General features: G+C 34.3%; 1 protein-coding gene and 1 long non-coding RNA gene across 2 annotated transcripts in view; both read right to left on the bottom strand.

Moving 5' to 3' along the window:
- Nucleotides 1-234: 234 nt before the first annotated feature.
- On the bottom strand, nt 235-33,919 carry LOC121409673 (kinesin-like protein KIF28P). Its single transcript, XM_041601582.1, has 21 exons — nt 33,905-33,919; nt 31,882-32,035; nt 31,016-31,094; nt 30,481-30,544; nt 29,261-29,447; nt 26,504-26,656; nt 25,222-25,319; nt 24,526-24,623; nt 23,754-23,983; nt 22,560-22,654; nt 21,819-22,024; nt 21,433-21,575; nt 20,487-20,778; nt 19,827-19,914; nt 19,216-19,389; nt 18,457-18,579; nt 17,862-18,131; nt 16,851-17,009; nt 16,304-16,432; nt 10,250-10,447; nt 235-3,894 (listed from the first exon to the last, which is right to left on the bottom strand). The coding sequence occupies exons 1-21, from the start codon at nt 33,917-33,919 to the stop codon at nt 3,778-3,780; spliced, it is 3,072 nt and encodes a 1,023-aa protein (XP_041457516.1). The 3' UTR covers nt 235-3,777.
- A 22,959-nt stretch (nt 33,920-56,878) lies between these two features.
- Nucleotides 56,879-60,948, bottom strand: part of LOC121407469 — a 4,666-nt gene continuing 596 nt past the window's right edge. Inside the window, exons 2-5 of the long non-coding RNA XR_005968920.1 lie at nt 60,457-60,495; nt 59,666-59,742; nt 58,206-58,222; nt 56,879-56,922 (exon numbers count right to left, since the gene is read on the bottom strand). This is a non-coding gene — a long non-coding RNA (uncharacterized LOC121407469). The remainder of the gene's footprint in view (nt 56,923-58,205; nt 58,223-59,665; nt 59,743-60,456; nt 60,496-60,948) is intronic.

Here is a 60,948-nt window from a genome sequence, read left to right as displayed (position 1 = left end):
TTTTGCATATGCAAAGAAGGGGCAATATTAAGGTGACGCCGGTATAAAGACAATCGATCTCAGCAAAATTTGTAGTCCTTGATTGCCTTATGAATTTACGTAATTATGTTGGGAGTTTGATATGTTTAATGAAACATCCGTTGTGTGAATGCACATATGTGAAAATTTGCCAGGAATAATAGGAAACACCTGCACACAACACAGCAAAGAATGCAGCAGCAACAAGGAGAATGATCACTTTCTGTGTACATGATATTATTTATTAAATGTGCCACATGATTAATTAACATGAATTCAAGGTTGTTCGGTCACAAGAAATATATGTGAGAAGAAATGGAAGTACGGAGATGTCTCAAAGAAATCAGTAATAACCACACAATTATGTACACATGAAAGACTACATTGATAAATAGGTTATCCGTAAATTATCTACCAATCACTCATTTTCATTCAAATAGTATGGAGATATTTACTCGTTTTATACATGTATTTGAAAGACAGCTCATCCCCTCTCACTTTTTACATATATTCATAGACATCAAGATCATTATCCTTCTATATATCTGATTTTTTTCTCTCTTTTTAATGATTGGACCATTTTATTTACAATATTGTCCTTTCAACCATGATATACATGTATGTACAAAATGCAATACAAATATTAAATGGACGGATATATCTGATGTAGTATAAGATGATCTGAAATTCATCACGATCTACAAAATTTGTGAAAACATTTTAAGATTTTGAAAAAGAAACGTAAAGATAATGGTAAACTAATATCACCTACATGAGGACGGCAGTTCTTTTTAAGGGGTCAGGTAATCTGGTGTCTGTTCATCACACAAAATTACATATCTAAGAGGACGGCAGTTTCCTAAGGGGTCACGTAAACAAGGGTCTATTCATTCCACATGAATATTCCCCAGGACTACATAGTAATACACACATGTATGTACGGTAGAAATTACGTATGTTGATGTGAAAAAAATACAAAAATATAAACAAATGATCATCAAGAACACAAAATACTATAGCTCAACATATTTTTTTATAAGTAAATCAATATATTATATTCATATGCAAACATTATGAATTCATTTTTTACAGAATAGTCAAATTCATATTTTAAATATCAGAGGCACTTGATGACTCGACTGGATTAACTCGCATCTCATAATCTAGAAGAATGTTCTTTGTCATGTGAAAAAGGGATCAGAACATCTGAAATAACATACTTCTAAAATTCTTTAGATTTAAATTTGAAAGAAAATAAATCAGAAACTATAAATAATTTGAGCAATTACAGTTAAGTCTATGTTAGGAATAACCTGTAGAAAACCATTTTTCCCCTGAATCTGTTTCCCTATAATTTTGTTGGTATTTTCCACAGGATCAAAATATTTAATTTTACCAGCAACCCCTATTTATCATCAATTTATTCAATGGTTTATCTAGAATCAAGCCATTATCACCTGAGGAGCTGAGTATATACTAAAAATGTGATCAATTGAAAGACAGTATAGCATACCCGAACACCCACAAAATGATCTGATAATCATTACAAATAATTCATACTTTTTCTTAATAGACTAGCTTGTGAAATGAACCAATGACAATGACTCTGAATGACAAAGGAGTTGTGGCTCTACATTTTGGATTATTCATGTGTCTCATCTTTCACGATATCATTTTCTTTAACATACAAACCCAGACCTATTATAACATTTTCTCATTTTCATTTCACATATGATACACACATGGTAAGAAAATTTATGGTTGCGTAATATGCTTTTTTATGTTCACCAGTGAAAAATATGCTTCTACCATTCCAGAAAAACGTGCATGGCAGTTCTCGACTAAAAAGCCATGAACTTTGAATGAAGTTATTTACAGCAATGTTTATGTATTTCAATTCAAATATGGTGTAACATATCCATCTAGTACAGAATCTTGTGTCATGATGTTGTCATATCAAATATATTTATATAAAAATTTACAGCATAGGTTCTGCTTTCTATATTCTTTAGCACAGAGAAATATTGTACATTTCCTGGTAATATATCTCATATTGCATATTTGCATAGCTGAAATCCACTTAAGAAATCAAATATCAAACTATTGATATAATTAATATCATTTGATCATAATAATATATTTTCCCACACGATAGGTTGCATTTCACACCCAAGAAGAACCGAGATTAGAAAAGCGCAAAGCTCTGCTGAAAATAAAACTACCCACCGAAAATCACAATTTCTAATAAATAAACATGGCTTTAATTTTGTAAAATATAACCTAAGCTCCATCTTCGATTCCGCTAATAGCACATTTGAGAAGTCAATTAATCATCAACTGGTATGTGATTTGCGTATATTGATTTCGCTTCTAATGAAATACAAATGTCATAAATAATAATGCTGTAACAACCAAATATACATACAATATTCTCATTACAATGCAAAACAAATTGCTCTCCATTTCCAAACATATTTAGCACAAGAAGAACAAAATCATATTTATTTACAGCATAATTTCCTTCAAACTTCACATAACTTTGAGTAATTTTTTTTCAAATGAAATATTTACTAGATTTAAAAAAAAGCAACATTACATAACCAAATTTCTATGGGTTGTCATTGTAGCATGTTAAACTATGAATTCACCTGAAACAGATACAAAAATATCCTAATCAAGATGATGATGACAATACTAGTACTACTAATGATAATGGTAACAATAATTGCCATCATCATAATGTTTTAATGATATGGGTTTAGTTCATAGCACACACAAACTATTGGAAATGAGGATCAAGTCCATGTGGATTTCTAAAAAAAAACAGACTTTTGGATTCTTATTTTCAAGAATATCCCATTTGAAATGCAGCAAGTTAGCTGTGTCTAAATAGGACCAATGCAAGATTGTAATAGAAAACAAAAATGATGACAAAATACCACAAAGCTACAGTTCTGGAAATGAACATCAAATTAAGTCATTTCATATTAAAAGAATACCATGAATTTATACAAAATGTTATCAATGTATAGATTCAGTTTTTATACTGTAAATGAAGTCTTTCTTGAAAAATAAGACTCACATATCATAGTTGTTAACACTGTAAAAGACACAACTATAATGATAACCCAATCATTGAATTTCTCAGCAATCGACTCTTATGTATAAATGAAAAAGTTTAAGAAATAAGTAACCACCCAGTTTACTCACCAATACTCTGGCAAACCAATATGAAGTTACAAGGTTTTAGGTTCACTGAAACATGACATAAAAACTTTGTGAAAGATCTGTCAAAACTATGAGCAGTCCACAGAGAAATGTTCATTAAGAAACACTTGTACCTTGCTTGAGAAAATTTCATATTTCGGTTGTAGGCTGAGGGTGGTTTACTCTTTCAGATCAACCATTTTTCTCAATTTTGATTTTCTGAAGCTAAAATGACTATTTTGGCAATTTTATGTGGGTTTCAAGTTGGCTTGCCATGCATGTAAGTACTCCCTAATCAATAAGACATTTAATTGATTGTATCTCAACAATTCAATCTTATTCTAATCTTCATCTCTCAGGGCATAGAACTATTGAAAACATTTCACAATTTCAAACCATCGGAGTGATAATTTCCATATTACAAAACTTTATCATATAGTACTTAGAATGTCTCTTTAAAAATATACTCAATGTCAACTTCAATGGACTATAGCACAGCTATCGCCTCCAGAATAATAATATCCCATGATATCTCCTGTGAGCTGACAGAGGTCACATAACGATGCATGCCTTACTACCTCCCTCTACCTTCTCTCCCTGTTTGTTCGTCCTGACGACTGTCCCAGAATTCCCTTGTCCTGATCCTGCTCCATTCTGCAGTTGCATAAGCTGTGGAAATGACATGATGAAAATGCAATCTCGTAATGAGAACAAATTTCACAAATCATAATCAGCTTTTTCCATTATTTTTAATTACCCCCCTGCTTCTCAGAATAATCATATTAGATTGATGGTTCATTATATAATCTTAATTATTGTTATAATCCTGAATATTGCCTGCATAGCTGATATTATACCATGATCAAACCCACATTTCCTTTCAAAGTCTTCATGCAACATGCTGAAATAAAATTCTAATGGTCAATATGCAAATAATCATTCATGAAAGAGAGTGTGCTATTTATAAAAATCACAAAATTACATGAAAATACTATTGTCTATTGTCTATAATGTATATTTTCATATCTCATAATAGATCTTTTAACTTTTCTCCTGCACTTTTCTTTTGAAATTGACTTTATTTCCATCGTTTCAATGAATGAATAAATCAAATACATTTTCATTCAAGCTACTTATCATTTTGTTCTAACTGAATCACAATTTAAGAACTACCATTAGTTAAACCCATCACCTTCCATTAACAAACATCAATAGCAACAAATACCCCCATACATATACAAAATGGAACGACAACAATGTGTTATGAATAGCTTGCATGGCTGTGCGATTACATGCAATGTCAATAATGGGTTATTCAATGCAATATCAATGAATCTAAATACGGTCAAACTTGTGGGAAGAGCCTCCAAATAAAGCTACCTAAATTATTTGGCTGCCTTTACACACTCAATGGCCCGAATTCACAAAGGTGGTTTTAAAAATCATCGATTGAACATTGAACCCATGTTTTTTTTAATTATTTTTTTATTTATAAAGATTTCCTGTTTAAATTTTGCTTATTTTCCGTGTATATTAAAGTGTCCAATGCTGATATGCGCTTTTGTCACAGTGCACCAAATTAATGCTTGTTGCCATGGTTAAGTATGCTATTTTATTCATGAGTCCATTGTTTGAAGAGTGGTCTCATTAATTCAAAACAGTGGACTCATGAATAAAATAGCGTGGATAACCACGGCAACAGGCATCAATTTGGCACACTGTGATAAAAGCCTGCATCAGCATTGAACATTTTGATATACGAGGTAAATAAGCTTAATTTATACAGGAATACTGCATACACCATGGTTTCAACTGATGGTTTTAAAAACCACCTTTGTGAATTTGGGCCAATGAGATGCGATCAAACTATATCTTTATACAATCAGACATGCTAAAAAGCAGAACAGTTATTATTTTGCTTTCAAATTGCTTTGTTTCTGTTTGGATTGTAGGTTATCATCCAATATAAAGAGAACAATATCAAGATCATTGACTTTGGTGAAGTAATTTTAATTATATGCCTATTGTTTAAAATTCAATCATTTTTAAATACAAACTTGGAAAACAAATGAGAAAAGAATTATATCAGGATTGGCCATTCATATGGAAGTGTACATTGTTTGGGAGAAACATATTGATGTCATATGAAAGATAATTTTGGCAAAATTTTGGTTGAAAAACATGCCCATTTGAAAAATAATTTGATTTTTTCCTAAAAACCCCATCAAATTCAATCATCTCACATTATTGCTTTTTAGTAGAGGATGCCTTTGTAATTGGTGCAATAGAATATATTAAATCCATTGTTCAGCATGAGGGGGCACCCAATTTAGTACCTTTTTTAACTCAAAGTTAAACTGACATTTAACCAAAAGTCTGACTGTATTTAATAATGATTAATGCAATTAATTTACTCTGCTGAAAGGAAAATGATTTAAAGCAAATTGTTAACAAATAATGGAAGGCCATTTCTCTATATAAAGCAATGTAAAAACAAATATTGAAATGAAATGTAAATTTAATGAAATTAAGAAATAAACATGAGATGAAATGAAACTATCAGAATGCAATGTTTAATTGAAAATTACACAGAACATGAATGATGTGAGCAAATAAATATGATTCAAATGTTCATTTAAAAACCTAGATATAAACCTATACATTATATTAAAATATAGAGTGATCTTACACTAAATTTTCTTGAGTGTAGTCATGACATTGGATACTTAATGGGAAATATGTATTAAGTAAACTGAATCTTAAGAGAGCCAGCAAACAAATGTCTTCTGACACAAACTCTAATATCTTAAGACATAATTGCACCAGTTAATCATAAAACAAAATTAAACTACTATCCTAAATCAAGAGCCTATTTCTTTTGATCTCACTTCACAAAGATCAATAACTTAGAAAAAAGAAAGAATTACAAGGAATATGAATCCATAAGCAAGGAAAAGAAATATTGAAATTCAGCAAGAGATACAGACACATATACAAACTTTACAAAGCAAAGTAATACACATTTTTTTTTGCATTGAAATAATGGAGCTGCTGATGCAAGTATAGATCATATCCAGCTGCCAGCCTGCCAGAATTTGGATTGATATTAGAGAAACAGAAGCTACAGGGAGTGTGTAGGGAGGGGGGGTGAGGGGGTGAGGGTGTGTCAAAGAGGGAGTGCCAAGCCTATGTGGTAAAAATTAAGGTGGTATCTAGGATGCAGTCCTTTCTATTATATACAGTGCGTCCCAGAAAAAAGGAAACCAAGATTCCGAGGTCTTTTTTTTTCAAAGACAAATGAATGATATTTCATTTACATATTCATATAATTCAATTATTCCTCTTTATTTTGATACTTAATATGAGAAGAACATTTCACGCATTAATGAGCAAAACTAGTTTGAAATTTTAATTTTAAAACTAGGTTGCGCAGAAAAATTAGACACGATTGGTTCATGATACAACGAACAGGCTTATTCCACAAATGGCTCATTAGCATTTCTTTTGTATTCTTTGTTCAGATTCTCTCGCTGATCCCTGAAATGAAAAAGGATTCAGATTCACCTGTGAATTTCTGCACTAATCATTTCCGATATGCCTCAATATTTATTGTTTGTAATCTGCCATGCGTGAATGATTTGCTAAGCCGTTGGTTTCAAATTAGAGATGAGATTCCACTCTTGCAATGAGTATCAAATTTATAGTAAAAACATATTTAATAATTGTGAAATTTATCTCTGAAAACAGGTTTCCTTTTTTTGTGGGATACACTGTATAATATTCAAAGTGAACTTGCTGATAATACGTGCAGTCAGTTATCAATTGAGCGTACCACACCAAAATGGAAGAAGATCATTAAAAAATGGTGAGTAAAATCTAATATCAGGTTAAATTCCTTTATTTCCCATACTCTGCTGTTGGATCAGGAATATCTTTAGCCTTTGAATTCTGGGCTGATACACTGCTATCTTTATAAAACTTGGGTTAACATGATTTGATCATCTCTAATGCCTTGTAAGTTTTGAATAAAGTTTACACAGAAAAATGTATGAATGTAGATTTTGAAAACAAGTAGAAACAGGATGAATTAATTCTTTGCATCATTAGCATCAAAGAAGCCTTCAGCCAGACAAAATGATATGTTTTCTCATAAAATGGTCAGATGATCAATATATAAAATGAATACAATGAATAAAGATGGGTAAATATCAGTAGATATTATGGACAACAGGAGAATGTAGAGAGATCTTTATCTCACTGTATCAATGACATAAATGAGGAGCTTGATTCAAAATGGGTATTACTTAAACTTTTGGTGAAATTTGAGATTCAGGTTGATTCCTGAACAAAAGTTTTAACCAAAACAGGAGCAACTCTTGAATAAAAACTTTTCCACAAATGTACAAAATAATGTAAACTAATTTATTTTGAAGTCAAGGAGAACTCTTGTTGAACCAAGCTCTACAAATTAGAAAGATAGTAAGAGAATAATTAGCGGATGAGACTATGCAACACTGTAGAAGATAATCTAACACCTCAAGGGCATCAGCGGATAATATGGACAAGACAAGAACATGAAGCAATCTTAAAAAATAAAAATTAAAAATTTATGGTGTAATCATGCAACATGCAAAGGAAAAAGCTTGAAACATCAGTGTCATCAGCAGATGATAAATGGAAAGAAAATACAAACTAATCCTAATCTCACAGAAGAAAAGAAGTAAATAAAATACATGTAGTAGAATGTTATGAAGAGATTTCTACAGAGATAATCCAGAGAAACAATCACCGAAAGACACATGGTGTCCCCCAAAAATGAAACCAGAATATTTGTAAAGCTGGGTAGAATGTTGAAACAAGACAATAAAATCATATTATGAAACAAATACATGAATGTGAACTTTGAATGTACAAAATGTATGTCCATGAACTTTTCTTTCACACACTTTATTTCATACTTTAAAAAAATAAAAAACAAATCTAGCCTCCACCCTTGAATTATTTACTGGAAGTCTTTTTCATCTCATGACTTAATAATGGCATTATTATCAAAATGCAGAAACAAACAATATACCGGTATACAATTTTGAGAAATCTTTTGCATTCTTGAACAAAGCAATGTGCATTTTATAAGGGATAAACAAAAAGACTTTCTCAGTTTTGAAGTTATAATGTAGCTACTTCTTAATAAGACAATTATAATGAAGTACTTTTAAAAATGAAGTTATTGTCCTGAATTCTGTTAAAACAGGAAATTGTGCATTTTCATTTCAAACATCTAGAATAATTTTCAAGACATCCAATTTGTACACTCGTCCTTATCATTTTCATGCAGTTCGACAAGAACGTTACAGAAGCATATTTTACGAGGAGAGATAGCACACTTGAACAGAAGCACATTAGAAGCAACATAGAATGAGTATCTTCAATATCGCAAGTCTTCTCACATGACTACATTACAACGCAGACACCTGACTGTGGTTTCTTGCCAGTTGCTGCTTCATGGACTTGATTCATCTACAAATATCAAAATTAAACAGACATTCTGGTTGAAAAGAAGGTGCTTTGTAGGTGGGTTGACAGGCCCAATGTAAAATCACGGTGGCTTGGTCGCAACTGACTGACACTCAACAGAAACTAATATAAATGACATATTTGGGGTCAATTGTGACATATATCTATATATGATTGTGAGAAAATAATTGTGTTTAATTCCGGTGAGGTGAGTAAATCAAATATATAAATTAGACTTAGAAATGCAGGAACTTACATTTTCTTATGTTTTAAACAGAAGTGCACATAGCAAGAGTTCTGTGCTAAAGATTGCATATTTCAAAGATCAATTTTGTGTATAGAAATGCTTCAATAATCACTTGAATTTGTATATGCAACATATGATATGAATCACACTGTATATATATATATATATATATATATATATATATATGTACAAAGTATTTTGAAAGTAGATAGACATGAAATGTTCTGTACAATTCATTTTTCTGAAAAATACTATTTCACATTAAAAGAAAGAGAGAAATGCCAACCCCCCCAAAAAAAAAAAATGAGAGAGAATATGACATTAATTACTTCATAATATATTCATCAATAATAGTAATCAAATTCATTTTAGCATTTCAGAATACCAATCTTTAATGTCTTCTTACCCTAAACATTAAGAATATGACCTATTGACAAACAGACAAAACATATCCAGATAACAATAAGTAGTAAAACTTATAAAGAAAACAAAAGAACAGTGAGAGCTAGAAATGAGAGAGGGATGGGAAAGCATGAATCATCAACAAAAACATGCATTATTCCTAAGTAACATACAAGGAGAAGAGAAAGGTAACTAAAGAAAAAATTATGAAAGTGTCATGACATATCTCCTAACTGGCTTGTAAAAAAGAATCAAACCAAAACATTAATTTACAAAACAATAAAGATTCATATTTCAATGAAAAGGAAGCTTCTAAAGCCATGCTCCACCCCTCCTAAAGACAATGCAGTAATAAATCAAAGTTAAAATGAAGAATGCTATATCACAAGTATAATGTCTAAATGAACAGCTAAAGTGACGTTCAGCCGATACAAGCAATTACAGTATCAAATCATAAACAGCAAGCAAATCAGACATAGAAAGAGCTTCGCACAGACAGAATTTAGATTGAATCATTAGTAAAGTGTGCTAAGGTGAGAAACAATTAAGTTACATGCGTGATGTTACAACAGCAGAGTGTTTAGTTGCCAATTTGCAGGATGAACTTTAATTAAAAGGCAGTGGTGTTAATTTATCCAGTGTTACTGCGGTAGTGTTAGTTTTCTTGCAAATCATTTTGCCCAGTGCGCCAGCTGCTTGATGCTCATTACAATGCATGATAATATACAGATAAGACATTGCAGGAATGCAGACAGTTTGTTGCTTGATTGGGTTAGGTAAAATTATATCCACAGAAATAACGAAATATAGAACAAAGGGGTGAACTACAACACTGGCAGCTGGATCAAGGCAATCCCTTACATCAGCATTTTTGTCGCTTCCATTGTTTTGTGGTGGTAATTTGGTGGTGCCATTCGTGCCTGCCGGCGATGCAGGAGCCTTGACTTTGGCCGATGGAGGCCTCGGAGGCCCGTTGGTGGCTCGTGGAGGATTGTTTGATGAAGGCTGCGTTTTTTGGTCGGGGTCTAGCTCAAAACTGTAAATGCTTACGCTGTCCTCCTGTTTGCGAAATGATGGAAATTGGAGACATAGTGCACACTGCAACATGGTTTTTGTTTTACAGTAAATCCCAATCATTAAGCAATGTTATGATGCAAAGATAAAGCTAAATGTATCCCAGCTCATAACTTGAGGATTGTCCAGGATGTTTTGTTCCTGTTTGGCCAAGTCTGTACACCCATGGGTCAAGCAATCTCAAATAGCAATTTGAAAACCAAATCAGAATGATCTCCTAAGTTCTAACATTGATGTCAACTACAACAGTCTCAAGTGTTTGACTACAAAGACCATTCAGAAAGATATTACTTCTATATACATATTGTGATTGGCTAGAGGGGGAGATTTAAATGATAAAAGACAAATGAATACCAAAATATCTTTCTTCTATACTCTACATACCTATAATTCTAGAGAAGGAAAAAAAAAGCACTTGAGCAATCGAAATTTCACACTAAATTATATCAGTTGAATAGCATTAGGAAAGAAAATTCCTGTAATATCAGACCTATATATGTTCTGCTAAAATCAAATATACTAAATGCAAATCAGAGATAAATTTATGACAGAGAAATATTTGTAATCGTAAAATATTAAGGAATACATGACATATCATAGTGAACAGGCAAGCAATTAAAACTGCTATAGTCTGCATCTATATCTGCATCAAAATCACTATTAATAATTTTACACATGCTTCAACTTGGAAACTTATTGTGGTAACTGATACGAAGAAATGATTTGAGAGATAGAGAGAGCGAAAGAGAGAGAGAGGGGGGAGAAAGAGAGGAGGGGGTATTTACAAAGAGTTGAAAATTACAAGAGCACAATCTTCTAAAAATACAAACTTATATCTTAAGTAGTAAAGAAACATACTATTACGGTACAATGGATGAATAATCTCACTTAAATATGACATTTTTTATATTTGAAATCTATACATTTGCAATGAGATTTCATCATTTGCATGTGAACATGATGAACTATTACATAACTTTGGCTTTCATAGTCCTTATATTCTTAACATCCATGACTACATGAATGTGATGTATCAATGAAATTTACACTGATACTTTAAATCAATGTCAGACATTTCATTCAAATTTGATTGGTGAAGTTGTTGCAGTAATGAAGGTAAAATCTTTTTTTTTTCTTGAAAAATATCTTTAGTGCCTTTCCCTTAAAAGAGCACATGTTTAATAGTCCTATGTAGTTTTTGACATCATAATTTAATGAACTGACTTAATAAAAACATATTGAGCAAACTTGAGCGAATCCATTTGTGCAACAGAACGCTACATAGAAAACTAGAGGTGGACCGTGACCAAGAGGAGACAATGATCGGAGGGGCACTGTATTGTTTGTGAACAATGCTGTGCCCCTCCAATGCTTTGTCTCCTCCAGGTCACGGTCCGCCACTGTAGAAAACCATCAATACAAATTTTTTAAACATGGGAAAGGGGAAAACGAGGTCCTATGAATGCTCAATTAGGTGTGTCAATGCTACTTTTTAAAATCAATTTCCTAGGCCTATGCAAAGACGGCTCTGTAAATTATTATACCAATGTGTGTTAGGAGATGCTGAGCTATGATTACAATCAGATCATGGTGTATATTAGATGGTCATGATGAAAACAGACAAATGACGAGCATATGATATATTAGACACTCAATGGAATCAAGAACCGCCCTTCCAAATTTCCCTGCAATGACTGGCCCACGTCGTAGGCTTACATTGTTATTAGAGCCTCCGTTTGCAGCCTTGTTGCGAACATAATTATGTGCCGACATCATCTAGGTGAGGAAAATATCATGATTAGAGACTTTGGAATAAAACTTGAAAACAGGTTGAGAAAAGAGGCCGAGTACAGGAAAGTCATGGAGAGCATCAAATAGAGGAAGATACAATGATACTCCAACTGTGGTCATTTAAGGATGATTAGGGAAAGTTTTTCTCTAAGGACAAACTCTATTCAGGAAATTGTAAATTAATAACAGGAAAGGGAAGAATATCATTGCATGCAAGCTCTTATAAGAATTCTATATATGTCAGACTGATTTGGAATATTACAATGTATCTATTTAAAGGGAAGTTGGACAGATTCCAAGTCATGTATCATTAAAAAAATTGTAAAGTATGTCTTCTTTGTCACATGTCAAAACAATCACTTAAAAACAGATTATTTATTATATTAATTTCTACAAATAATTTAAAGGGATACTTTAAATTAACGAAAGAAATTGAAAGACTTATCCTGCATTTACACTAGCCACAAGAAATACTGTGATACTAAACAGAGTGAATTCATTATATTTTGTTCAGTAAATGCCAAGTTGTATTTTGTAAATATCTCTATAAATTATCACTTTTGATGCCATAATAATCAAAACAATTCATATGTATTAGAAGTACTTAAGTGCCTGTGAAAAAAAAATTTTGTGTTGCATCATCTTTAATTTTTTTTTTACTTTAACTGTAGCTTCCCATTTTGCAACAATTTTTTTTAATTACAATTGATACCATCATGATGGATCAACAGATCACTCTTAAATCATATTCTTTTACACAGTATTCAATTGGCAATTCTGAAAAACATGTCAAGGAATGAAAACTTATCCTGAGAAGAACAACTATTCTCTGAGTGAATTCCAATAACAAGCTAAGGGACATCCCAAAATATATACACATGTATAATTCAACAGCCAGAGTATATTCAAATTTTAACAGGAGACAGGCTAATTATCTATTGTTTGTATCAAAGAAGAAAATGCATTCTTCAAACTCAGCCATCAAATTCATTATAAATGCCAAACAAGTGGAATGCCTCTGGCTGTCTCACCTGCATCACGCGGTTCAATATAGCAGCAGTGCTGACTTTGAAAACTTCTCTAACTCGCACAAGATGTTCAGTGATACATGGTTATTCTTATGTCTAATTTTCATGAACTAGACCAATAAATTTACAGAGATATGATGGTTATTCAACAAAAAACCCCAACATGGCCAAAGTTCATTGACCTTAAATGACCTTTGACCTTGATCATGTGACCTGAATCTCGAACAGGATGTTCAGTGATACTTGATTACTCTTATGTCCAAGTTTGATAAATCAGATCCATAAACTTTCAAAGTTATGATGGTAATTCAAAAGGTACACCCAATTCGGCCAAAGTTTATTGACCTTTGCCTTGGTCATGTGACCTGAAATGCGCACAGGATGTTCAGTGATACTTCATTACTCTAATGTCCAAGTTTAACGAACTAGACCAATAAACTTTCAAAGTTATGATGGTAATTCAACAGATACCCCCAATTCGGCCAAAGTTCATTGACCCTAAATGACCTTTGACCTTAATCATGGGACCTGAAACTTGTACAAAATGTTCAGTGATGCTTGATTACTATTATGGTCAAGTTTCATGAATCAGATCCAAAAACTTTCAAAGTTATGATGGGAGTTCAACAGATACCCCCAATTTGGCCAAAGTTCATTGACCCTAAATGACCTTTGACCTTGGTCATGTGACATAAAACTCATGCAGGATGTTCAGTGATACTTGATTAACCTCATGTCCAAGTTTCATGAACTAGGTCCATATATTTTCTACGTTATGATGACATTTCAAAAACTTAACCTCAGGTTAAGATTTCGATGTTGATTCCTCCAACATGGTCTAAGTTCATTGACCCTAAATGACCTTTGACCTTGGTCATGTGACATGAAACTCTAATAGGATGTTCAGTAATACTTGATTAACCTTATGGCCAAGTTTTATGAGCTAGGTCCACATACTTTCTAAGTTATGATGTCATTTCAAAAACTTAACCTCAGGTTAAGATTTGATGTTGACGCCGCTGCCCTCGGAAAAGCGGCGCCTAGAGTCTCACTCTGCTATGCAGGTGAGACAAAAATGCAGCCCTTTACAACGGAAAAGTATTTGCTGCAAACCCTTCAGCAAATCTTGTGTATATATTTCACCTATTAAAAGGAAAAGAAGTATTTCTGTCAATGAACAGTTGTTAGAGCAATCTCTAACAAGAGTCCAAAATATGTTTGGAAGAAGTTTAACTGGGTATCAAGTTTATAATATATGGACAGAAAAAGAGTTGGAAAGATGTAGTTCACCAAATAAATTTACTGGTAATACAATCGACATGGAAATTATTTTCTACCAGAAAACTAAAACTACAATATCATAATTACCAAAATATTTGTTAACTACGTTTTTGCTACATATCCCAGGTTTTTCCTTTATAATAAATATCAAGACATCTTTTATTATTGTATTTTTTTCTGATATCTATTTATCTTATTTCTTTCAAAGCCCTTAAAAATAGTTCTGTGAGAGTGACAATGAATATCTCAAGAGATTATTTGTTCCTCCATACTAATACCAAACCATCTTACAAATTACTTTTTAATCCTCCCATCATTGATCTTGCACTAGACATGCATATATTGAAAACATTGAGGGGTAGTTAATTATTCATCACATTTACATAGTCACGTTCAGCTGACTGATGCATAAACAAGGCAAAAGCGATTTGTGTCTCGCCCACTTTTGAAAATAACCAGAAATATCATGATTTGCGAGGGCACACAACAGAATTGTATCGAAACTTCATTGTGAAATGACTGGGATGGAATAACACTTGTCATAAGAGCCTTGCACATAAACTTTAATGTTGACCTGAAAATGACCTTTGGCCTTACCATGTGACCTCCCACTCCAGCAAAACATACAGGTCATCTAAGTACATCTACCATCCAAGTTTTGTTGAAAAGTGACTTCCGGTTGGGAGTTAGGTGTCATAAGAGAGTCTTGCATGTTAACTTCAACGTTGACCTGAAAATGACCTTTGACCTTACCATGTGACCTCCGACTGCAGCACTACATGCAGGTCCCCCAATTCCATCTACCATCCAAGTTTGGTTGAAAAGCGACTTACGGTTGTGGAGTTATGTGTCATTAGATTTGTGACGGACAGACAACGGACGACATTTGGATCCCTAAGTCCCGCCTTCACCTCTGGTGGGCGAGACAAAAATGACATAGTCACACGGAACAAAGTTTTATCACTGTTTGCGTACTGCATCATTTGAACAGGTACAGTGTGACTCAGGAATATAATTATTTATTACATCCACACACATCCCTTGGAACACATTCTAAATGTTACAACTCTTAGATAATGTTATCTAAATGTTTGATAGAGTAGATTAGATATTTCAGCATGCATATCCCTTACACTGCCTGGTCAAACAAATAAATTTCAGAGAAAACAAGTTCATTAAGTATCATATTTCATATAAACAAGGACATTGAACATGTATATGTCTACAAAATAAATTAATCAAGGTTAAGTATAACATACTAAGCCTAGTGTGGTGCTCTATTAGAGACACTGCACTATATTATATCAAACAACAAACTAGTGCTTATGTTTTAGTGATGCTCAATTTTGCCAAAAAAAGGAAGTCAAAATCACATTTCTTGTACCAAAATTATTCGACAATTTAGTAAGCCAGACCCTGGTTGGCTAAGAAGATGATGCATTTCCTACATCAACCAATCAGAAACAAGATATGAGTTGAAATTCCTTGATAGGACTTTTCTGATTGGCTGATTCAAGGGAAATATAATTAATTGTGACCTGTGCTTGCATGGTTTCACTCTTTTGAAACATGGCCAATTTTTGCAACAATGATTATCAAACAATTCTTGAATTTGCAGTCTGATTTTTGTTACACATCACAAAAATATCAATGGGTTATGATATCTGAAATTCGGTTCTTAAAACCTATCACACAGCAAAGTAATAATTAAGCATATTTTAAATCCTTTCAAGCATCTTACCTTATTGAGCATCTGTACTCTTGTTTTGAGTTTTGTACCAGTAGAGTTAGCTACTGCTGAGACAGATCGGAAGAAAGGGGCAAATTGTTGCTCTTCTGGGGACTTTTCCTCCCATTCCTTGCAAATTTCCTTTAAAATGAATTAAATTAATAAACATTCAAAAGGTCAAAGGTCAAATTAACCATTTAGGATTTTCAATTATGCATCCATATAATCATCCAGACAAATTTTAAAGTAGGAAGAAAATGGGAATATATAATAATTTCTCTTTCTAGAAGTAATGTCAAATTCACGAAAGCTGAATTTTTTTTTTTTTTTTTTTTGTTGTGCAAGACTCATATTAATGAGAGACATAGTAATTCTGATCCAATTTGTACAATATCCAGCCTTTGTTGAAATGCTCCCCAGGGAGTGAAGAATATTGTGTGTAGGCAAGCCGGGACCCGATGACCATGTTAAAAATATAAATGCATAGAGACGTAGTTCTGATATCTTTAATAAGTGCCACATAAAAGCGGAATATTATCATTATTATATGCGCACTCACCTGTAATCTTCTTTCTTTCTTCTCTAATCTCTCGTGTTTCTTCTTGAGTAGAACTAATTCACTCTTAATCTGAGCAAGTTCATCTTTCTCTACCACTGACATGGAACGATTAAGTCCTGCGCTCCCACCGTCATTCATATTCTTCATTTGACGTAGTTCCTGTACAATGGAAGAAGGAAGCATGACCATTCTTGTTAACATGCCATAATAATTGTGACTATAAAAGAGTGATGTGTAATGGAGTCAAATTATAATTTTAGCATGTAAAGAGATTTAAAACAAATACCCACAAACATATTTGCTCTTGGCCAATCAAATAAAAGGAATTCATTACCTTATGACAAAATAATATAAAGCAATGAAGCAACTACATTAGGTAAACAAATATATACTGACAGAACATAACATGATATCTTGCAGTGTGTTGACATGACAGTTGTTTTTGCAGCATTGCTCCTACGCTGATTTTTCTAAAGATAAATGGGTTTGGTTGCAACAGTCTAAGGATATTAATCAAAACAATGTGACAATAAGGAATCAAGTTAAATTTGGGCCTTAGACTATATGTTCTATGTTTGGCTCAATGTACCAAACGGCATGTTTCTACAGAGAATCGTTAAAAAGGTATTAACCGCCTAAGTATCCAACATTCCAGAAAACTTCCCTGTAGAAACAAACGCAATGTGGTTTATTGATAAACCACACCGCGCAAAATACTGTTTCTCATTACCACCTCTTCTCGTTTGCAGAATGGACCCACTTCTGACTGAATAATGTCATGAAAAACATAAAGATCAGGTGGAAATTGCCGTGTTCCAAGAAGTGCAATGTGAGTTAATCTGATTATTCGCTTTGTAGCCACAAGGGCGATACAGTTTTTCAATTCCAGAAAAGATAAACCGTTTTTAACGATTCTTTGTAGAAACACGCATACAGTCTCTGAAATCAACTTTCTGGAAAGAATATCACAAACCAGAACTCTTGTCCAAAAATGGAGCGGGAATATCTAACCTTTGTGGTGAGTTTAGTGAGATTGGGATCAGGGTCCGAGTCCACCTGTTTCCCATACACTTGAAAGGAGATCATCCCAGAATCGAAGAATTCCAAGTGTTTCTGATCAACGGAAGCAATAGAGATGACCCGACTGTGCTTCCACTCGGGTGACAGTGTGTCCTTGATGACAGGGGTGACAGTGAGGTCGGGATCATCCATGAATCGGTAGGTGACATGGAGGCCTCGAGAGAAGCGGGATTTGTTGATCTCTCCAGATCGGATGGTGACCTGACGATTAAACAAGACATGAAAATCACTCTGATATGCAAAGTAAGAGTCATTGAGAATTTTCAAAATCATGAGCAACTGAAATGAAAAATACTTTAAGAAGAAATATATGCAAATTACCAAAACTTTGTATTGTAAAATGTATTCAATGAAATGCATACTTGTTTCTTTAACTTTCTAATTCACATGCAATTTAGTTTGTCAACTGCAATATGTAAAGAATTTCAATAAATACTATTTATCTATCTATCTACAAAGTGAAACCTCATAGGAAAAATTCCAGTGCATCTGGACAACCCACTGACTAGAAATCAAAAACACCTACCTTAAAATGGTATGGCTTTCCAAGAAGTTCTGAAGGATCATCAACAAACTCATCATCAGGGAGGGGTTTCCCTGTTTGATTACAAGGGGCAACATTCACAATCAGGTATCCCTGTTCAGTACCCTGCAAATTGAGATAAAATAATAATGTTCACAATATTTGTTTATTTTCACCACTTGCACCATCTAAAAATTAATAAAATCAACAATAACCATTATAACCATTGTACGTATATTCTAACAAGATTACAAAAAGATCTGCATGATAAGCGTACCACATTATCTTTAAAGGAAACCAAGAGCCAAGGAAAGAAGCAATCATATTGGAAAGAGTAAAACGAGAGGAACAATTCAAAAAAAGTTTCATCAAAATTGGTTATGAATTAAGCAAGTTATGGACATTTAAAGAGACTTACAAATACCATCAAAAATATACACATCATCTTGAAATCTTCATTCAATCAATGACACAGGCAGACTTTGCATTCCCCTGTCAAAACTCTCATCAACAAGAAACAGTTTTCCTGTAGCAGGTTCCAAGACTAAGGATGCTATCTCTCTTTCAATAAGAATGGCTTCTAGTAGTCTTGCCTCAAAACTTTCCTTTAAATTTGCTTTTCCATACGTCATCTCATTTTTTTTCTCTCTCTCTTTTTTCATTGGAACAACTCATTGTTCATGTATTCAAGTGATGTACATGCTACGGTACTATTTGTTTATAGCAAGTAATCATTATCATTATTGATCGATTATGACATACCTTGAAATCAGTGATGGTAACTTTATCATCAAAATCTAAAGCATAAGAGAGACTCTGGAGGAAGACATTAGCACTACCGATCAGGACATCCTCAGGGGGTTCCCAGAATGGATCTTCTTCTTTTGGAAGGTTGAGGACATCATCATCTCCATCAAGGTATCGTTGATACAAGTCCTAGAAAAAAAAAAGAATGGAGGTGAAAGGTTGATATTCCGCACTATAGAGACTGGATGAAGCAGTCTAAAACAAAGCTCTTAATTTTCATAGATATCAGCAAAATAAAAAGGTTTTCAAATATATAATGACATCTATTACTGAATTCTACCACTCATCATAACATCATATAGCATTTTATGTAGGGGTGGAAAGGCTTCCAAAAATATTCTCAATATTTTAAACTGATCATGCATTCATACATGATGTTTCAACTGACCTCTAGATAATTAGAATTTTAAAATAAGGAGACATTCCACTTTGATGAATGAGATCTTCAACTTATTGAACTCAAAGTATTCTCATTAAATCCACCATACAAATAGAATGCCTTTGACATTTGAATCAAATCCACTTCATATCAAACACATTCATATTTTTCATTCATGACTGCTTACCTGAACAACGTATCTCCTGTTAATGAACTTGCCCCTTTCCCATAGCCATTCATTACCATTCAGAAGACTAGTCATCTTTACCGTCACCCTGGAAACAAAACAAACAGAATATAGCAGCATATTCATTTCACAATCATGTTATGATCCAAACAATCAGTCAAAACCTTTTCAATAATCAGAACCAGACGTATCACCAGTAATTTATACAATCAAGGATACTAGTATACCTGAATTCCTAATGTTCACGCAATTACAGGGGGTATATCTGCCAATATAAAGAGAGAAAAGGAATGATCAATGGTCTTGCAATAATGAGAATGAGGAAAATGGGCCGAGGGAAGCGGTATTTTAGCCACAGGTCTGGAGCAACCCCATGAATACATATCTTTAATATGTATAATATATAACATGAATCTTCATGAGCTGCAAGTAGCCAGTCATGGCATTTTTCAACAGTTCACTTGGAAGAGGAACCACGCATAGTAAAGAGAGATTACAAAAAGTTTTCTCTCTTAGGCCCATACATAAAACCACGATTATGGTAACTTTGCATTCACAATAATTACCATGGTAAACAAGAGTCAGCTACCAATCGATATCAAGGCTGCCTTGGTAGTTACCATTATCACGAGTCTTTGTGAAACCAGGCACTGGACTTACTTTGTTTCTTTGTTAGGACCATCTTGTGCAGCCCCGCTGATGAGTATTATCTCAAAGTTTTTGTGCTTATTGAGTTCTTCACTAACAGCATTGACTTCATTCACCATGGGAAGCAGTTCTAGGATCTGGTCCTGGGCCTTCTGTTGGTCTTTTGTTAGTCCAGATGTACTGGTGTTAAACCCTTTGGCCTGAGCAAGTTCTTTCTGAGCAAACTCCCAATCAATGCTTGCTGGAGTGCCCTCAGCAGACTGAGGTTTTAAAGGATTCTTGAAGATATACAGATGATTTGAACCTGTAAGTACACAGAAAGTAGAGGCAATGTTGAGATATTAGATACAAAACCTGTTTAATGTATATCCTCAATATATAACATTAATTCAGATGGCTATGAAACATACAAAAAGCAAACCCTAAAGCATATTAAACAAATGATGAATGTTTTTGCAATCATGAAGGTGCCGAGGCCAAGTAGTCTAAGGCACCTGCTAGACACGTGAAAGTCCGGGGTTCGATTCCAGCCACGGCACTAATGCCCATAAGCAAGGCAAATTAATCAACAATGATCTTTCATCCTATATTTGAATAAATGGAAATGCTACAGCAATCTTTATAAGTATGTGTTGACGTGAGTTTTTTTTTAATACTTCATTCTGTGAAAGATGAATCTCTCACCTCATCAAGTATTTTGTCCACTCTACTCATGAATATTGGTTATTAATATTAGCATTTATGCAAAGAATTTATATCATATTATGTACTAGCCAAATGATATCTATCTCCAGAAATAGGAATATGATGGTCCAAAACAACATTTTTTTTCTCATATTAACACATCCAGGTTATCTCATACATTTTCATCATAGATGACTCACATAAATGTAGTGTCCTGAATTAGTTTTAATTAATCCAGTACATAACATCAAAATAAAGTTTAGGGATTACTTACCGAACATGACTCTGTCAAGATGAGACAAGATCCTTTCCCCAACAAGAGGAGCACCATTGATTTTGACCTTTGCCCCCGCTGTGGCTGGTTTGATGGAAATATCGCCATTTTCATTCTTCACCAGTGCATGCTGTTTCTGAATACTATTTTTAATTAAAAAGAAAATACAAAGAAATCAAAGATGGCTTTAAATAAAAATCCATTCTTGACTTAATAATGCTGGTATTGTATAGATCCGTAATAACTGATTGTTACCCTTTCAAGAAATACCTCATACTTATCCAACCACAATTTAAATATATTTTTACTGTGAATTTGATAATTTAATAATTTAATGCTTATTCCAGTTCAAATTTCTACTCCAGAATATCAAATGCAATGGTTACCTGAGACCACTGAGCGGTATAGTTGGCGCCGGGCTGGCATCTTTCCTACCGATCGTCGTCTCACTGGCGCTCAAGAAGTGGAGGATGACACCACTGAGTACATTATCCTCATTGAGATTTGTAAAGTGAGGTTCTTTATTCTTTCTTTGTTCCTGCATGTCACGCTCACCATCGTCAGCTGCTTGCTCTGTTCTTGCTTGTTGTAACTGCATGGTGATATGAAGCAAGAGCAAGTAATATTAAGAGAACGTATTTCATTCCATCTCATATTGTAAACTATCGTTCAAATCATAATGCTTTTACACCCCAACAAAAAGTTGATTTTAATTCTTGAAAAAAACATCAAACAAGATTACTGCTGAAAATTTTGTCATCAAAATTTGATGTAAAGTAAGAAAGGTATATCATTTCAGAGTTTCCCTTAAGTTAATGCTTTTACACCCGTACTAAAAGTTGCTTTTAATAAAAAAAAGAAACGCCAAACAAGATCATTCCGAAAACTTCATCAAAATTGGATGTAAAATAAGAAAGTTGTATCATTTTAGAGTTTCCCTTTATTTCACAAAACAGTTGTCTGCACACCCTGGTCAGCAGGCAAATGAGCTATGATTTGACCAGGGTAATGATATATCTGTGAAGTATCCTGAAATTCTGACATTGCTCACGTTTAAGCACTATTTAAAAGCAGAATCATGTCATCTGCTTGGAGGTTACCACATCAACCACATAATTCTTTCTTACCCTTGTATCCCAATCCATATCTGACATTGCTTCTTGGTTGGCCATCAGCTGTGCCCTGATTTCTTCCTCCATCTGCTTCTTCATCGCTTCAATTTCTGATAAAAACCATCAAAAACAGGTGGATTAATATGTGTTATAATTGAATTGAATTGAATGTATTTATTGTCCTGTATAGGAAATTCCTTTCACATCGGGTTTACAAAATTACAAATACATATGCACACGGAGAGAATGAAATAGACTTTCAATACCGTTGGATTACATACACATACAAAATGCTGTATATGTTATTTCAAATATAATAGAATAAGTAAAATTGCAGATACATAAATTAATTAATTATTCAAGTATTAATTGGTTTGTGATTCCATCTCCAGCCCGAATACTTAGGCTGGCGGGGAGGGGGGGTATTGTAGTATTGCGAGGAAGGTAAATTAAGGGTGAAGGAATAGTAGAAAGGGGGTTACTGCCATTTCATAATAAGCTAAGTGCAATTCCCCATTCTATCTGATAAGATCTTAGCTCACTAGTAAAAAGTCTGAATGATTTCTAAACCAACCAGTTAAGGTGAATGTACTGAATAATGTACAAAATACTTTTCTTGATTATGAAAAAATAGAGCATAGTCTTATTGAGTCATTCATCAGATTAATCTTATTAAAATGGGTCAAATTGTGAATACAACATGATTCAAGCTAAAGTAAAGTATACAGGCCTATGCATATGTAATTAAACTAGATTTGAACTTGAGTCACTTTAAATCCTCCCTGCTATTAAATCACTGCAGAGCAGATGAGAGATTATTCATATCTTGTATTAGGGAAAGAGTAAGGTTAGAAAATGATTTACAGAATTCCTTTTAAAATACTGATTTATTGTGAAGAATTCTAGTATTGTAAGCTAGACATCTATGTTGTTCAATCACAGTCTGCATGAATCAGTCATATTTTCAGCCAAAATAAAATAGCCAATAACAGCCATCAAAATCCATTTTTTAAAGCAGAAAAAATAGCCTATATTAGCAATCAACACTACATTTTAGCCAAAAATAATAGCCAATAATAGATACCAAAGACTTTATAAATATGATCATAAAACAGCTTATAAAACACTACATCCTAGTGCTCAAGGAAGTAACTGTCATTATTACCCCTGGTGGTAGCGCCCCAAACTTTCCGGTACACAGGTACTTACCTTCCGGGCTCATTCCGGCCGATCCCTCCATGGGCATCACCCCTCCGCCCAGAGACTTCTTGAGTCTTTCATTCTCCTCTCTCAGCTCTCTGATGAGCTTCTCCACTGGGTTTTCATTCACGACGGCTTTGTTCTTGATCTTCTTGGCACGATCAGCATACCTCAGGGTACCCAGGGTCTCGTCATAGTTGATATCAGCCGGAGACAGGGCGGCAATCATAATGGTTTTGCTGTATGACGGGAAATTAGGGTGTTGATCAGGGCCATGATTATCATTTCAAGTAACAGGCTACTGTTACAAGCTATTGTATGGAAAGGCAAAGTTCAATGACAGTAGAATATGTTTTCATGAAAGGTGTTCACTATATTCAATTTCATTTACAACATTCCTACTTGGCAAACTCGTTCAGCCAATAGCTACTTTTCCAAAAGTCCAATCCATACAAAATATATACATTACAGAACAGACAAAAGTAAAAGAGAAATCAATTACAATGAAAACGGAATTGAAATTAGGACTGCCACAGGTGAATTTAAAGACTTCTTTAAAGAAGTGCTTTTTCAATTATATAGCAAATGATACAGGAGGAATTCAGTACTATTTGCCAACAAAATGATCAGGCTAATAGATTGATTCCAATCAGTCATTCATTATGCAGCAGTCAACAGTACAATATAATGACATAAAAGGGAAATAATTGAACCAGTATATTTGAAAATTTCTTTATTAATTCCTACTGGAAGATGAATATCATGTTTCTAGTACTCTTACCTGTTACCACCCAAAGCATTCTGAAGCAGCTTTGTGAGGACAGAATCACGATACGGAACCATCGTCTTCTTCTTACCCATAGATAGATCTGCTAAGGCCTGTAAAAAGAATGATAAAATGCATGAAAACCAATCAGACAAAAGAATTCTTCAATTTCTCAACTCATGCCACATCATATTGTATCAATGATAAGAATGTGATCCATTTGTATTAAAAACTTCCCCAATACAATGGAAACTTGATTTTGATAGGCTATTGACATATATTGCAATGGTAGATGCTGTTAAGGTTATTTACAATTACTTTTAAGTTTTATGTTACAGGGCCTGTAGGTTGTTCCGTATTGAACCATGTCTATAACATTTTTTCCTAGAATATCTGCTACTATTTTGAAGTCAGCAAACTTACTTGTAAAATGAAGGTGTATATAATTATAATTATAGCATGAAAACAAAATGAAATTCATATTTTTATGATTTTGTTTGATTATTATCTTTAAATGACACTTCCGTAAAAAAAATACTAGTATTAGGCAAAAGGCCTAATTATCATGAATTAGAGTGTCTAAATTACAAATCCATTGAAGATTATTTCAGTGTTATTAACAATTCCCATGGATCCTAGCCTAAATATCTGGACTGTCGAGCTGAACATCTGCACAATTATCTATGTATTGATAAGAATGACTAGACTTACAGATATGACATTGCCAAGAGCTGATAGAGATTTGTTGATATTTGCACCTTCTTTTAACCTGTCTCCAGTAGCACCAGTGGAGTCTGCCCTTTCACTACCTGTACATCAAAGGGAAAACAATGCAATGACTTCACAACACCAGTGGTATTCAAGCATGTAAGTGACAAGATTTGTCGAGAACATAAATGACTGAAAATGAAAACAAACAGAATTGAATAGAAAATAATATTGAATATTGATACATGGGGATAATAGGTCAATATTGGTTATGTTTGCTTTTAATTGCTATTCTTCTGAAATATATGCGATTCAGTTACTAGGAACAATGTCATGACGCTACAGCTAAGTCATCTTGTGCTTTTTCTATTTACTGGTGGCAGCGGTGGGATAAACAGGTCATACTGGTGGCATCTGATACCCAACACACAGTGATGATCCGGTTACATCTACCTGCTTTTCACATTAGTAAGTGAAATCCAAGTGATTTCCTCTTGTCTGACTAATCCTCAGATAATTATCACAAAATCTTATGGTACCATCAAGAAAGAAAAGAAAATGGGAATAGCGGTCCCCATGTCTTGTCATGACTTGACTTCCACCATTATTTGGTCAGGAAATCATCCTGATGTTAGCTTCAATATCATTTTAAATTGCATGTTGCCTGGGTACACCAAGGGAACACCCTGGATGTACCTGTAGGTAATCACTGTTCATGCTAGAGCAAGATTCAGACTTTATTCCAGTTTGACCATTGATTTAGCATACAATGCCTTTTATTTCTCAGTAGTCCTACAGGTATATTGCCAGTTCATCCACTGCCAACTCGTCTACTCACAACATAGTCTAATTTTATTTAGTCTATTGTCATTTCGTCCATCAACAGTTTGTCTAACAACCATTTGGTCCAATCATCACTTCGTCTAATCACCATTTTGTCTATGGCCATTTCGTCTCATAACCAGTTGGTCTCATATACATTTCATTTTCATTCATTTTGTACAAAGCACACTTAGTCCAATGAGACAAAATGGTATATACCGGTAGACTAAATGGCTATTGGACCAACTAGTTATTAGACAAAATGGTGAGTGGACGAATTGGCAATTTAGACCATGTGGATAGTGGAGAAACTGATGATAGACCAAATGATAGTACTTAGAAGAGTTGACAATTGGATGAATTGGCATTAGACGAATTGGAAATAAACCATCCTACAAGGTTATAAAGGTGACAACTGCTCAATCAAAATGAGGTATCATATCCGATCCAGCCTCTAACTTACCAGCCAAATCAACCAGGTTGATAACACTAGTTTTCTTAGTCTCCTGCCCAACATCATTCTTACTAATCTGATTGAATGTGATTGTGATAACAGTATGCGCTCTACTACTCGTAGCATTCATCTGTGTGGCTGCTACTGTTCTGTTGGCAGTGCCTGTAAGTAAAAAAAAATAGATATATAGTTTTTAATACCAATAGGTATATCTGCTCTGCTAGAATTTGATCAGCTGTGTAGAGAAGCAAATAAATTTGCAAAAAAAATGTGAAAATCATAAATGCATCATCAATATTTGCTCCGAAGAAAGAATACTTATAAATTCATTACTTAAATCAGCAACACAAATAGATTACATGTGCATTTGCATTATAATGTTCAGTTACGTAGATACTTATTCTCACAGATGTATTTCCAATACATGATTCTATACGATTGGAGTGTGTATGGTTAATTGTAGTTTGCATCTATACTGCATAACATAACTGAACTGAGAGTGCTTTGAATCAAAACATTATACAGATGAATCCAATATTTTGATTAATTCATTAAGGTGAAAGTAGTGCATTAAGGAAAAACAGATTAAAACAGTTTAACATTTAAAATACATTTTAAAAGGAATATTACTAATGAGATCACTGAGACTGTATAAGACCCCTGTTACATCTGAAAGTTTCCTACCCGAGACCCGACCGAGTCCACTTGCAACCTTGACTGGATTATTGGTGGATTAGCTTCGCGAACGGACCGAGTCCGAAATGTGGTCTGTTTACATCACAGTGTTCATTCCCTCCCTATATCTGTAGTGTTTCGGGCGGCATCCGATTGCTGACAAGTTAAAAGGCGCTCTCGATCTAGGCTCCGAATAATTCGCGCGCGCTAATTGAAGTTACCCGAGATTCTGAAAGAATGCTGATGATCCCAGCAGTCGTTGAAGATATGATCGACTTGAAAAGGATACGTTTAAAATGCTTCTTTTCACTCAAATCAAAGACTTTATCAATCACAATTCACATGTCGCATGCCGCAAAAACATTCGAAGAAGAACGACGGGGCTGGGGAGGGGATAGCACGCACTATCATGACTATGACGTAATTTGACAGCTGGCGAACGGACCGAGATAGGTTCGAAAGCTTGTGTGCGTTTACATCTACGAATCGGTGGACCGGGGCCGGCCCGATACCTACCCGAGACTACCTCTGGATGTGGTCTCGGGTAGGTTCGCTAAAAGGTGGCCCGAGGTAGGTTTGGGATGTTTACATCTGATTTCTTTCCGACCCGAGGTAGGCCCCGGCCGGCCCGAGGTAGGAATCTCTCAGATGTAACAGGGGTCTAACTCTCAAATTGGAAGTTTTTCATTATCACCAAGGCAACTTAAAATGAATAAATATGCTTAGTTTGGAAATTTCCACCATCACTTTTCCATGATCTTCTTTAATTAGATTTCTTTCACAAGCTCATTTTATGTAACCAAATGCCCTTGACCTCAACAGTACAGATCAATTTCTTTCTACACAACTTATCCATCTACGTTGATGATAGCAATATCTCTATGGTAACCCATACACAAACCCAAAGTCTAATTGGCATGAATTATTGAAGTTGAGCATTCCATTGTAGTCAAGCAGCATGAAGTCATGATCACATTACAACATTCAAGACTGGGTTTATTAACAGGTAAATGTGGGAGAGATATAGACAGAGAGAGAACAATAGACAGACCAATTATATCCGGTACGAGACAAAAAGTGTAAATGATTAATGATGTTTGTTTATGTTTGTTAATAATTTATCACATGGTTACCTACTAACCCTTTCAACTGACAGCAACAGTTTCTCAATGGACAATAATTTTGTGTTTCATTTCATTTAGGTTCAATGTCGATCTACAAATAATCAATTTGATAGTCGATCATAAATGTTCACAAAGTAAAGAATCGACCATCTCTGTCACAAAGTAAGAAGTTCATTTCATGATGGAAGAGGATATCCGATGAGGGGCCACATTTTGGCACCATCATCCTGATGTCAATGTTGGTATCGGAGAATTTAAGACAAGCTGCAATGGCATTTGAAGGTCACATTGAAGAAACAGGTGATTCTATCACCCACAGCAACTTCCAAAACTGTTCCTACTTTCACGGTTTGTAAAGGGGTTGCTCGAGAGTTCAATGGCTTTGCTGGGGGTAATCATCATTGTTAAAAAGCTCTTCAAATTACAACGCAGGAGGGCTGACACCACCTACAGAGATTATATTACATAGATCAATGTTTCTGTTTAAATCTAATCTCCAAGAAAAAAAGAATTCCCTTAGCATTTCGAGCATGAATACTGATAAAAGATCAGAATTAGAAAGGGGAATTTCCCTCTGCTTTCCCCCTTTGTTCCCATAAGTTCCCAAAAGAGGGGGATACTATCCAGTATATGAAAGGCTCATGGTCAAAATAGAAAGATATTGTCTCTACATGGCAAAAAGGAAGTTAGAGAAGACATTAAATCGACCGCAGAGCTCAGCCCAAAATTTCAAGCCATGTAATGCATTGTACAAAGATTTGCATTTTATTGTTTACAGCGCAACAGATTTTTTAACAAATCAGAGTGAATATTACAACATTTGGATAATTGAGTAAAGCCATAATATACCAAAGTGCACTTTGAAAGAAATACAAAGGTGATGAAATTATCAAAAATCTATCTTTGCAAAATATATACAGAAAAAAGTTTCTCTAGCATTCTGCTGAGACCATCTCTGATATATTACCTTCGTCGACCTTCCTCTCAATCTCCTTGTAGCTCCCTACGGCAGCCTTCTTAAGATTCTGAACATAGAAGAGACCTTCCTTAGGGTTCTGTCTAACAGCCAGACCTCCCTTCGGGTTGTTCTTCTGTAACAAGTCACGGACCTGTTCATTGTAGATCTCCAACATGGAGAATGTGACTTCATATTTCTGAAAAAAGGGAAATGGATCCGTATTATTTATTTTATAATTCTAAAAAAATCATTTTCAATCTAGCAACTACCCAATTTAGGGTTGAAGAAAAACAATAAAGATTGAGATTTATGGCAGCAACAGCAGCAAAGTGCAATGAGGGATAACAAAATACAGCAAATTATTGTCAGCTGCCAGCTAAAAGTTTGCAGATATATATTAAAGCAACCAAAAACCTTAACAAATAATAGCATAATGTAAAGTTATACAATGAACCTCAATTTCATTGGTGAATTACTTGCTTTAAGTCTTACTAACTGCTTTGAACTGATTCTCCTATGATCATTCATTCAAGTTCATTCATTAGGGCTTTCATTTTACAAAATGGGTGTAAGAAAAGCCCCGAGACCGGCCATTCGACGACAATGCCTGCTAGAAAAATTTATCATTTGTGCACAGGGTTGGGGTTGGAAAAGCGTACCAGGGCCCCCGTCTTGCAGAGTTACGATTGGTCCAATCAATCATAACTCTATGGAAATCCAGTGTCATAATTTTTTTCTACAGGAACTTTGCAAAAAATGTCCTTTGTAAACAAAGGCGAACACACCAAATTGTCAGGAAAATTGATGAATTTATGAATATACATCGTATCTAGAAAATGTTTTGAACAAACATGTATTTTAGATGTTGACATTGCTGGCTTTCCATAGTTGTGGTTGATCAGATCAATAGTAACTCTTCGTAAGACAGGGCCCAGGTAACAACTAGGAGAGTGTTTCATTACAGGATTTATCTGTCGCTTGTTGCTCAGCCAATCAAATACAAGGATTTCAGTAGCTTTTATGAATTTCATGAACAACAAACGGACATATCATTGCATTAATTTTTTCCAACATTGATAACTACTTTCAAAACCCATCACATATCCAGAAAACTTTTCCAGTATGCCAACAAGGAATTGTTCCAAATAAACCTGTTATACTTAAGAGAATTTAATACATCCCCATCACACTTTAAGCCACTTCAACGTGGATCTGATAAGTGTACTCACTGTGTCACTTGAAGAATTTTCTATCGTCTTGAAGAGAGCATCACATGTGATAGGTACAATACCTCTGAAATAATGAAACAAAATACAAGAAATTAAACATTGATTTAGGTAAAGTACAAGTCCTCTAATACATTGTACTTTCATGTCACTGTATTACACTAATTACATTTTTATCTAGTAAATGCAAGAGAGGTTCTTTTATTGATTGAATTTTTAAAATCTTAACTGCACTATTGATATTTTTTGCATTACTGAGCATCATCACAATTTCATTACATACATATAGATCATAAAAAGGGTTAAGACAGACTTAAGTTAAATACAAGATTAATTGTCAAGATCCTGTAACAGAAAATTCTGTCACATTAAAACTGATTGATATACTACAGCTTTTGTGGAATCTACATCATGCTTGAAGTGATGATATGCTTATAAATACATCATAGTAAGAAGAAGAAAATGTTTGTATTTTTTTTTACAGATACATTAATAATTAATACAAATAACAGGGTGACGGCAGAAATTAGAAACTCACTTGTTTTGCCCATATCCAACCATGGAATATGATTTACCGGCCCCTGTCTGTCCATAGGCAAACAATGAACAGTTGAAGCCTTGAAAATGAAAAGGTAACAAAAATCATAAGATTATACCTTCTCCTGACTGATATAATCAATTCATTTCACCATTAATTTTACCAATCCTACAGGCCTCTGATGGCAATTATTGAATTAATTAAGGGTAAGTAATTCACATGAAAGTGAACAGACATATTAACCCTTACATAGCCAAGAGGTTTTGTTTGTTGGAGGATTCTACCAAAACCAGAACCATGCTTCATTCATGTGCTAGTCACTTTAAAGCAGAAGAGTTATTAGCAAATTTACAACCTCTCAAACATAGATCAAACATATTAATCCTTTCTTACATTCAATTATGCATCAAAATTATTGAGAAATATAACTATTGGCAACCCACTACAACAGTGGCATTATATTAAGGACAAATAAAACATTTAACAAATATTTTATCTTTAAAAAAATGACAAGGTTTCATGTTTCATCACAATATGTTTTTTTCTCAGTGTAGCAATTGTATATTTAAAATGGATGATTTCTTAGTCACATATACATGTACATACATGTATAAGAGCTACGCTAGTTAGGTAAAAAGAATTGACTTATTGAAATACCGAAGAATGAAGATAAATCTCTAAAAAGGAATATAAAGGAATAATTTTTCAATCATTAGCATCTTAAATCTTATTCCATAGCTACAAAGCAGGTAATCATGAAAATACATTTTAGAAAATGTATATCATATTACTAATTGTAAGAAAAAAATCATATCCTCATAAATTATGTCACTTCCATCTTTTTAATCATAAAATGGGTAACTTACCTTTGAAAGCATTGTCTAAGACACCTTGTCCCAGGTCATCAAATACATTCTGTTGTGATGCATAGTTACTACCAGGTACCCCATGAAGAATACCATCAGCGTCTTCTTCAAAACCGTCATGTGACCTATTGATGAAATCAACAACAAACCAATGCTACGTTTTAAAGAAGCTATTCTTATTATTCTGGTAGCAGTACAGAGAAAAATGGTACAAATATTTGTGTCTCAACTGATAATTCAGCATTGTATTTTGCATTGCATTTTCTTGTATAGCAGCAATACCAGCAATATCTAATATAAATGTAGACCCTCCAAGAATCTGAACACACTTCATAAAATGGTTGAGTGTATGGCTTTATATTATTCTGAATTATGAAATATATGAACCAGAGTGCATATAGGAAAACCATTACTTTTCAACTGCCATGCTTTAGACCACTAAAAGGTCTCCTTGTCAGCTATTAATTGCTTACTGGTAAAGATTATCTTAATATAACTGAGGGAGTAAGAGTACATGACCATTTTCTAATTAATTTCATAATTCATGGTCCATACATTAATGCCAGGCTCCAGTCCCTAAACATGCTTCTTTCCAGCTACCAATCACTAGTATGGTAAAGATTATCTCAATATCACAGAGGGAGTGAAAGTATATATGATATTTAATTAACGCTATATCACCTAGGCTTGAAGAGTCGGCCCTAATTAAAGATTAGAAATTCATTGGTGGGGATTAGTGGATGGATGGATGGATAGATGGATATATTGTTGGGATGGACGGAAGAATGGATGGATTGTATTGATTAATAAATGCAGATTTATCAAGCAGTATAAGTTTGATTATCTTACGTAAGAAACACATATGAAATATCACCAGTATTCTTCTTGTGCCATTCTTAGACCACTCCCAAGCAAAGGAAGGTGAAAAACTATTTTAAATACTTGTATTTGCTCTTCAAAAGTTGACTCTAGCCAAAAGGTGATTTGATTTAGAGTGAATATACAGTGAAATGTCTATTTTCTCCAGATGTGTTTAATAGTGACTGCAGGGATCATTAAAAAAATATAGGGCTAAATACACTGTATATATAGTTCTCTAGAATATCAAGCACATTTAAATAAAAATAACAATTTGACAATAAAAACAACAATCTATTTAATATTATTAAACTTCCATTAATAACTCAAACATTTCTTATCAACAGTTTTGTGGAAATGTTAAGCACTGCAAGCAACTATTGAATATCTCAATTAAATTTTCAGCATCAAGTTTTCAAAGGAAATGTGTTAAAAACCTCCATTACAAAGCTTTTTGATCAATACAGATTTATTGAACATCCAGCACCATAATTAAATATGAATTAGGGCTCTTGGGAATTTGACAAGCATTGCCATGGTAACACCATAAACATGACACATAAGCCGACTGATCAAGCTATTATCTTGATAATTATGTGCTGCAGAGCAAATATATGAAGAACTACCACTGTCTCTCTCAAACGATTCAAAGAGCAAACAAAAAGACTTAATATTCTGATCAGAAGAAAATATAGTGACTGGCTTTCAGACAGAAATAAATATCCTTTATTCTGCTACATTTAAAAAAAAATTATATATATTGTAATAAATATCTTCATTTATTCTGCTATCTAACATTGATTACGATCATAATTTGTGGGAATGATCTAAACTAGAAAATTAAATTATGGATTGGGGTATACAGGATTCAATTTGACTGCATTTTTCAGTGATATTATGTGGTATCAGATTTTGGGTTTCACTTTTATTTTTAAAATCAACTTATTGTCAGGGTGAGCTCCCCTTTTGAGAGCCAAAAGGGGTATTGATGTTATTGTGATTGAATCAAAATAAAATAAACTTGCCAACCACACATTATGATTTGTTTGTGGGATATTAAGACATGAATAAGAACATACATGTATCACAAACTTTCATTTTTTTGACAATATGTCAAATTTGGATATATACTTGGCATTATATGGTAATTCATCTGGCACAATACCTTTTCTACTTTCATCTTCAAAGTTTACCAAGTCAAATTATTGCTGCCAAATTCCTCCATGTATTAGATAGACAGGGTTTTCATCAATCCTGGCTGCCAAATTATGAAATTTTTATCATGATAATCTGTGCTTGGTATTCAGATGGGCATTGAGTTTGGCAAGGGGGGGGGTAGGCACATGACTGTGGTTTATGTAGGGCAGGCAGATCGAATCACTGTTTTTAGTGAAGCCTATCATTCTATTCACCGAATGCAAATCTGTGTTTTTGTGAATAGAGGCATGGACCTACCAGCAAATGGACTACCGACTCTGTCCAGCCCTTTGAAGAGGGAGATCCGCCGCTGGATTTAAAATTCGCGCCTGAAGGTTAAAAGAACAGGTGGTCTCGATCAGCTGTCGTAAATATCTCTTCGAGATTCGGGCTCAAGATGAGAGACATGCGACGTAATGTTACGTAATTCACACGGCCGAGAGAAATCTCATTTCGCTGCTCCGCTTCACCGATGCCTGTGCGCACGTTACATACGGAGAAAACTTGCATCGTAACCACCATTGTATGCACCGGCCAGCGCCGGGGCTGGGGCACGGGCGTCGCCGAGCGAGGGTAGTACTGTAGTAGTCGCGGTAGCACCACACTCGTATACTCTGCCGATTTCGTTTTTATTCGTTTCGTAATTCGCCTCTCTAAAATCGATAATAGACTTGTGTTTTGGAAGACATTCGGACCAATATGGACCCGGAAATATCTGAATTACTCCATGGCATTCACAATGAAGAGTTAGATGTATGGGATGAGGAGGTGCCGCCTACAAAAACTTCAGAAATAGATCTATCGACGGTATCACAACTTCGAAAAGGTAGGCAATGCAATAATCTGTAGATTAGCTACGTGCCCACCTGTAGATTATGATGTTGGCCAACTTTGTTCACGCATGCTTTCAATTTCATTCCTATCTCCAGGAATCTCCAGAAGTGAAAGGATCAGCTCATAGAGAGTTGCAATCATGCGTCTTGCCTTGATTTTCCCTTGCCTTGCACAGCCGCAAATAATGAACCCTTGAATGCCCCCCGCCCCTGGATTTTTTTTTCATAGTCAGTGGGCCTATCTACCGTATGTGTTCATGTATTTTTTATTCAAGTAGGCCTATGCGTTCTTGATCAAGTCAACAACAAGCAAAAAGGGTATTCGATCCTGATTGTCAGGGTATTTGCCTCACAAAAAAAAAATTGACAAAAGCAGAAAAATTGCATATGTTAGTGTTACTTTTAGCTACAGACAGTATTTCCTAATGATTTTTTTTACGGACAGTAGATCTATTTCCTAATGAATTTTTTTACGATTTTGAAAGAGAGGAGAGGGCACGGGCGCAACCCCCCCCCCCCCGTACGTAACTGTATCATCTTGTACTTTGTAGACTATAATCTACTAGGCCTACTAATTTTTTTGTCTGTTTTTATTTAATCAGAAGATACCAAGACTGATACTACACAGCATTCAACCACTCAACCGAAGAACCATGAAGAAAAAAAGTCGAAGACCAAGAAGAAAAAAGGTACTTTTTCTTTAAAATGTTGGAAAACTACATCTCTCCATGGACTTTGTAGTAGTCCATATTTCCTTTCATGATAAGTGTATTACATGGTGTTAATGCCTCATGATTTTTAACTCCTGGCTGGTACCATGGGCTTAGTCCATGCTGGTAATGGTATTAATTTTGTAATGTGAAGAAAACATTTGGGTTTAATGAGATATGTTACCTATTCTGTATTTTTTTTAGAATGTCGGTTACTGTTACTTCCATCTACATGTAATACTTTTCAACACAAAATAATTATGAACTTCGCCCCCCCCCCCCCCTTGCCAGGTCCAAGATCATCACGGACTTCACCTCCAGCTGTACCTACACCATCATCCTCTGGAAATAAGCAGCAGAAAGCAAAGAAATCATCTGGTAATTACCTTTTCAACATCATTCTGTTTTTCCATCTAACTGTAGGAACGTGGTTATGTATTTGTCTGGTTTCTGTGCACCGTATGCATGTTTGAAGTCTTTAGATAATACCTTTTACATAAGCTGAGTTCAGCCTTATACACATGTGATGAAGCAGATTATTTGAGCGATACAGGATATTTTAAGAGGACAAAACACCATTAGTATTTTAGGAGATGGAGAATTTGACATATTTGTTGGTCTTGCAGTTTATATTTTTCTTTTTCACAGCCTCATATTGTATTTTTTTATTTTTAAAGCATTTTTAGAACATAGAGAAGGGTCATTCCATCTGGATTCACCCAGTGGTGGCACCCGACCGTCTCAGAATTCGTTGTAATTTGGTACACATAAAATTCATCATGGCCCAAGCACAAAACAAAAAAAATTAGTCCAATCGGTCTGTCGGTTCTCGCTACGGCCCGCCCTTTTCTCCTTGTTTTGACAAAAATGGGCTTGACTTTCACCTTTCAATGGCCATTGCGTCGTAACATGTTGACCAATTTTCACGAAAGTGGTAGGAAATTCAGAGAGGAATCCAAAACATGCATCAAATGATGTATTGGAGCGATTAGGTTGACCTTTACTTTGACCTTGAGTTTGACCCCCGGACAAATAATTTTTTTACTTGATTTTTGTGTATGCTAATTATTAGTATGATATTGACAAAATGTGTTAAAATCAATGATATTTTATTTCTTCACCTTTTATTTCTTCACCTTTTAAAACTTCCAAAGATACCATAAAATTTCACTCTAGTCCCACATACATGTACTGACATTCATGTTAGCAAAGTGTTTACCAGTTACATGATTTCTTCCACATGAAAAGAAATTAAGCTCATTAGTTCACAAATGAAACATTGAAAATTTATGCTTATGAATAGGTATCTGTTTAGGCATTTTGATGTTCAACAATATATACCATATATACATTCATGTTTAGTAAAGTGTGTACTTTTATCATCAAATTGTTGAGTATATAAAAGTAAACACTTTACTAAACATGAATATATAAAAGTATATGATATATATTGCTGAACATCAGAATGCCTAAACAGATACCTATTTATAAGCAATGTTATATAAATAAATATATATAAATGTTTAATGTTTTATTTGTGAATTGATGAGCTTAATTTCTTTTTATGTGTTTGCATTCTGTAACTTAAGATTGGAAGAAATCATGTAACTGGTATTGGTAAACACTTTACTAACATGAATATCAGTATGTGGGACTAGAGTGAAATTTTATGGTATCTTTGGAAGTTTAAAAAGTTGAAGAAATAAAATGTCATTGGTTTTAACATATTTTGTCAATATCGTACAAATAATTAACATACACAAAAATCAAGTTAAAAAATTATTTGTCCAGGGGTCAAACTCAAGGTCAAAGTAAATGTCAACCTTATAAATTGCTCCAATACATCATTTGATGCATGTTTTGGATTCCTCTCTGAATTTCCTATAAAATGGTACCAGTTTCATGAAAATTGGTCAACACGTTACGACGCAATGGCCATTGAAAGTTGAAGGTCACGCCCATTTTTGTCAAAAACAAGGAGAAAATGGCCAGTCGTAGCGCGAGAACCGATTACATTTATATTTTTTGTTTTGTGTTTGGGCCATGATGAAGTTTATGTGTACCAAATTACAACGAATTCTGAGACGGTCGGGTGCAAAATTGCACATTCATTGGGTGAATTGGCATGGAATGACCCAGAAGGATGAAGTGCTATAAATGCTCATATTTTTTAAAATTATCCTTAGATTTTTTTTTATCCTCACAGTAAAAAAACCAAGATTCCATCCCAAGGTAGACGGTGAAAGGGTTTTAAATTCAGGAGACATAGTGAAATCCACACTTCATAAAGCTGTAGTCGACCCCAAATTTAACATCCAAGTTGGATATGGTGGTGAGGTTGTCGATCTTGCAGAAAGAATTTTGAAAGCGGCAACGATGGAGAAGTTTAGTGACTTTTGTCATGATTTATTAAAAGACGTACTGGGCACCATTGAGGCAGGACAAGGTACAGTCAATTTCCAAGCAGGGCTAGAGGAGATTTGGGCTGCTTTCCACAAACTGCGAACAAGGAAAGAGGCGAAGGGGAAGTGGGAATCAATACTAAATTCGTTGGGTGTCGGAGGAAAGGCCATAGTGAAGAACTTGCTCCATCAATATGTACTGAGAACTGTCCTGGGAGATGTTGTTATCAACCAGTGCGTTAAGGACCTACATGTGCATGATAAAGAGCCAGCAACTGCAACAACAACATCTCACAGTGATCATGACATGCAGGTGTTAAGGTATATTGCAGGATTTGTACCTTTTTCTCTCATAAATAAGTACAAAAAAATGAAGTCTCAACAGGCAAGAGATTATGTTACCCTTCTTAAGCAGTGGCAAGTGAATGATGAACTTACTACTTTTGCCCCTTCTTTCTTATCCTATTCAGTGACATGGCTAAATTTACAGAATAGAGGTGGTCTTTTCAAAGTTAATGATGATGTGTTTCGCTTTTTTTTCACACTAGAGAAAGTGTCAAAAAAAATAATGACAAAATCTAACTTAAAGAATCTGAATGTTGGTATCAAAGACATGTTAAAAAAAGAAACATCTGCGAGCCCTGAGGTGATCAGAACGTGGAAAAAACTCACATCATCTACTCAATTTCCAACGAAAAATCTGTTTAATGTTATCATACAAAAGTGGTCCAAGTTGAGAATAAATGCATTTGTGAAAGCATTTAATATCTTAAAACGACATGAAAAACAGGTGTCTAAGAAGGGGGAAAAGAGCTTGCGAAAGGAATTATCAAAATAAAAATTCATAAATTCCATTTGGATTTTCTCTTGATTTGATGTCATATTTTTTTTGACCATCTATACATACTCCTCTGTACCACAATTGAAACATTTGTACAATTCTGCTGTCCTTGCCAAACTAGACATTAAAAAAATATTAAAAACTTTTCAGGATTATCATTGCTGCCACTGCTGAAGGGTAAAATTATTGACACTCATCAATTTGAATTTCATTTGTGCATTGATATACATTTTTTGGCTATTTTAAATTCAACTATGTTCATGTAACCTCCAAATCTGATCAACTTCATTGAGTATTCATATGACATCTTGCTAAAAATTTAATAAATTTTTGAATTATATTTCCATCTCCATGTTTAACTTAAAATATTGAGAATGAGTTTCATGTGTAAATATTCACTAAAAATTCTTTTTTGTATTTACACTCTTCATATGTGTGAGCCATTTATCTTAGAACAGAATGGAATTATTGAATGCATCTACTAAGTACTGTAAAACTGCTATCATCAAAGAATATTGGGCATGTGTAGAAACTTTGTTATTGTTCACATCTTATAAAACAATATCTTGAGGTGTATCCTTTTAACCAAAAGAATAATTCTTGACAGGTAACGCTCCGCTAGAGGTATTGTTTCTTAAGTATTTGGAATATCTGTGTCTTCCACAAGTTGAATACATGTCATGATGGATATAGTAAATTGGATGGATATTATGTGCCAAATTCACTCTGGAGATAGGTCCAGGAGAGAAAGTGGAACCAAGCTAATTATATGGTATAAAGGCCGCCGCACACCTTACGACTGTTAGCGATCCGATTTTGGAAGAAATCACATTTTGCTCATTTCCTGAAAATCTGAATGGATCATATCATTTTAGTTAAGGTTAAAATTAATTGGAAGATTATAACCATTTTGAAAGCTTGCAAGCCTTCATTTTGGAGTAAAGGCCAAACAAGTTTAAAATCATAGCTAATCGTATGACTGCTATAACGTCATTATGACTACAGTAGATATTAAATTTGCTTTTATTCTAAGAAGGATGATAGCATAGTTACAGATTTGAACATAGCTTTTCGTACGATGATTTAGAGCATTAAAAAGAAAGATATTCCATGTCTCAATATTAGCAGCAAATGCTACTGCATTTTATTCTGAAATCAGGTCATAGACCAATCGTAAGGTGTGCTGTCGCCATGAGAAATACAAGACTAGTACATAATTATACATGTATACTGTATCTGATAGTTTATTGAAAACTGTATTGCCCCTGTAATCCTTGAGGCACAAGAATATCAACATGTACATGCTAATTTTAAATCATTCTTCCTAAAGTCTTTTGCCCTTTAACAATGGCGCTATAGATTCTTTTCTCATTTAAAGTGGTAAACCAGCTGGACAATGCCACTGGCCGATCAATGTAATGTTTTTATAGTACATGTACATATATCTGGTGAAAAAAAAATTGAATATTGAGCCATAACTGAAATACCTGTATCATTTTATGTATTATCATAATAGACTTCTTTTTTTTAATTTCATACCTATTCATACAGTTTCCACTTTACCAATAACAAAACCATTACAACATATTTGAAGTGTCTGTTTATTATCAATAGGAGAAACATCAAAATAAACATGCAAATACTGTAAATATGAGAATACATTATTTATTTCATGAGCAGAAATTTTCGGTGCAAGGGTGTACAGAGATAACTTTGAATGTGTACTTAATAAATACTAGTAATGCAAGAAATATAATAATTACACAATATACATGTTCTTATCAAATTGTCTTTAATATCAGAGTGTGCAGTGTGGTACACTTTATCACTTTATATTTTACTTTTTTGAAGCACTAAGTAATGATTTTCGAACACAATTTTTTTCTGGGCTTCATTTTTGTAACATCTCACAGGCGCAGGTGGCAAGAGGGACCTCGCAGCTCAGTAAAAAAAAGGTCAAATCAATGTTAGCAATGCCTTTAATGTTTATTTCACAATAGTTTTACCCTGCACTTAAAAAGCACATACATACCATTTACATGTACAATGTATGTGTTTTATCAAGATTGTTCTTACATTGCATGTGGGTTACAAGAATAAAATATAATTGAATGGTATAATAGAATTTAAGCAGCCTTGTGGTTTTGACCAGATGGGTCTGAATATTTAATTTGTATTCTTTTTTGTACTACATTCTACCATGGACTTGGGAGGAACCATTGCATTTGTTTTACACATCCAGTGTAGTTCAGTTACTTTAAACTATCTCAAAGTAGAGGTACATTTACGGTTTATATACTGAAAGAATAGACAGCATAGCTCATGTAAGCTGTAAGAATCTTGATTCACCATAAGAAAATTTCAAAGTATCAACCATTCCGATAGTCCAATAAATGGCACACCACAAAATATGTATTATTGCTGTAAGAAATGTCTCGTCACATAATTTAAAATAAGAGGAATTCCTCCTTAGTCCATGCTGCAAGCGCAGGCCTGTATGCTCCCTTTATAGGAAAGTAATTGTAATGCCAAAACAATTCTCATCTTACTAAATAGGTTCATTATTGCGGATTAAAATAATCGCTAGAGGGTATTCATTTGTCTCGCAATCTACTATGGTCAACAAGGAATTTCGTGATCACTTTCTTTCCTAGAAAGCCAGTGAACACTTTTTGCGAGAGTGATCACGAATTTCCTTGTTGACCATAGTAGATTGCGAGACAAATGAATACCCTCTAGCGATTAATTCTCATCTTTCTCACTAATATTCAATGTAATAAGTAATATTACATTTACATGTATGTCTAACAGACATGACAATACAACAGTATTGTTCAGTTCCTATATACTAGTAAAATATTTTGTATTTCCATGTGAAGACTTGCAAGAGGCAGATTTATGCTGGTTGCGCATTCCAATAATAAAGTATTATAAAATAAATGTTTAACTTGTTGTTTTTTTTGTAATGTGATGTAGTGAAACCTGCCTTTTCAAAATTAAATTCAGGGTCTGTTTTAAGATACTCAGCAAAAAGACAATGAATAAAATTTTGGTTATATTCAATCCAATAAGATCTTATTTTCAAATCTTTAATAAGTAAAGGAAACAAGCAGAAAGGAAGGCTTGTAAATAACTCTGTTCGTGTGAGAGTTTAAATTAAACACCACTTACATGTAAGTAACAAGAGTATAAAAGGTTATAAATACAATTACTTAAAACTTCAGCTATTTAAAGGGTATGAGAAAACATACATTGTAAAATAAGATGGAAATTGAATGTCAGTCAATAACCAGAAAAGATAACGAGGAAAGAAAAGCAGAAGGGGGGGGGAGAGAGAGTGTGAGATGAGAGGGAAGAGAAACGAGAAGGAAAATAGAGCAAGAATGAAAGGATATCAGTTTATTCATTGCACATTACATGTACAATGTAATGCGTAGGTCACATTCGCCGGCCTAACAAGTCGAAATCAACAGTTTTAAATCTTTGTAAAAGCAGTAGGTCCATGGTACAAGCTACATGTAGGTGCTTCGTAAAGTCACGTACATATCAAGTGAATTAAACTCTCCGTATCGGCCGGCAATGTTGACCTAGGCATTACCCTGCAGATACTAAAGAACATTCCAATTGAGTCATTAAACGGTACATGTAACCATGACTCGTACAATTCACCCGAAATGAATTTGGGGGAACTAAGGAAAATATACATAGTCTAGATACTGTCAAAGATCATAAAAGGATGTAGGAATGATATCTACATGTAGGTCACACAGCTTTGTCATAAAGAATTTATTTGACTAATGCAACAATAAAAATAATCATTTGAAAGCTACATGTGTGAAAAAAGTCAAGTACCTTACCCTATCTAGGCCGGGGTAATTTGGGAGTTCAAATGGAGGGGTCACTTGAGATCTCAACCGCGCGGTCGCGCCAAAAAATTGGAACGCAGGTTGTCTGGGACATAATCTATAAATTTGTATAGTATAGAAACTTATATCATGCAAATTGCTATCAAGTGATTATTCTAATGTATGTATAATCTGTAATCATACTTTTCCCTCAACCCCCTAAATAATATTCCATATGTTCAAATTTTTGGTATAAAAACACTTTGTGGTGTTCTGGGCAAGTGTACATGAAATAAATTGTGTTATCACATCAATTTCTTCTGTATGATATTGTTTGCAATTTCTTATGATTTTCACTGTTTTTGGACGTTTTGCTTTTAATTGTTTTTTCTATGAAATTTGTTGGAGACTCTTCTCAAATTCTAAACAGCATAAAATAATTGTATTTAGACCAGCAAAACTAAAAAGCATCATACATTTATGATTTTTGGTTGAAAACACAATTTGCATTGACTTTGTACACGAAATCACGTAATTGAGAAAATTTTTTGTCTGACATGCACTTACACAATATTGCATAATTTCGGAACCCGAACCCAGGTGACGCACAGCGAAAATATCCCCCCGGCCTGGATAGGATTAAAGGATCCTAAAGCACATAAATGTATGGTAGTCATGAATTGCTTGCCCATGTCTCTTGCAAGTTAAAGGTATTGTTTAACTTTGTGAGCAGCAGATTTAAAAAAAATCTCAAACCAAGCTGAAACAGGTGCACAAGTGCATGATTTCGAACTAATAAACCCTGAAAACAACCATTATTGAGAATGAAAAGCTGAAACTACAAGGCAACCCCGATTTTGTAAATAGGCGTCTTCTAGACGCCTAAATAGTACACATAAGTGTATGGGATGAAATTAAGATGGTGTTTCCGGTCACTTTATACTTCAAATTTTGAAGCACTAAATAATCATTTTCGATGGCAATTTTTTCTGGGCTTCATTTTTGGAACATATCACAGACACAGGTCACAAGTGTGACCTTCTAGCTAAGATTTTTTAAAAGTCAAACCAATGTTAATCACTTTAAGTTTTACTCCAGATATTCTTTAACAATATCAACGGTTCAAATGTTTGCATGTTTCCATGTTTCTTCCTAATATTCAAGAGATACATGAAGAGATTGTGTACATGTATGAGGTCATATGTGTGCAAAAGTTTGCAGATTGAATAACACATTTCATATATATAAGAAATTCTTCCCAATTATGCTGCTCCAAATCTAAGCATGTTGATATAAAGACACATTCTGATACAGAGCATCAGTCAACAAAAAACAAGATCAGCACAACAGTTCCTTTCTAAACGATTCGATATGCCTAGGTAGTTGATATTGTCAAACACCTGTACAAATAGGTGCATCAAGATGCACATAATCATTACATGGCCGGTCCCATTCGATCAAAGAAATAATCCATTTCAATGTCAATCCACAATACATATTGGTCCTTATTTCAATGAAAGCATTAAGATTCAAGAACTTTCCTCCTCTTTTTGGGTAGTGGGCAGTTTGGAATAGGATCCCCCTGAGACAGCTGCACATTACCTTGACGCGAAGCACGGATAGCAGACCCTCCAACTTGTATTGATAGCATGTTGTTTGCGACTTGAAGAGCAGATGGATTATCACTTGACCCTCCTGCCGCCCGCTGCTTTGAGAAGTACTCCTCTATTGGGTCCTGAGAAAACTTCTCGGACAAGACATACCTCACACCTTCCTCTTTAAGCAACTCCTTGGTAAGGCCAATGAAGGAGTGAACTGCAAAGAAAATATTGAAAGAAATATCCAATTAAAACATTCAGACAATAGCATTAATTTACATTGATAACAAAACCCAAAATAATGTTATAATAACAATAGATTTGAAACACTATACTGTGATGCTGAACGTCCTAAATTTTTGTTATGAAGAATACATGTACATTGTACGTTGGACTCGTCACAAATATATATTCGGCTGCTAAAAAACCTGGAAAAGAAAATATGCAAACATGCATGTGTTGCATATCTAAAAGACACTCCATTGTGATATCTGCAGATAAATGTAAGTATATGAACTTTGTAACATTTCTTCACTGAAGTTCGCTCATGATTAATAGTCTCTTACCAGTAATTCTGAAGCCCTCGCGTGTTTCTTTACTGATGCATCGTCGCTCCCTCTCAATGGCTGTCAGGTTTGGTGATTCCTGTATCTCCTTCTCCCAATCTTCAAAGTATTTCAGGAATACATTGACCAGCCACTATAAAGTTTACAAAAAAGGGGGTGGGAGATATGATCAATTGGCATCTAAAATCATTCAAACAATATGAAATAATGAGTACACTTTTTCTTCAAAAGTTAGCCATCAGTCATGCATAAATTATATTAAATGTGAACAAGACAACTTATATAAGTCATCAGAATAGAAGTGCATCTATAGAATTAAAACCAATGGTGTTTGATTTTTGTTTTAATTTCATCATGGATAGGTCCATGATTTCATGTAACAAAATACTTCATTCAAATAACCTTATTCATAACTAAATTATACAGCCGTTTCAATGAAACCATGGACCTAGGTCCATGATGAAACCAAGCAAAGTTTGTATAAAAACAATAACTCTTCTTTTACCTAACATAAAAAGTTTAAGTCTTGTTTGCTTCGTACATCTATTTATTCAAATCCCTGGATAACAATCAAAAGACAAATATGAAAGTAATATTAAAATCTTACATCCAATCTCTCATCGTCAACATTTTCATAGGGCATCAAGTTTTGATTCCTTTTTCGTCTACCATCACTAATGTTGGACACATTAAGGCAATCAAAGAACTTGTTCATGATTTCAATAAATTCACAGGTGCCATCCATAGAATCATCCTGTGTCTCCTGTTTCCTGGCCTTCATTGCGTTGGCAACAGACTGACTCATTACCTGTTTCATTAAAAGCAGAAAAAAGAGAATTAGAGGAATCCTCAGTACATAACTTGCATGTAATTAGGAATATTAAATGATTCACAAAATAGTACATAATACATGATAACCATCCGTCACTTTCGTAAACTTTCAACTACATTTAACGTACATGTACTGGAATGCAGAAATGCTTCCTGGGTGGTCAGTGTTTTTCCCATTAAGTACAAAGCACAAATAAGATTAAGCAACTTTGGGTTAATGTACATGGACATGTAAAGGGTATTTAAAGAGCTTTTTTTTGTTGATTTTAAAATCCCCTGAAACGATAATTGTCAAAGCTCCATTGAAAAATAGACAAGGGGCAGCACAAGGTGGGTGGGATAAGTACCTGTATAAGATTCTAGGAATGCAGTATTTAAAATAAAAATATACATGTGTGCAGATTCACAGAAAACTTACCTGGGAAGCAAGTTTAACTCTCATTCGAGAAGACGGAGTAAGGTAGAGGTGGGCATCTGTGATTTTGGGTAGCATGCGTAGATCTCCTCGAGAGTCCCAAGAGTGTAAGTCAAGAAGATGAGTCCATCTAATATGCCTTCCATGAAACTAAAGTGTATCAGAGAAACCGTGAAATGTTTACATGATAATATGATCTCTATCAGTATGTCATCACTAAGTAATTGGGAAAAAATAATTACTCATAATTTGTCTTGAAAACCTGTCACTCAAGGCAGTTTATGTATACAAGTAGATACACACTATACATTCAAAGAATAATCCCTACATGTAAACACTTTGTGCATGTTAAAAAAAATATATAGTATAGGAATACAGCAACATGTACAGCTGTTAGTTAGATATGAATCCCAATTAAACCATTAAGGAAGAAAATTGATTCCCACAAAACCCAGCCAGCCAGAAATGGAAAATAATACAAATTACAAAGGCAAAAAATAATTTAAGTATTTTGGATCCATTGTCTTATCAAAATCAAGAAATATATATCTCACCTGGAGATTTCTACTCCTGCGTCCGAAACCAGAGTTCTCTAGGTTATTCCTAGTTGTTTTAATCAAGTGGGGAACATCACAAAAGAAGTAAATTGGCCTCTCAAAATTCAGGGGATGAACAGTTAGGTGATGCTGGTCTCCACACATCTTATAAAACTTCCTGTTCATTGATGCCCCATCGGAAGTTACTCCTCTCACTTTCAGACCTGCACACTCCAGGGCAAGAGCAGTTTCTATCACACAGTCGTAGATGTCACTGCTGCGTAGTGATTTCGTTGGGAAGAAGGCGACGGCTTGTTTTGTTGATGAAAATATGCCTCTAGCCATGGTGACGAAGGCATGGCTTGCTAGAGTTGGCTCTGCATCACCCTGCACTTCTTGCTCATAGGATTTAAATTCAGTATTAATATCTCCTACATTAACAAAGCCCATTAACCTTCCGGTTGAGGATTGGAAAGCCAGCCCTGACTGCAGTTTCATCTCATCAAAAAGTATAACGACGTTTCTTCTCCATTCTTCTGACAGATCCATTTCTTTCACCATCTCACTGATGATGCCTTCGTGGATTCCCGTTTTTGCCTCTGTGTATTTTGTGTATTGCTCAATAGTGCTGACTGCAGGTAAAACCAGCAAACCGCTATCCTTGATCAACTTGTAGGAAGCTGGAGACTTGTGGTGTATGGCGATGCACCACCTCAGGATGAAAGGGCTCCATCTGATTTGCCTCCTGTCTTTCTTCTGGAGTGCCCTTTTCTGCTCCTCCCACAGGTACCATGCTGCAGTGTTGGGAGAAAGAACCTCTTCCAGCTCATCAGTGCTCCTTGTTATAAGATCCTCTATTACAGTATTTTGACTATTATCCCTTTGGATAAAGTGACTGCTTTCGAAATGTGCAGCAACCTTCTTGTGGAGAGAGACAAGCTTCTTTTCTGTTTTCTCCTTCTCTTTATGGAGTTTTTGGGTCCGTATTTTCAGCTGCTCATGGGACAAGTACGAAAGCTTTGTTGAAGAAGACGGTGATGTAGCATCTTCGTCCTTCTGCTTTTTGTCCCTCCAAGACATAAGATCTCCTCTGCCAACTGTACAAACAGAGCACTTGTCCTTACCTTCTTCGACCAACTTACAGTGTTTGTGCCGAACAGTTTTATTGTAAAATGCACATACGAAAAATGTTGTTGAGGGTATTCCAAGTTTGCTCCTATCTACCATAAAGTCAACAAAATCTGTGTTTCCTTTACATATTTTGAAGCAGCCAGCAGTCATGATTAAATCTTTCGCTGAATCCTTGTCAAGAATTGCGGGTATGTGCCTGAGGGTGGGGTGATCCTGTTTCAATTCCTTGCCAACTACTGAAACATGCCACGTTGCATCATTGTAGATGGTTACACATTTGGGTATGGTGGTGACATCTTTGTCTTGAACAGATATACTGAAGAATAATGTTCTATCTGCCTGCCTGCTCATGCACATTCCCACAGAAGAAAGATGCTCCACACATGATGAAGTGATGTCATCTATATTAGCAGTTTTCACATGTTGACAAATGCTGCATTCCGCATTGTGGGGCACAAAGTTAAACACAGGAATATTGGCATCTATAATCTTCTTCTGCGCCTTTGCCTTTCGGAACCTATCAAGTTTCCGCTCACATGATTTACAGATGAATGGAGGATGGATCATGCAGTCATCTGCACCAACGTCTATCTGCAATGCTGCCGAAATGAGCTTGCTGAATTTCTCCTTCTTATACGGAAGTCTATCTGCTAGCATTGCATTCTGCTTGCCACACAATCTACAGAATGCTTTCAGACCTTCTTTATGCTGTGCTGCCATTGTCAAGCCCTCCTCTTGGTAGGTCAATGGTATATTGAAAACTGTATTCAAAGAAAAGAAAAAAAGAGAGTGGAAAAATTAGCATTTAAAAAATGTGATACGGTTTTCTGTGCCTTGGGTGGTACTATTCCCTGAATAACAGCCATTTCATTATTTCCATTGACCATTACTCACTTCAATTGGCGATGCAGTGAAAACAACAAAAATCACTGTTTAAAAAGATAAATTGGCAATGGCAACCTTTCATTGTAATTTTGCCATAAATTATTCATCACCTCAAGTTATAACTTATACCCAAAAATTTGTATGAAAGTTATTAAGAAACTAGGATTGTTGCCAATTCGAGCAGCAAATTTTAATTCAATTTCACTACTATACAGCTGCGAACCTATATATACTCTAATGAAAAATTTCATTGTTTTAACTAATTATGTCTATCTTTACTGAACATACATACATGTAGAATGGAGAGCAAGAGACACAGCAAAGGAAAGATACACATTTTTAAAAGCTTAAACAAAATAGTCAGCCTTTTTCAACACAATAATTTGTATTTCTCCTGGGCATCCTAGATCTGTGCGTATTGGGCCCTAGTGAAATGACACAAACATTTTTTTATATATGGCAGGAATTCCATTTGTAATTTGAAAAGTATTCTACAAGAAAAGAATACCACCTTAAAAATTTTCAAAATGATGTAAATGTAACTGTCACTTCTTGTTGATTCTAGAACTAGAAAAAGTCTAATTTTCCCCCTTCTAAATTGGATGCAAAACAGTTCACCCTGTACTTTTTGCAGTTTTTGGTGAATATCTGACTTTATATTTATAAGAAATTCATGTTTTATGTACGTCAAAAATGTATGTTACACTGATTACACCAGGTCCTTTGGAGAGCTGGACGCTTAAGCTTTCGGTCCCCTGGTTGCTTGCTTACATGTACAAGTATTCATGCTTTTTATTTTAAAGGTCAGGTTGAAATAAATCACCACCTGGCACCAGTCGCAGTCATCATTGTCATCAACATCAGCATCAGCATCAATCATTATCACGTAATGTAACGTTAGATCTAGTCTAACATTACATGATCTACTGAAATGTTATTGTTAATAGGGCCGACATGTAGATCAAAGTCATCAAACCTTACTTATTCGTACTCGTAGATAGAGACTAGATCTAAACCGAGATTTACACTTCATTTTAATTACATTTAAAACAAATTAAGACAACATTGACTGGAAGTAGTCCCAAACTAATGCTTCAGCCTGTCTTTGCACTGAACTTGTCTACCGGTACCGCTAGAGAAATATTGTTGGCTCCACTCACTGACTCGGCAGACTCTGAGTTGGACTCGGACTCACCAATTTATGATAATTAGATGAAAAATATAAAAAAACATTTTTCATTCTTCGAAATAGATCTAAAAATGTCAGTAATGAAATACTCTGAAAATTTGCTTTGCCCAATTGATCGTGGGCCCAGCTGCCCCTGTGGCTGTGCAGCGCCAGATCGACGAGGCTCTATCCCTTTAAATGTTGAACGCCAAACAGGGTAGCAGCAACTACCATCTTTTAACATTGGTCTGATGCGGCCGGGGTTTGAACCCCCGACCTCCCGCTTGTAAAACTAAGTGTACCAACTGATCTATACCGTAATAATAAATAATCCCAACAGGCAACACATGATGTAGGCCTACAGTGTCACACCACTCACAGAATTACAAACTTGAAATCACATGTAATCTATAAATGTCAGAAATTGTTAATAAATCTCTAGAAACTGATGGTTATTCCTGTCTAAATCTACTCTGGGAGTGATCTTTGATATCGAGTCATGCTTGGTTCAAATTATTATTTGTCAAGCCGAGCAACCCCGGCCCGAGCTCAATCACATCATCGCGATCTCCCTCATCCCATCCCAGCCGTGCAGGCGGGGTACAGTGCAGGGATTGGGGAGGCCAAATCTTGCAGCGCGCACACTTTTCTGGGGTTCAGCAAAAACTCTTACGTAATATGTTTAGTTTTCTACGGAAAATTTTCATTCGCAAAGCATGTTTTGGCCAATTTTCAAAAATATATTGAGAAAACGCGAGCAATCGCTCACATAAAATCTTCACAGAGTTCAGTCAATACATTATTCGACTGTATCGAGCTGCTTAGAAAACAACAGAAAACCCTTCGGATCAGTCCGAAAATGTCACTTTTAAACTACGAATCAAACCATAATATGCGGTAAACTTACCTTCGAAGGAACACTCGATCGTGTCCAGATCAAAAAATCGCGAAAAATAAACTAATTTGTGAAATTTTATCGGGTTTTTTGGAAGGGTATCATTAAATATCGACGAAGAACTGAGCATGGAAATCAACAATGCCCCGGAAGTAATTATTTACTGCGCATGCTCTCTTTCAAGCTTGAGATCAAGTCGGGTCGTAGGTATGCAAGCTTCGTCTGCTCGAGAGACCGAATGCTTCGCCAATATCGGTCGCGAGAGGGCCTGTGATTTGCCGGCGGAACTCGAACGATCACAGGGTGTGTTATCGCCCTTATCAAAACATGCCTCCGGCGTTGGGTCGTAAAATTGGGGTAAGGAGAAAGTAAAGCTCGCTGACAGATGTTAAATCTCAGTGTCGTAAAATTTTGTCCGTCGGTAGTCCATTTGCTGGTAGGTCCATGATAGAGGTAACCAGTCGGAGGGGGTCTTGTTGTGTATGTATTGTGTCTCTGGGCACATGGTAACTGTTTATTCAAAGGTTGTTCTGTCAAGGGAAGTTTCTTGCTTTTTAGCAAGTGGGCTTTCTGTGTAATCCAGCTTAGCCAAAAATATCAGGGTATTGATACAAGTATGTCTACACAATTCAGCTCATCATAGACGATTCCATAGCAATTGTAGATTGTGTCTGGGTATGCAGAACATAGCTTTTGATAGACATGTTTATCATATTACCCTTGGCCATGCTATGATACATTTATGTTTACATAAAGAGAAATGCATCACAAATTATTTCTTCAGTTTCATCAGATCTGTATACAGGAGGTCAAATTTAGAAGAAATAACAATTTCAAGAAATCATCCAGCTATGCAGTCCAGCTCTTAACAAACACCTAAACCCAAAAAAAAAAAGGTGAGAGGCAAATAATATGGCCTGCAGCTGTATCTGAACTTATAAAAAGTAGACTTAGCCCCTATTATTTTTTTTAAAGAGTCAGGGTAAAATTTTGAATTAGTTTTATTAATATCCATGACAAATATCACATTGTGTGCTGGAACAAATATACATATAGGTTTGACTTGTAAATGATGACCCCCTTTGTGTGAGCAATCTAGGTAACAAGTACAAAATCTATAAATCAACCCTCCTTGACATACAAAAATGATGTACATTGCAAAGTATGAAGCACTCTCTTTGGTCACATATACCCATAACAATACAAATAACGACAAAATAAAAATGCAAATTACGATGCCATATGATCTATCAGATGGACATTATTGAAAGCATCCTAGTAATCAATCATACCAACAAGATGGGGAGACAGAGCAATATTTTTCCATACAGGATACATGGATGAAAATAAAGTGCACTGGCCTACATGATGCAACGGCAGACAATAGTCTCCATAACACTGATGAAATATCAACAACTACGCGCTGTAGATCGATTTTTAATGGTTACTGGTACGTCCTTGCACTGGAAATCACGGAAGAATTTTAATTACCTAGTAATATTATGGATTCTTCATGGAAGTGGGGTCTTTATTACCAATCAAATTGAAATTTCAGAAATTAAGAAGGAAGTATAGCAAATAATTCTGCAGCAGTCTAATAAAATTGTTACTTTGGGGGGATTAAGAGCTTTTTCATTCAGCCATATTATTGCCCATCATACAATTTCATTGATCGATATGACATATCATGGATGTTCCAGATTTAATTTTTAATTCTCAGCTTCAAATAGTGTTTTTTTCTCTGGCTTATGATTAACATAGGTTTCCCTTTAGAGAAAACATTGATATCGGGCAAAAAAGCTTTAACGTGCCTCTTCATAGCTGTGAATGCACTGTCAAATACACCTGCGTCATATCAAGTGATAAGTGTACTGAAATAGAGATGTCCTTCATCAATTATTGAAGGATATCATATAACTCACAAGATGATGGATAGCTGACTTTAGAGATAGCATTTATGAGGCACCGATGATCTCGTTGCCTATTCAGTGGCACACTAACCCAGCTTTAGCTCTACCTGCTATTAAAGGCGCTTGGTGCATTCCAGAAATTAATCCTGCCAAGTACCCATTCTCCTCACCTGGGTTGAGTGCAGCACAATGTGGTTAAATTTCTTGCTGAAGGAAAACATGCCATGGTTGGGATTCAAACCTACGTCCCTCTGACTGAAAGACAAGTCTAAACCACTAGAAAACGATGCCCCTACAAACTTTAATGCATAATTACACTTCAAATTTATTTCATTCGGATAAAACTTTTCTCTTTTTTGTCTGTTATAGATTTTGAGTAATGGTTATAATCAACTTTTTTGTTATTCCCCCTACCCTTTTATCTGTATATTGTGAACAATAATAATTTCCATATTTTACAGCAAATGGACAGGAAAATAGCCAAATACTGATCAATTTCACAATGAAATGAAAATTTACTCATTTATCATATTTATGGAATCAATATTGGCTAAACTGACTAACCCAAGGCAATTTTTTGGTCAAAGACAATTGCATATGATAACACGGAGCTGGGTTGACTGTACATTTTTGCCTATATCACCATCTATTCATATGATCGGTTGCAGGGTGACATGAGACAAATCTAAGGATTGTTTCCCAATCAAGGAGCAGTTATCACTCAAAACATAATGATACTATAACCACAATGTACAACAAATAAACAGAATCAAAATGAAATGATCATAAAGCGTAGATTTAGGCCTTATCTAAAATTTTCCTCCGAAGTTTAATAACCCACCATAGGAACCTATTATCAATCTCTCAAACAAATATACATTTATAACATGGCAACTCTGTAAACTATCGAACCGAAGGCAAATAATCACGGTTTATTTATAGTCTGGACAAAGTTGCTTTTGATCTGAAGAAAAGGAATGAACGAACATCTCAGTGCTAATGAGAATCTCTCCCCTACCATAAGGACTGTACGCATGATTGGGTCTCTTCTACAGACCGCTATTGTTTGCACAGCTATTGGGTGCGAGGCACAATGAGGGTAGTTGCTACGGATACTCTAAACAATAGCGTACACTATATGCCTTCAGCATGTGCCAGATATATAAAGCATGAATCAACATTTATACAGTTACTATTCAGCATATCTAAATCTATGATACAATGGGAAAAAAATATTACAAAATAGCAAACAAGGTCTTACAGGTAACAGGTTATACATGTAGGCCTAAAAAGATGCTGTTTAAATGGTTACGATGGGCATGACGATTTTTCATCTTCTAGTTGTCTTTTTAGCCTTCAGTATGGGAATATGGTCAGCTGTCTGATAATTTAGTTGGTGTAAAATGTACAGATCAGCTAATCAATGTTCTTCTTTGACTGACAACTGAAGGTTAATACTTTAATTTGATTTTAAAGTCTTTGCAATTGCTGTTTAAAGATAGCATTGTCCCAGTAGAGGTCATTTTGATAGTCCTCTCAAGGCTAAATAGATACTGTATGATACTGTTATCTGAGTTAATTTAGATATTAACATATACATAGAGCTACATGTAAAGAAATTGCTGAAGTCAGTGAAGACTAGGCTCATTAATTATAATCTATTTGACTGAATGTGTCAACAATGTGTCTAGCTCAAAATATGGGTATCTTCTAAAATCAGACCAGCTCAATGCATCATTGGGAGATGATTTGATAAAGTCATCTTTTTAATTATATCAAAGATAGCATCAAAGCAATCTTTTTATCATCTAATCAAGCTAATTACACATTGTTGATTAATGTAGGCCTGTTACATTATAGTGAAGGTTGTAGAATTTGTAGCTTAAGCTGTCGACCTGGTTTGATTTTATGTTTACTTTATTCGCTTACTTAAATTACTTAAATTCAAACATTCTTGGGTAAAAATTTTTAAAAAGAGTTATACTCATGGTAATAGGCATCCATGAAAATAAACTTTTGACTTTTAAGATTAAAAGAGAGATATCATTGGGGTTTCCAATATTATGTAACAGGATATTAGACTAAATCAAAATAGAATAAAAAAGGTCAAATAATTTTCTTTAATATCTCAAGCAATGATTCATGACATAGATTTAAAATTCCAACAGGTGCTAAAGGAAATATACTGATGGAACTCATTCAGATTGAATGATGCAGTGTTATTACTATGTTTTTAATAATGGGTAATAAATTTATAAGAACAAAAAATCATTTATTCCCTATAATAGTGCTCCTCAATAGCCTACTTCCAGATTACCAGAACACCTAGCAAGCCAACACATATTATTTTCCAGTCTGAAAGTCTGTTACATATTTATTTTTGTTAATAACTATTCATCACACAACAGCACAAATACCATGAACAGTTATAAAAATTAGAATGAATTCCACTCTGAACTTGGGGGCTTTATCAAACAATTCACTGTGTCTCCTATATTCTGAAATATTATTACTTATTTTAATTTCTTTTTTAGCTAAATAATCTAATTATCTATCATTGGACCATATTGTTCCTACACATTCAATGAATACAGTTCAAACATACCAACACTGATCATAGTCTGACTGGTCACACAAATAATTTTAAAAAAAATCATTATTCTCACTAACTCCTTGAAAATTTGTTGGGTTTTTTTTTAGAAGTATTTTATTACCATTCCTTTTCTCTGTGCAGTCAAATTCACTATCATCATGAGTTTGTACGGAACAGTTTTAATCATTTATATATATATTTTGCCCCGAGTGTGAATAGGCTTTTATTCAGTTCCTAATTTCATGGGTGATTAGGATGGATTGTCAGGGAAGAATGATCAATTGATTATGAATACAATCATTAATTGTCCCAGCAACAGGGAAATGATATACAGTAACCAGGCAAACCCCATTGATAGATGAACACTAATATAACGCAATTGGGTCTGTACTACAACTCACAATTCACACAATACACAACCATAATAATGATAATAATGATAAATAAATAATGATAATATAAAAACAATTATGATAATAATAGTAATAATAATGTAATGATGATGATATAAAAACAATATCAACAATATAATAGATATACTACTAATGATAATATTCCTCATCATCTAATAATAACAATAATGACATAATACACATACTTTATAAATATGTTTGTCAGTGCAAATACTGATTGTGGGGTAAGGGTGGAAGTTGGGAACCTAGCAAAGGATGATAATTTCAATAATGTTCTACTCTTTGTCCCAATTAATACATCTCATTATCAGTATTATCAGGTTTTAGTACTGGTATCATCACTAGTTCTAATAGAAGTGCTGTACAGACAATGTTTCGTGAATGCACATGTGACTCGTTTAGAGTGTCAAATATGACTACTAATAATGAGGACAACAGGTATATTTTCAACAATAAAGATATTTACCTAATTTGAAATTTTTAATACAATAATATTTTACACAGTTCATTTCCTTTCTTGTTTGTTAAATGCTCAATTATTTTTTTTATTATTTTCAATCATTTTGTTAAGCACTTAAAAACACCATATTTAGCGCTATATAAATACAATTTATCATTATTATTATAGGGGCATGATTTATAGGTTTTACATTGATATAGCTTTGGGGGATGAAATACAAACAGAAAGTTCACAGAAATAAATGAATACGCCAATAGGGTATCATTTAACAAATTAAAATTGGTGTACTTTTTTAAAGTAGTTGCGTGTGATTACAGGGATGTTAAATGACCTCCAAATATTTTTTTAATCCCAAAAATAAACCCAAAACAACTTCAGTAAAACAAGTAATCATTATTCAATCTCATAATACCCTTACCAAGTAATTGGTTTATGTATTCCCACCTCAACGAATGCCTCAAATATTTAATTTTCATGATAGGATGACATTTAAACCTTTTACAAGGAGAAGACTGAAATCAAGTTAGTCTTTATTCATGATATTCATCAATAATGATACACTTTACTTTAAAGTATACAGATTGACTGTCCATGAAAAACAACCCTTTCAATGACATGCTTAAAATTTTGTATGATTAAGTGTGGCATCCACCTTGTAATTTAATTTTTACCTTATTTTCATACAAAATTCATACAAGTATATTGCCAAGATTAACAAATGGGTTACAGTACTTCAATTTTCTGAATATTACTTTTTAATTTAATTTTACCAATAGAAATAATAAAATCATCTTCATTCATAACAGTAAAAATGTATTTTCAACTGTTTAATTAAGGTACAGTTATCAAGACTTAGGCTACTGTACAGTTTCCAATTGATAAAATCCACCTTGTCACTTAATTTCTTTAAAATTAATTAATTATGACTTACCAATATGAGTAATCAAATGTGAACTGCAAAAAAGGGAAAGAAAAAAATTATAAAATATTTCACAAGGAATAAATCTTATCTTAAATCATCTCCTAAAAATTTTAATTAGTCTGGTCTATGACTGTCACTTCATATCAAAGTGACCGCTTCTAAATTCAGTCAAATGTTTACTCTGTAACTAGGAATAAATTCATTGAACTATTTATTTGCTTTAGTTTATTACTAGAACAAAGTTCAAAATCTTTCAAAATTATAGGTTTGGATGTCCAAATATCAAAGTTACATCACTATCACAGCAACCAAACATGACAAATATGACTAAGGACTATATTCCCCAGACAATTCTCTGTTTTGGGGAGGGGCGGATAAATAAGAAAATTTACATCCAGACCATTGTTGGTCTGGTATTTAGGGTTAGAAGAAATTAGGGACATTTGTGAAAAAAGTCAGTACACATTAATTTAGATGAAAACAAAAGCTATCCACAATAAGTGCACAATGCATCATAAAAGTGAAGTCAGACTCCCATGTCAGAGATATTCGTTGTGTCAATATCAATGTCGAGTGAGTAATAAAACATAACCTATCAAATGAAACTGACCAAAGATTCTACAATTTTATCGATTCCGTATCAATATATGGCAGCCATTGGTGTGCTTTCTGACAGCGCTCTTTGCACAAATTGTCAAAAACCACTAAACAAAGTCCAAGTATTATCAAGTTTGCAATCTTATGCACATATCCTGAAGGAGGGAGAAGATAGGACGACTCGTAACACTTGGATTATTTCTATTCCAAGAATATAACTAAATTAATTTTCCCCTGCTAACTACCCTCTACAAGTGACATAAAAGTTTTCATTTGCATAAGGATAGAAAATGGGCATTTTCTCTTTACTCTGCCTCTATGTATATATGTGAACATTACAATCAATTTAAATCAGAAATGGTGTTTCATCTAGATTTAAGTTTTGACTAAAACTCATTGCCACCAGCCCACCACAAATATTATACTTAATGGGCAATCTTATTGAATAATATGGAGAGCCTGTCCCATCATCATGAGCATTATTTGACCAATGTCATCAAAAATGCATTATTTGCCACATGGAACATGGAATATACGTTCAAAATTTAGTCACCGTGAGACATCCCTAGGACATGGTAATTCCAAGTTACATGTAATATAAAAACTACAAATTATATTGTCCTCATCATCTTCAAAGAAACAAGCTATGAATGCCTCATACATCAATAGCACCAATGCTCAGACATATAGATATTGCCAAAAAAAAAAAAATACTTACAGATCTAGGTTCATCCTCTGTAATAGGAGATATAAGAAAGTAGATACAAAATGTTATATTACTTCATGTGCAACTTTTCCTCTGAATGGTACTCAAATTAATTCCAGTCCTTGGGAATAATTCAAGATTGCTTATAAGTTTTAAAGCTGCTATTTTATAAAATCTTTTATACCATATACATAAAAAAATCTGAGTAGACTCGATTGCTCATTCAAATTGGTTTACTGCTACAGAACACTTTTTTGATAATAAACAGAAGCAGAGAAACATGTTATGCATCTCATGCTTCTAAAATAAATCATATTTGCCTTTTACTCTCCCCATAAGAAGTGCATGTTCTAGAGTTAGGCCAATATGTTTAGAACTGTAACAGAAACATGCATTAATTAGCCTACCATTATTTTTGGGTGCTTCAAATAAAACTGCATCAAAAAATATAGCTTAGAGTATAGGTTCCAATGTGTGGCTGCTTTTAGAGGAAATTTGCTGATTATATTTATCTATGAAAGATTCACACAAACTTCAATACCATCAATGCAGAGTCCAAATTCTAACTTATTAAACAGAAGGCAAACTTTCAATTATTGACCTAACTGTGTTAGGGGTCCATTGTGCTGCAGCCCCTACAAGTGGGCAGCCGCCTATCAGTTGACAAGCATTCAACACCATATATGTGACTAAAGTGTACAAGATCAATATCGAATTTCATAATTCACACTTCATACTTCATGAGGAATAATATTCTGTAGAAATCCATACAATCTGTCAAAAGTGATTATCTTATCGAATGCCATGTCAAAAAATGAAGGAAGAGTACAAGCTCCTATAAACACCTGCATTTTGTACACGTTTTATATAGGGTGGCCGCCCACTGAACCAGCTAGAAAAGTGGCTCCAGTGAGTGGGCACCCCCAAAAAACTTTTTCTCTACTGGTGTAAACAAGATATGGACTATTGACTTCATGCTCTTTCATAAAAATCAAATTAGTTATCAAATAAAGTTTAGGCTAAGTACTGGCTTAAAATATATATCAAAGTTCCTTTGCTTTGAACTAGAAGTTAACAAACTGCCATTCTTCTGTGTTTGACTAATGGTGCCAATTTCAAATGATGTTGAGTGAGACGCATTTATGCTTACTGCTTTCACAGAGTATATTTTATTGGTGACAATTTCTAAGTTAATTTCTGAATAGATATCAAAAACATCTTATTAATTCTTAAGTTTTTATTCACCACTGGCTGCTCATTGGGGACAGTGGCCCACAGGAGCGCATATTCTATACCCTATGCAATTGGTTGAAAAAATCAGAAGAATGTATTTTGGTATTGGTAAAAATCCTGATCCTGACAAATTTTCTCTCTGCCTATCAGATGCCAGGATTAAAGTAGGTTACAACACCAATGTCAGTGTAAAAAATCAGACAAATTGCTTTAATGAAATCTCAAGAAACCAGACTTACTTGGGGCTTCAGGATTGTGCATCTTCGTCGTGGCTCCTGACATCTCCACCACACATTTTGCCCCCCTTTCTTTTTCTCTGATAAATAAAAGAGGAGGAAGCAAAATGCAATCATTAAATAAGTTTAATTGAAATAATTCATGAGATAAAACAAACATTTAAATGATTTACTTCAACAAATTCTTGTTCTTCATGAGTCTATTCATTTTCACTTGATTAATTCTTCAAATTATCAATCATCAAATAAGTTTAATTGAAATAATTGATGAGATAAAACAAACATTTAAATGATTTACTTCAACAAATTCTTGTTCTTCATGAGTCTATTCATTTTCACTTGATTAATTCTTCAAATTATCTAGATTTCTAGACTGAAATATCTTAAAAGATGCTTTCTTGAAATTCATAACGCATTGCTCACCATTTACCAAGGACCTTATAATGTTGAAACACACTCTTGTTAAATTATTTTTTTTCTTAGGGGGAGCAATGTGTACACACCTCTATCAGCATCCCTGTATTTCAATACTATGGGCCTACATATCTGAAGCCAATGGCAATATGAGGCACAAGGGATTTATATTATAATTTTCATATATAGACACACAACTTAAGCAACATAAATGTAGCAAGAATAGAATCCGGCCTGATGCCAACAACCCACAGACTGATAACCCATCGTAATTATATGAGGAAATAGGATGTTCAACAAAGCTAGTACAATTCTTGATAAAGAAACTTCTGAGAACTACAGTACATTCCATTAGTGTAATGATATGCAAAGTCACTTACCTTGAGTTGAAAGGCCGCACCCGCACGGCTACTTTTACTCTGGAAAAGGGAGAAGAATAGTACATTACTTACAAACTTCTTCATGATAAAATACATGTGGGCCTATTCACTGAAGAATTTCATTCAAAATGAGACATTGTGTGAAGATTTTTCTACCTTCACATATTAAGTCTACTATCATGTTAAGGTTCATAAAACTGCATCATTTAGGAGTCTACAGCAATTGATCAATATATTAATTATTGGCCTCAAGTCCAGATAAGTTCAAACATTTGAAGCATTCAAGCATGTACCTTCTTTCCAAAAGAATTACATGAAAATTTATTCTTCAAAACAAATGTTAATAGCCAAGTCAATCCCATGTTCTAAAATTTAGATTTTTTTTTTTTGATCATGCCAATCAATTAAATCCATTGTGAAGGGTTGAAATTAAATTAAAAAATCTTTAAATCTATCTTTGGATATTCAATTTCTCACTGGAAAAATCTGCAA

This window comes from Lytechinus variegatus, chromosome 2, assembly GCF_018143015.1.
Source record: "Lytechinus variegatus isolate NC3 chromosome 2, Lvar_3.0, whole genome shotgun sequence".
In the NCBI taxonomy this organism is placed as follows: Eukaryota; Metazoa; Echinodermata; class Echinoidea; order Temnopleuroida; family Toxopneustidae; genus Lytechinus; species Lytechinus variegatus.
This window is presented reverse-complemented; position numbering and strand designations above follow the sequence as displayed.

Coding starts and splice junctions, on each gene's coding strand:
- LOC121409673 (XM_041601582.1), bottom strand. Junction 21,576..21,818: donor ATACCGCTCAGTGGTCTCAG/GTAACCATTGCA, acceptor AATTAAAAATAG/TATTCAGAAACAGCATGCAC. Junction 19,915..20,486: donor GGTCCTAACAAAGAAACAAA/GTAAGTCCAGTG, acceptor TTTTGTTTCCAG/GGTGACGGTAAAGATGACTA.